Source organism: Diospyros lotus, chromosome 12, assembly GCF_014633365.1.
Source record: "Diospyros lotus cultivar Yz01 chromosome 12, ASM1463336v1, whole genome shotgun sequence".
NCBI lineage: Eukaryota > Viridiplantae > Streptophyta > Magnoliopsida > Ericales > Ebenaceae > Diospyros > Diospyros lotus.
Genome location: NC_068349.1, coordinates 37,682,067 through 37,751,506, shown reverse-complemented (window position 1 = coordinate 37,751,506; position 69,440 = coordinate 37,682,067). Strand labels below are relative to the sequence as shown.

Genomic DNA, 69,440 nt, shown 5'->3' with positions numbered 1-69,440 from the left:
AAGTTAATTATTTAACATAAGATATTGTCCATTTTGATTGGACATGCACTTAGTAGCCATGGCATTGACCTAACACTTCTGCTTTAAAAATGAGTTTCATAAGAAAAAATGAGACAATTTCTTACTTATAAATTACATTTTTTTTTTTTTTTACATTAGATATGAAATTCTTCCCTCACAAAATAATTTCATAGTCGTTCTTCAATTTTCGAATAAATTTAACCAATGGACTTGGTTTTTAAGATTAATCAAACTAAAACAAAATTGAACTACTCAACTTGATTTTTCTTAGAATTAAAAACAAAGTGTCTCTTCAATTTAATTGGAGCCACGAGTGTGGTTCTTGCTATACATGTATAAGTTAAAAAATACACTTCGCAGTTGAAATTTAGTTTTTAATATTTTTTAGACATTATTTTATGTAAGGACGAGTTTGAGTGTAGTGCTAAAATTAATTTTAAATTAACTTTAAATTAGATATGAGAGCTCGTGAGTTTAAATGTTATTTACGTAACAAATTTTTATTTTTTTAATAAAATATTCTAAAGTTATTTTGAGAAATTATTTTGCTATACCGTTTTAGAATATTAAAATAGTGTGTTTGCTTGTATAATTAATAGAATAGATTTACAAATTTACTTTCATCACCTATATATGGCAGTAATTAATTAGTGGAGACAACAAATTTTTATTGTAATATCTCATAAGCACATAATAACTTCTTTACTTAATAAACTAAAAAAAACACATGGAATTTCTATATATAATATCTATAGATATTGATATCTTATGTAACATAAAAAGTTTGATATACAACTTAGAAGAGTTTATATACAATTTGTTAGGTTTATGTGTCTCAAATGGGTTGCTTTATTTTATCCATGTGACATTTAAATGTATATATAATATGTTTTAAAGTTGTTGTTAAGTGAGCTGAATTATATGTGGGCCTCATGTTTCATTCTTGATTGGGCCGTGTTTCTTGATGTGTGCTGAAAGCTCATGTCTCTTGGCTCATGCGTTTATCTCTTGTTGGCCTGGTTTTGCCTGTTGCTATATAAGGGCTTGTGTTGCCCTAATGTTATCAGATTGCCTTCTCCCCATTTCACATATCTGAAACCCTAATCGACGCCTCTTTGAAGGGCGACACTTCTCTGGTGAATACATTGTTCGATTGATCGGCTTGTTGGTAAGATCTATTGGTAAGTATTGGTATTGTTCAATCTTTGTTGGAAATCGATTGAGGCGTGAAAGATTGAAACTGATAAGAACGCAGATACTTGCCTTGATCGCGAGATCAGATTGAACAGATTCTCTCTTGTTCTTGAAAGTGTATTTGTTTTTAGTTTGTATTCAATACCATCGTATTGTATATTGATCTTGATTTCTTTATTGTAAACTGATGTAATCTCTTGTAATCGAAACCATTCATAGTGGATTGACTAGAGGCGGAGCCTCTGCCGTGAGTATGATCTTTTGATCCAAACACGTAAAAGCTGTGTGTTCTTTTCTTTTCTTGATTTATGCTCGATCTTGTGGTTTGGCCGAGATTCAGGTTGTGCGGAAAACTAACAAGTAGTATAAAAGCCCTTGGGATTCAAGATCCGGGTGAACCATTTCAAATCTAGAAAGGTAAACATGAAGTTTATTTCAAATCTTCGATTGGGTAAGAAATTTCGCATTCACCCTAATTCTTTCTGTAACACCCCATTTTTTTTCGAGCACATTATAACTCAAGACAATTCTGGGATAATAATTTTTTTTCTTCTATTTAAAACGACGACTAAACCATTTTATTTCTCTTATCCATCCCAAAATTTTCATTCATTTATCTCCAAGGAGAATCATCATAAATATCAAATGCAGAAGCTAGAATCGAACCTAACATCATAACATTAATCATAAATCAGTTCTTACATCACGGGAACATACATTTCTCAAGATGACTTAATACATAACATAAGTTCTCAATTAACATTAACCCTAAATAGGGTTTTACATCACCATTCCTCAAAACAGTCAGAATTCAAAGTAGTAGAACTTAAACTCATGGCTACATAACATACATTCAACTCATCATACAATTCATCATGCACTTTGCTAAGTGCCATTTTATGCCTCATTCATCATCATTTTTATTACAATCTCCATCTGGAACGTTTGAATATTCCAGGGGCAAAGCCTAAATTAGATGACGAATCATCTAAGTAAGGGAATAATAAACATGTTTCGTGCATAAATGTAAAATGCAAAATGTCATTTTCCATTTCCTTTTGGTTTGAACCGACCGTACCTTATTGCTACTCCACATTTTCACAGCCTTCTTACCATGCCAAGGTGTATGGGTGCACCCTTGGTAGAGCAGCGGTCCCGACCCGTACTCTCAAACCCTTATGCGATACATGATCAATAATATCATTGTGTTCATATGCATATCTCATCATCTATATATGTAAATGCAATTTATATGAACATATTCACATCAAGACATGACAACATGATAAAGCCATTTACATAAAATTGGATTTTGAAAAAATCACTTACAAATCAAACATTTTCATAAAATTAAATATAATTGGGAAGTACCACTTACCTTGTAAAAAGACAATTTTGCCCTTAGCATAATTTTGTCTCAAAATTTGCATCGGATCTCCAATCGTACTCGATCATGAACCTTGGCGTACCCTGGGCATCATAATTATTTAAGAAAATCAGATTTATAATTTTCTCTAATTTTTCTAATTTCTCCCATTTCCTCCTATTATTTCCTCAAGATTATGAAATAAATACTTTCTCATAAAATTTTCTCAATTTCTCTTCTCAATAATTTTTAAAGTAATATTCCTAACCCTCATAAATTTCTTCATAATTTTCAGAATCTATGTTCTATTTATTTCTCATTTTCTCTTTGATTTTCAAATATCTATTGCCTCAAAAATCCATAATAAATACCAATCATGCATTTCTCTTCCAATTTCATCATAAAAAATTCTAAAATATTATTCTCATATTTCTGAATTTTTTGAAGAAATTTTTGAAAATAACTCACCTTTCCGTGGAGTGATTCAGTATTCTTCAATACTACGATGAAATCTCGATTTGCGTATCCAATAATGCATTCTGTCACAAATTTTCACACAAACTACTAAACTCAGCCTATAGATTTTTTTTTAGAAATTTCTTGGTATTTGTCTCTCTCTATTTGTTTTTCTCTCTTTTTCAAATCTCTTTCTCACTCTCAAATTTTTTTTCTTACAACCTTTATCTTTCTAATCTAAGTTCTCAAACCTTTCAAGTTTTCTCTATTTATAGAAGATTGAGTTAAACTTAGCATAATTGTAGTGACCCACTATCTTTAATTATTTTGTCACATTTCTTAATTATTTTTCACTAAATCTCACTCATAATCTTTAATTATTTATTCACACCCTACTTTGTCTCCCACATTTCTCAATTATTTCACTCATTATTTTTGATTATTTGTCCACACTTTACTTTGTCTCCCACATTTTTTAATTATTTCACCCATCATCTTTAATTATTTTGTCATATTTCTTAATTATTTTTCACTAAATCTCACTTATAATCTTTAATTATTTGTCCACACCCTACTTTGTCTCCCACATTTCTTAATTATTTCACCCATTATCTTTAATTATTTTGTCACATTTCTTAATTATTTCCCACTAAATCTCACCCATAATCTTTAATTATTTCTCCACACTTTACTTTGTCTCCCACATTTCTCAATTATTTCACCCACTATCTTTAATTATTTTGTCACCTAAATTATTTTTTCACTAAATCTTCTTTTAAATAGATTATTATTTGGTTCATTAATTTTAAACCCACTTTCTTAGTCTACTAACTCTAAGCCCATTTACTTAGCCTAGCCCATTAACTCTAAGCCCATTTACTTAGCCTTTAACTTAGACTCATTAGTTTTCTCAATTATAATCTCTAATTGATGTCAAAAAATATTTTAAATACAAAATTAATTATTATTATTCTCAAAATACTAGGATATTACACTTTCTGAGCTCTTGATTATGTTTAATATCTAATAAGTTTTTCGTTATGTTTTGGCCTAATATTGTATTGAATTCTTGATTTTGTTTTTAAATCTAAATTGTTTTTTTACCTTAAAATCAGTGTTTAAATTCTGATTTGTCTAAAATATTTAGAGAGTGTCTGATAGGACTGCTTATCTTGTCCGATTCTTGATTAACCTATTTTTGGCTTGCTCATAAATCTTTCTATATGGCTCCCTTTAAATTGGAAGTAGATAAATTTGATGGCCATGAAAATTTTAGCGTGACAGAAAAAGATGAAAGCAATACTTGTCCAACACCGGTGCGCGAAGGCTTTAGTGGAAATAAAGAAGGAAAAGGATAAACAACTCTCCATGACTGCCTAAGAAAGGCAGGACATGGATGAGATGGCTTTTTCCTTAATCATTCTCAACCTAGTAGACAATGTCTTATGCCAGGCAAATGAAGAAGAATCAACTGCAAATGTATGGTCTAAGTTAGAGTCGTTGTATATGACTAAGTCTCTAACTAATAATTTTTTTTGAAAGAACAATTGTTTGGATTTAAAATGAATCCTGCAAAAACCTTAGAAGAAAATTTAGATGAATTTAAAGTGATTACAATAGAATTAGCCACTGATGAAAAAATTTATGATGAGAATCAAGCTATTATTTTGCTAAACTCTTTGCCAGAAGCTTATAAAGACCTTAAGACAACCATTAAATATGGTAGATCTTCTTTGACCTTAGAAGATGTGTTGTCAGCTCTTAAATCTAGGGATCTTGAGGTTAAGAGGGACAATAGGTTAAGTTCTGCAGAGGGATTGTAGGTTAGTGGTCAAGCGGATAGAAATGCCACTAGGGATAAACCTATGCTTGGAGGGTCAAGAAAAGGATCCCTAACAACTAAGACTTGTTAGTATTGTAAGAAAGAGTGTCACTTAAGGAAAGAGTGTTTCAAAAGAAAGAAAGATCTTGAGAAAAATAAGAATAAAGTAGAATCAACCAACCTATTTGATGATTATGATAGTATATGAGGGCTGTAGGTTTGGAGTCTAGGTATGAAAAGGCTAGGGCATATTAGTCAAAAGAGAGCTGTTAGAGTTAAGCATGTTAGGCATGAATGGATTTGTTTAGATTAGTAACCTTGTAATACCTTGGGAGCCCAGAGGAGAAAAATATATATCGAGGATAGGTAAGGAAGAAAACAACACCAACTGGATACATTTTGGGATGAATGTTGACAAAGAACTCTCAAGTTAAGCGTGCTTGACTTAGGGTAATCCAAGGATGGGTGACCTCTCTGGGAAGTTCGCGTAGGCCCATCAGGGTAAGTTGTCCCGGACCTTCCTATCGCTCAATGCGGGATGTTACAAACCTAGAGGGTGGTATGAATCTTGTTTTATAGTATGGGGTAGAGGTTCCCATAGATGTTTGTGTTTTGATTCCCATAGGTTGTAAGTTGCTTTCTCTGTCTTTTTATTGGGAGTTGTTCCGAGTTCTTGGTTTCTGTCTAGGACCTATCTTTAAATTCTGATGTAGGTCTAGATGTTGATATGTGCTTGGTCTTGTAGTATTTGATGGTCTTGTAGAATTAGATGTACCTGAACAAACTCATAGTGTAGAGTTTAAGGTGGAAATGTGTCATCCTTAAGGTGGAACCTTAGGAAATTTCTATGTCTAATGGAAGGCTGAGTGTTAGCCTGATGTCTTGTTTATAGAAGTCTTGAGGGAGGTTTCTGTTGCTCGTAGTGAGGCATGTATTAGTCGAGTTTGTCTTGAGGTTTAAGTTTGAGCAAGCTATGTTGTTGCTCAATGCATTCCTGTTGTACTTGGGAGAGTTTGTAGAGGTCTCTGGTCAAGTCCACTATCAACCCATCTTGATCCAAGGTGGAATTTGTTAGGTATATATGTCTCAAATGGGTTGCTTTATTTTATCCATGTGACATTTAAATGTGTATATAATATGTTCTAAAGTTGTTGTTAAGTAGGCTGAATTATTATCTGGGCCTCATGTTTCATTCTTGATTGGGCTGTGTGTTTCTTGATGTGGGTTGAAAGCCCATGTCTCTTGGCTCATGAGTTTATCTCTTGCTGGCCTGGATTTGCCTGTTGCTATATAAGGGCTTGTGTTGCCCTAATGCCATTAAATTGCCTTTTCCCTATTTCGCACATCTGAAACCCTAATCGGCCCTCTTTGAAAAGAGACACTTCTCTAGTGAATCCATTGTTCGATTGATCGGCTTGTTGGTAAGATCTATTGGTAAGTGTTGCTATTGTTTAATCTTTGTTGGAAATTGCCTGAGGTGTGAAGGATTGAAACTGATAAGAACGCAGATACTTGCATTGATCGTGAGATTAGGTTAAACAGATTTTCTCTTGTTCTTGAAAGTGTATTTGTTTTCAGTTTGTATTCAATACTGTTGTATTGTATATTGATCTTGATTTCTTTATTGTAAGCTGATGTAATCTCTTGTAATCGAAATCATTCATAGTGGATTGACTAAAGGAGAAGTCTCTGCCGTGAGTAGGATCTTTTGATCTGAATACGTAAAAGCTGTGTGTTTTTGTATTCTTTTCTTTTCTTGATTTATGCTCGATCTTGTGATTTGGCCGAGATTTAGGTTGTATGAAAAACCAACACAATTGCTATTATTATGTCTAAAAAGTGGGTCCAAGTCTGCGCAAACTCAAGTGATAGAGTTGGGCCAAAAATTAATGCGGGCCAAGGCCATTAAAGTCCAAAATCAAGTGGGCTAAGCAAGCTGAAGAAGTGGCTTGGGACTTTGAAAGGATTAAAAGAAGGGACAAAGTGAAAAGTGGAAGGAAACTCGGTTATAGCTGAGTGACTCCCAACCCCTTGATTGTTCTTCAAGCCATGTATAAAGGACTTGTGAGAACTTACCTTCTAAGAAAATGAAAACAAAATTGAAAAACGACTATGATATAAAATAGAAATAGGAAAACATTATTTTTTAAAAAGATAAGAAATGAAAATGTGGGGAAAATGTGTAGATAAAAAAATATAAGATTTTTTTTATAAATATAATTTTTAATGTATAAAATTATAAATAATATTTATTTAATTTAAAAATAAATATAAATTCCATAATGCATTTAAACCAATTTCGAAAACATATTTTAGAAAAAATAAAAATTTTGAGTTAGAAATGAAAAAAAAAATTATTTCTATTTGTAGATAGAAATGAATTTTTAAATTAAAAATATGTTTTTGATATTTTTTTTAAAATTATAAAAATAATTCATAAACGATTTTTGATGTTTTAAAAATACTAGTTCATTACCCATGCAATGCATGAAAGTTTATATATATTGAATTTATTTAAAATTGAGAACCAAAATTCTTGTATATGTAAATAAACACAATAATAATGAAAGTTTAAGAAGCCAATATAGTAATGTGATACATTTGTTTAAAAAGTTGATACATTTCCAGAAAACTATTATAAATTTTGGAATTTCTCTTTAAAAACTATATTTGTCGTTGAATTTGTTTAGTCCCCATCTTTCTTACAAATTAAAATTTCAATCCTTTGCGATTTGTAACTCTAGAGACAGTTACGTATAATTGTTCGTGACTAAAAATTGGTTTCTTTAAATACAACCTAATATGAGACAGTGATTGACCTTGTCTTTTGTTGATTGTCATTGCATACAATACAATAAGAGGGAATTGCCTCCTTTGTAGTTTGAAAGATAGCCAAGGGTCAGATGGGGTTAATGTATCATTGGAATAAGAAACTTATGTCTAGTATTGCTGCCTATCAGAATTTTTGCCTCAAGAATGTGATTTCTAATTCTCGTGATAACCAACCTAGTGCCATTGTGTAACCCCACAGAATGATCTATGTTTCTCAACAACATAACTGGAGTGCCAACCTTTAGTTTTAATTCATGGTTCGACACCCCAGAATACCTAATTGCATTTAAAAATTCAAGCATGCGAAGGTCTTGTAAAAGATCAATATTGCAATCTGAACTACAAGTTGTGTCTGAACTTAAGTATGTCTTTGCCTCAGCAATATTAAGTGAAATCATGTACTCATTGTTAGTCTCCACAACATCAAGAGTCGGTGCTAATATAGCTCTCTACCTTGAAGAAATTATTATACATTCCCTTGTTCATATTTTTGTTTTGACTAAAACACATGTGTAACTTAGACACGTCTAAAAATAATATTTTATTATCCTATATTGGTTTATTAATATATGTAAACTAATACTAATAGTCCAACTAAGACAATTTATTACCAAATATCACTAAGAAATTAGTTTAATAAAACTGACTACATATATAAATTTGAATTATCATACTGGGTGACCAATCTTCTATATTGGCACGATCAATATTCTTGCTTTCCTTTTTTTTATTTTTTTTCTAATGGCTAAGTGCATATTATTCATCATTTATTTAATTTTGTAGCTTAAATGTACAAATTTTGACAATTTTATTTAAGTAAGTAAATAAATAAATGCCTAGTTTAGTAACTGACTACTTAAGATTTGTGACTGACTATTTACTAAGTAAAAAAAGTATTTGATTTTTCACCATGGTATATGAATTGTTCTTATGCTAAAGTAATTTATTTACTTTGGAATTGTCATGAGACTTCTTATTGCTCATTTATGACTGATTTTTTTTTTGTATGCTTATGATTGATCTATTGTATGTTTACGAGCAAAAAATGCATATTTACGATTGATTTAATGGCTAAGTTTATGTTATTTATCATTTATTTTAATATGCCTTATTCATGGTTAATTGATTGTATATCTATCAATCACCTTTACACCTATACTTCGTCTAATGACCATGCGTTCCAAGTCAATTAAAGGGACATGTTTAGAACTTCAAAATGTATAGTTCAACAAAAAATGCATCATTCAAAGTTAATAATTAAAGCTTTGGAATAATTTAGAATTAAGATATATTAAAGTATAACAACAAAACAACATCTCAAAATCAACGATGTAGAAATCTCAAAACATCCACCAAAATAACAGAAATCTCAAAACCAACAATTTTAACACATGATCAAAATAAAATTTCAATATTTCTCTGTCTTAATGACAGCTCACATCTTCTTGGTCGATGCGTCTGATGATAGGTCACCCAATAAGTTCCTTTTTGTAGAACTTTCTCTTGCAATATGACTCGATTTAGTTTGGTTTGGAATACTCTTCAAGAGGGTCCACACCTCATCATTATTAGAAGAAGATACATTCAAAAAACAAAAAAACAAACCATCAAATCGAATGTCAAGGAAAATGGAAAAAGATAATTAAATTTTGGATTTATTCGGCAATCTTCTCATCATCGACATTAGTTTTTTCAAGCTTCAAATATATGTCAGACTCCTAAAATAATAGGAATCATTGTCTACTGTTAGACTGAATTAAATAAAGAATTACAAAGGAAAAGAGGTTGAGAGTATAACCCACTTGGTCGTGATCATGCAAACCAATGTGTTTGGAAATCACGTTTGGATTGTTAGTCAACCGTGTAACGGTAAACACATTACGACGTCTACATATGTTTTGGGACTTCACTTGCACTTGAAAGAAATCCTTTTCCCAATCAAGGACTTGATCTCAATGGAAAGCATTTCCTCGGTAGACTCCTTTAGAAACATAAAGTAGATGGATAATGTTTGGTTTTGTTGAGGGTATAACCCACTTGGTCGTGATCAAGCAAACCAATGTGTTTGGAAATCACATTTGGATTGTTAGTCAACCGTGTAACGGTAAACACATTACGACGTCTACATATGTTTTGGGACTTCACTTACACCTTGAAAGAAATCCTTTTCCCAATCAAGGACTTGATCTCAATGGAAAGCATTTCCTTGGTAGACTCCTTTAGAAACATAAAGTAGATAGATAATGTTTGGTTTTGTATTCCATGATAACAGAATTTAGTAGAACCACTTTGAATATACCTTTACAACAACATCCTTCAATTCTGTAGCACTCTTCCCTATCAATTGAGTACACTCACGATCCCAAAGTAAAAAGCATGCGCTACTTGTCAATAACCCTCACATGTATCTTGAACATGTTTGAAAATACAATTTTCAAATGATTTATAGGAAATGATGAACCCCTCCCCCCCCCCCCCCCCCCTTTTAAGTATTGGTATAATAAAAATATGGGCTAGGATAGATATGTTTAAAAAATCAACCTTTGATTTGCAGATGCGTCAAAACGATCACACCTCTAGCAATAAAACCTTGATCCAAACTTGGTGACCTTTTTTGGACACTTTGTGCCTGGAAGGTAATACCAATCACCTTCAATTTCAATGGCCTCAATGGTCCCGAAAACCCAGAAACTCCCCACCTATGATTTTATTTTAAAAACAGTTGTGTTTAATTAAATTAGACTTAGGAACCACATAAAAAATGATATCTCTTTGTGTCCCACCTCACTAGTCTCACGCAACTGATCCATGGTTAATATCCGATTTGCCCCACTGGCAAGTTCATCATCAATCGCGAAAACGAATGCCGATAATAGTTGACTAATTCTATTAGCGCTAGAATTCAGCTTAGATAACAAACTTCACAAAAAAAAGAAAAAAGAAAAAGAAAAAGAAAAAGAAAAAAAAAAAGCAAAAGTAATAAATTGATTGAATATAGGAGATATCATTATAAGATTAAATAGTTGCAAAATTATAGACGGAATACTTATTCCGAAATTCGTAGATCTCGTCAATATTTGCGTTGATTAGCAGCTTTGTCACATAAAAAGAGTTTAACACTCTTATCTCACGTAAAAAAAAATAATATTAACAATAATTAGTATATCAGTCATAGGTGAATATAAGAACCTATAGATTGTAAACCTTAACCCGTAATGTATTTAGCTTGTCAAATGGGAAATACAAACCGTTGAAAATTCTTGCCCTTTAGTACTGAAGTAAAACGATCATAGGTTTTGAATTATTAGTGTCCAAGAAGCTACTAAGCTGATATGTGCAATCCTCCCATAGAGTGATTGGCATAAGAATTTAATTTGCTTGAGACTGATAAAATATTTTAAAAAGTAAATAAGTATATTAAATGAATTTGTTAAGAAACTATGATAGATCAAGCTCAAAGCACAATCATACTCATTGTCTTCCAATATGACGTCGAATAAGATAGTAGGCTTGTCTTTAACTTGTTTAGTCTTCAGTTTGTACTTTGCAACAACTTCATCGATTGCATCTGATGAAGAATGCAATTGATAAAAATTAGTCCAAATAATTAATCAATCAATTAAAATTAATCCTATAATGAAATAATCAAGATAGGCACTTCATACCAAATAGTTCAATGTCATTAGGTTTCGGGCAAGCCAAAATGTCACAAAAAGATTTGAAATGGTACATGTAATTTGGAAAACTTTCATCAAACACCTCAATTACTTGAGTTCTAGCCAAGAAATTTATTTTGTATTTGTGAGGTGAAGTTTTGAACGTTATGTTATTCGAATCAATTCAAAAACTATGAATGACATATAGACTTTCTTCGCGGAAGATAGGCTGAAAAGTAGGAATTAAAACCTTCTTTATAGCACCATGAATTCTCTCCCTTATTAAGAATATAAAATGACTTTTATATACACAATATGACTTAATATGTTCAAAGTTATTGTGTATATTAGGTCATGTTGTGTATATAAAAGTCAAAATTTCTCCGTAGGTAAAACAGTAGAGCCGTGGTGGTGGTGATAGTATTAGAAGGTAAAACTTTTAATAGATTCGACATTTAAATCATTATTTTTTAATAAGTAAGTTGTGTGTTGTTTAAATAAATAAAAATAAAATATTAATGTTATATATTTTAGTACCGATAGATAATAGAAATATTGTCTAGATACTCATTTGTGATATTCTTAGTGATACTTGTGTTCAAATATAAAATAACTAACTTTCTCTCTCTTTAAATTTAATGTATGCACACTTTTTTTCTCTACCCTTTATAAGATTTTAATACAAAAATATTGAAACGGTGTCATTTTTATGTTTTCAAAATATTTCTTATCAGAAAATTCTAAAAAATACCAAAAAAACACTTTCGGATCATTTTGATACCTTTGAAAAAGTTTCAGGGCTATTTCACATCATTAAAAAAATATTAAAAATATATATTTATTTTGCAACCATATTAAAGACACTTGAGCTTATGTTGGTTTGAATGGAGTATGAAATTTATATTTAGATTTAATTAAATAATTATTTTTTTATATTAAAAATTATAATTAAAAAAAAAAACTCCTATGTTTTTTTATTTAATGCATTTTCTGCATTTTCATATCTTACTTTTTAAATGATTGAGAACAGTATTTGAATAAAAATCAACTTAGATTGTCGGAAACACGAGGACAAGATATTGAATTAAATATTTTATTAATAAGACGAAACAGAAAGCATTTTGATCATGAAGGAATTAACTTTATTCGAATAACATTTAGTATCACTGTTCCATAAACCTCAAGAGCACCATTTATTCAAAGGAATTAGTAGGCATTTCAAACACTAGATTTGATAGCAGAGCTATAGCCGTTATCATAGAACTTGCTCCAAAGCATCACACCTCCATACTCAGAAGAACCATTAATAGCTGGAAGAACATCAGAAACTAGCACATTAGGGTCAATATAGCCACCGTTGGCCGCTTCAGGAGATGCAGGCAACCCCAGGAGCACTTGGTCAGCTTGAATGGTTATCCAATACTGGTTCCAATAGTTCAAGAGATTATTGGCACTATTGTCTGCGTACTGGCAGGAAGGGTTGTTGTAGAATTGGACCTGGACGTAATTGAAGAGGCCGGTGGAAAGTGCACCATTTAGCAAGGCATCTGGGAATGGGCACTGTGGGGCTGCAGACAAGTAGACCTGCTTTCCTTGGTTGAAACCTGATAAGTCCCTGGCTAGGTCGTCCCAGTGGTCGGGGTTGGCGCCCTCGATGTCGAAGTCAATCCCGTCCAACACAGCATCACCCAGCGGCCCAGCGCCCGTGTTGCCGCCAAGAAAGTTGTTCCACAAGTAGTTTGCTACGTTCCTGCATTCGGCCAAAGCCCAAAGGAATCAAAATCCCAAACTTATTTCGTTGTTTGCTTTCTTAGTTTTTTTGAGTCAGTTTAATTTTTATATTTTATTTTTTTTATAAATCAAAATAGATAGATTAAATTGACTCAAAAATCTAAATATAAAGGTATAATTAAAATATAAAAATTTTAGATAATCACATAAAATAAATGTCAAAATACAAAAATTAAATTAATTTAAAAATACAAGTCTTATGAATATAATTAAAATAACAAAAAATTTAGATAGAAAAAAAAGAAGTGAAAATTAAGGACAAAAGATATGTGTATGGCCCAATATCAGTGCTTAATTCTTTACTGGGCGTCGTCGGCTGAGCTCAGGGAGTAGCTGCCACCGCCACCGCCGATGGAGAGAAACACCTTGATCCCGCTAGCTTGACAGGCTTCGATGTCACTGCTCAAGCTAGTACAGGTACCGGCGGCCGGATCACAGTGGCCTGCGAGGTTTAGGACTGGAGTCTGACCATTGCCAAATGTGGATAAAAAAGTTACGTTGACAATGCCGTAGTTGCCGGAAGCGCAAGTGTCGGCCAAGCTGCCTTCGTTTCCATTCTGACCCCAATAGATGAGATGGTGCCCCCATGGGAAGAGGGGATGAGCAAAGAAATGAGCCGAAGGGAGAAGATGGTGAGCTGTGGGAAGACTTTTGCAGCCATAGCCATCAATGGATGCAGATGCAATGCTTTGGGTTAATGAATTGGCATATTTTATAGGCCACAAGATTTTATTTTCTATTTTTTTTTTTAATGTTGTGTAGTTCTGTCATAGTCATCAAAATAAAATGATCCCCCGGGGCGCCCGCGAGGGTGGGAAGTCTGGAAACTCAGGTTTGAATCCCCATCACAGCTGTTTGTCTGAATATGTTGGGATTTAACTCATCTTCACACGAGTGGAGCATCAGTGGAGGGGCGCTCAGGGAGCAAATCTCAACATAAAATGATTTTGTCCTTAAATTATATTGTGCAATTAAATAACATAAGTAATCATTGAATTTTGATTTGTAATCAAAAGTTTATTAAATTTTAATGTAATATATAATTTTATAATTATCATTAATTATCGTGAAAAAAGACTAACCAAATACTGATATTTTTATATTTTAGTATAAAATTTAATAGTTTTTTATATTTTTATACAAAATTTAATAATTATTTATGTTATCTAACTGTTTACATCAGTAACACATTAACTTTCATTAATCTCTTTTAATGATAATTAAAAGTAAATATAAAATTATATATTAAATTAAAATTCATTAATTAACATCTTTTGTTTCTCCGACCAAGTCAAGTCCAAAGCCTTGCAATTAAACTCCTGGTCAAGTCTATGGATTCATATTTGTAGAAAATAAAAATAAAAATAAAAATGACAGTTTGTGGAATGATAGTGACCGTGACGTGTATAAATTTTGGGCATTAAACGTTCAATAACTTCAACCAATAGGGCCCACATCTAGGATCAGGAATAGAGGGCAATACTATATGTATTATGCTCTTATATAAGTAAATAAAATCTATTTGATTTTATTAAATATGAGCCCCGTTATGTGTTATGTTGCCTGCGTCAAACAATAGCGATGCAGACTTATGGGGTGACGATCTCACCTTCCTTGGGTTTATGTGATCTCTTAATTTATTTATGTCAGATAAATTTTATTTTGTTAGATGTGAATAATAAAAAAAATTTCTATTAAATATTGAGATTTCGTGTTAATGTTTTTAAAAATTAAAAATAATTGTATTTACAAGTTTCGATTTTGATATTACTCGGAAGGTGGGACTCATGGCCACATTGACTAATCCCTTACAAGTCCAGGGCTTTATCTCTCAATGTAAACTCTTTTAATAGTTAAATTAGTATTCCACGACTAGAGATTGAGTAGAATAACGACTAAAAACTAAGTTAATGTTTATTTTTTATTAGATAATGAAGGGTTTTTATAATCTATATAAGGAATGGTTCAAGTATTATTTGAGTAAGAGACCTTATCTTAGATATGGTTGGACATAGGGGCAGATCTAGGGAAGGCAGGTACAGGCTGCAGCTCGTGCCAGTCTTGGCCCTCTCCCAAATCTACCATGTGGATTTGGATTATTTGGAGAAGAGAGAAACTGAAATACTTATGGATATGGGGACTGCTCTTCCCCAAATCAGTACATGGATCCGTCCTTAATCGAAAATTGTTGGTATTTGATATCAGGAGCTTAAGTCATATTTTATTAATAGCTAGGTCGTTAGATCTTGTCATTTGGTGAGCTCAAATGCTTTTGAGGTAGTCTTTAGATTAGTTTATGAGAATTATGCAATGTAAATATTACAAGTCATACTTATTAATACCATTTTATAATTATATTATAATTATCAAATATATTTAATAAATTTTTTATTTTTTAATGTGCACGTGAATAGCACGTGGGACTCACCCCTTAGCCGCCGAGCAAACCTTTCACGCTTTGATCACATCTTCATCTTCAATTTGGGTTAGGCACGTAAATTTGACTTGTTCCAAGCCAGTTTTGACTCATTCATAGTGTATTTTCTTGAATTCTTTTAATGTAGTACAAAAATTCACTTTGACCCTATAATAGTTAGTAATGATTATGATTAATCTTACAAACTTATCTTAAAAAAAAGCTCTAATAAAAAATAGTTCGATTTGAGTTACAAATCTTTTTAATTTAACTTTACATATAATGTTAAATTTATTCCTCTCTAACACTAGTCCTTTTATAGTTTAGGAGATTTTCATAAAACAACACTATTATATATAATCAAAAGTTGATTGTGTTTTACATGAATTATTGCTCGCTCAAGATAGACATTTGTTTAGTGGCAATAAAGATTGACCTTAAGGTTGTCTTAAAAAAGACCATTCTTTTTACTTATAAGTCATAATTTTTTTTGACTTATATTTAACATGAGATTATCTCTATTATGGGGTGAATTGTTGTGCTTATAAATAATAATATAATATACGAGGTTCCCATAAGTAATATTATTGTTATGATAAAAAGTTAGTTATTTAACATAAGTTATTGTCTATTTTGGTTTGACAAGTGCTTAGTAGTAGATAGAATTAGTCTCACACTTTTATCTTTAAAAAGAGTTTTTATGAGAAAAAAAAGGACAACTTCTTACTTACTAAAACAAAATCCAACTACTCAACTTGACTTTTTGAAAATTTATTTTTTTTTTAAAAATTAACAGTAAAGTGTCTCTTCAATTTAGTTGGAGCCACGAGTCCCGTTCTTGCTATCCATGTGTCAGTTAAAAAATATACTTCGCAGTTGAAATTTAGTTTTTAATATTTTTTAGACATTGTTTTATGTAATGATGAGTTTGAGTGTAGTGGTAAAATTAATTTTAAATTAGATAGGAGAGAGGTCGTGACTTTAAATGTTGTTTACGTAACAAATTTTTATTTTTTTAATGAAACATTCAAACGTAATTTTGAGAAATTATTTTACTAATAAGGTTTTATAATATTAAAATAGCGTGTTTTCTTATATAATTAACTAGCATAGACCCGTGCCTAAAGACACGGTGTAAATAATATTAAGATTAAAATACAATAATATTCATTAATATTGTAAAAAAAATTATAAATACTAAGCAAAAAATAGAAATTAAAGTTATTATATACTTGTTAACGTTTTATAATAAAAGAAAAAAAATTACTAAATCTATATAATAAATCACATCAGTAAACACTTTACAATTTAAACAAATTAAATTAAAAATTAAAAATTAAATATCAAACAACACATATCAATTGTCGCTGAGGACCCTTGCCCCCGATAGCAACTGATTGGGGGCCCGTGAGTCATCTTGGATTGCCATCGCCCTCTGCTAGCCCTCGCAACGTTTGTCGTTATCCCTCCCGCCCCTACTTATCGTCGTCTCACCCATCGACCCTTCCACTCGTCATCAACCCTCCTTTCTCCCCTCACGCTGTCGCACCCGTCGATGGAGTGGGTGGGTGGGTCTGTGAGAGAAACAAAGAAAGAGGGAAAGAGAGAGAAATAGTGAATGAGAGAGTGGGAGAGAAAGTGCAACAGAGAGGGAGAGAGAGGCAGTGAGTGAGGAAGTGAGTGGCTGTCGCACCTGTCGGCCCCATACCTACCGTCGTCCCTCTCACCTCTTCTCATTGCCATCGCACCCATCGTCAACCTTTCCTTCCCCCAACTGCCGTCGCACTTGCTGATGGCGTGGGTGGGTGGGTCTGTGAGAGGGAGAAAAAGAGAGGCAGAGAGAGAGAGGTAATGTAACATCTCGCATCGAGCGATAGGAAGGACCGGAACAACTTACCTTGATGGGTCTACGCAAACGTCCCAGGGGGGGTCACCCATCCTTGGATTTCCCCAGGTCAAGCACACTTAACACTGGAGTTCTTTGCCTGCATTCAGCCCAAAAGGTATCCAGCTAGTGTTGTTTCCTTCCTTACTTATCCTCGATATATACTATTCTCCTCTAGGCTCTCAGGATATTACATTCTCCCCCCTTGAGCACTTGACGTCCTCATTATGTGACCTTACAACTGGTCCCAGACCTTTTCCCTTTTGGAGGCTGCCATCCTAGAAGCCTACCAGGAGCTGCTCCTTGATTAGGCCTCGCGCCCCGAAGCCACCTCTTGCCCTCATTGGACTGTCTTTTCCAAGGGTCGCCTTGATACCACCTGTAACATCCCGTATCGAATGATAGGAAGGACTGGAATAACTTACCCTGATGGGCCTGCGAGAACTTTCCAGGAGGGTCACCCATCCTTGGATTTTTCCAGGTCAAGCACGCTTAACCCTGGAGTTTTTTGTCTGCATTCAGCCCAAAAGGTATCCAACTGGTGTTGTTTCCTTCTTTACTTATCCTCGATATATATTATTCTCCTCTAGGCTCCCGGGGTATTACAGGCAATGAGTGAGGGAGTGAGTGATTGTCGCACCCGTCCGCCACCCACCCACAGTCAGCCCTCCCTTCCCCCCACCGCCATTGCCCCCTACCAGCCTCTTACAACGCCTCGCTCCCACCCGTCGTCATCCTTCCGCCCTACCGCCATCATACTCGTCTGCCCTCTACACTACCGTCACACCCGTTAGCCCTTGCCGTCGACCCTCCATTTCCTCCCAATCACCGTCGCACCCTCCAATGGTATGGGTGAGAGAGAGAGAGAGGGGAAGTGAGTGAGAGAGTAGGAGAGAGGGTGCAAAAGAGGAAGAGAGAGGGGCAGTGAGTGGCCATCGCACCCATCGGCCCTCTCACCCCCCCTACCACCGTCACACACATCAACCCTCACCCGCCGTCAACCCTCCTGCCCCCTTTACCACCGTCGCACATGTCAACCCCCACCCGATGTCGACCCTCCCTTCCCCCCATCGCTGTCGCACCTGTTGATGGCATGGGTGGGTGGGTCTGTGAGAGAGAGAAAAAAAGAGGGAGAGAAAGAGGCAATGAGTGAGGGAATGGGAGAGAGGGTGCAACAGAGGGAGAAAGAAAGGTAGGTAGTGAGGGAGTGAGTGGTCGTCGCACCTGCCAGCCCCCCCACCCACTATCGGCCTTCTCTTCCTTCTCTCACTGCCTTTGCACTTGCCGATGGAGTGGGTCTGTGAGAGAGAGAAAGAGAAAGATAGTAAGTGAGTAGTATGTGGGTGGGTCTGTAAGAGAGAGAAAGGCAATGATTGAGAAAATGAGTGGGGGAGAACATCATTCATCTCAGCTAATCTCAACCATTGATATATATTTAAAATCCATCTCAGTCATTAAAATGTCTCTCTCACATATTTTACATATTTTTAAGAACTCCTCTACTCCATTATATAGAAAGTTAGGGAGTATTGATTTTAAATAAATACATTAATTAGTGAAATGAAACGTTTCAATTATATGATTATTTTTTTTGTCCCTAATTATATAAACAAATCTAACTATTTTCTTTCTTTCTCAAATTTATTTTGTTATTTTTAAAATTTTGATATATATATATTTGCAATTAAAATATATTTTATATAATTTAAAAATATTTTTATTTGTGAAAATTATAATTATAATCTATTTAGATAAATGGATAAAATAGTCTTTTAACAATTAACTCACACCATTGACATATCAAATAAAAGATTGGTATAATTTTAAATTATACTTTTTTTTTTTTTTTACCAAATATAGACCAACTATCTAACTTCATCAGTATTTTTATCATTACTATTTAATTTAAATATTAAATAATCTTAAAATTTTATATAAAATATGATTAATTATCTTAATATTAAAAGTTTTACACCAAACATCATGCATCCCCTTGGTTCTAGGTATCCTTACTCTCTCTCTTCTCTCTCTAGGTGTATGTGTGTGGCCAAGGAAGAATCTCATTCAAGGACCTCTCCAGCCTCTACTCCAAAGTAAAACATATACTGATGGCCGGCTAGTTCTCTTTTTTTTTTTGCAGCATTCATATTATATTTATATTATATAAATATATACCCTCACACCCTTATACATAGATATATATATACATGTATCTATATGAGGAGAGGGACAACCATGGCTGTCCGCGGCCATAGCTGCCCAGTATGGCACCCCAAAATTGTGGGGTTCGGGGATGGCCAGCATCCTTGACTCGCAAGGTTCGAGGATGCTGAACGGCAGGGCTGGGAGTGCAATTTTGTTCACCCCCTTTAACGGGGTGAACATAACTTTCACTGTTTTGAGGGTTAAAAATAACGGAGGGATAGTCAAATATTACCACCATGCAACCCCTTCGTTATTTTTAACCCTCGAAACATAACCCTCACTCCAGGGCTGGGCCCTGAGCAACCTTTTCCTCTATTTTTTTTTTGTATAAAATATATATTTATATAATTGTGTGTGCATATATATATATATATTTGTGTTTGTGTATATATGTATGGGTTGGTCTGCGAAGAGAGAGGGAGAGAGAGTGAGGCAATGGGAGAGAGAAAGAGGCAATGAGTGTTTGGCTACGTTGTGGGTGAAATTTTTTTTAATCTCAACAAGAAATTCTTTTTAATCTCAACAATTAATGTATCATAAATTGATCTCAGTAATTGAAATGTGTCCCTTTGAGACATTTTCAAAAACTTTCTTACTTTATTATATAGATATAATAGATTTACAAATTTATTTTCATCACCTATATATGACAGTAATTAATTAGTTCGAGATAACAAATTTTTATGGTCGTAATATCTTAAAAGCATATAATAACTTCTTTACTTAATAAACTAAAAAAAATACATGGAATTTTTATATATAATATCTATAGATATTGATATATTTTATATAACATAAAAAGTATGATATATAACTAGAAGAGTTTATATACAATTGCTATTATTATGTCTAAAAAGTTGGTCCAAGTCTGTGCAAACTCAAGTGATTGAGTTGGGCCCAAAATTAATGCGGGCCAAGGCCATTAGAGTCTAAAATCAAGTGGGCTAAGCAGGCTGCAGAAGTGGCTTGGGACTTGGCAAGGATTTAAAGAAGCTACAAAGTGAAGAGTGGAAGGAAACTCGGTTATTCAAGCCGTGTATAAAGGACTTGTGATAAGTTAAATGAAAATGGAAATAAAAATGAAAAATATCTATGATGTGAAATAAAAATAAAAAATTATTATTTTTTAAAAATTTTAAAACGGCAACCTGAAATATTTCTATACATCATAGGCCAAAAGAATGTTGTAGAGAGGACGAGATGGAGAGAGCGAAGGCAATGAGAATGGTCACCTTATCTTCAATAGAAGTCGTTTTAAATTACAAATCTAACCCTAAGAAAACGTTCTTTGCTTCATTGGGCCATTTTAATTTATTTTTTTCTTGAAACTTAAAGTAACAAATATGAAACTTAATGTAACTAATATCATTTTTGTCACATGTTAAAATAATAAAAAAAAGACACGTGTCTTGAAATATTGAAATGATGTCGATTTAGTATTTTTAAAATATTTCTTGTCTTAAAATATTAAGAAACACTAGAAAGACGTTTTTAGATAGTTTTTATACTTTTGAAAACATTTTGGGGCCGATCACATAATTAAAAAAATATTGAAAATGTATTTTTATTTTGCGACCATGTTAGAGGCAAAAACAAATTTGTCTCTATTGTCTTGACCATCACGTTAGAAATAGAAATAACTTGTGTTTATAAATAAATAATAAAATTTATATTCATATTTAATTAAATAATTATATTTTATAATTTTTATATTAAAAATTATATTTATAAAAGGACTCATATTTTTTTTATTTACTCGTTTCTATGCATTTTCATTTTCTACTTTTTTTTTTTAAAAATACCGTATCTTTATTTTTGTTTTGTATCGTATTTGTTTTTCGTTTCTATTTCCGTATAATTTAGTTGTAGAACTTTGTTTGCAAAAGACCTAATAGTAAGTGAAATAGAGAATAAAAATAAATGAAATAGAATATAAAAATACCATAAAATTTGCCAAATTCTTGTTTTGGTGGATGAATTTTGGTGTTACAAAGATGTTTCCTTTAAGAATAAGGAAAATAAAAGAGAGGAATTAGATTAACCTTTTCTTTTAGTTTTGAGTTTTTTAATACAAATAAAATTTATATCGTCAATGCTTAGTAACCCATCACTTTTTACCAGGCGAGTGCACGTCGCCAAGTGTTCATATGATATAAAATTAGCTGATTCAAGGATGCAATTGAGAACAAGTAAAGTTGATGATGCCAGAATAAAAAATGGTAAAAGTTGAGCACTGTGGGGCTGCGGCCAAGTAGACCGTCTTTCCTTGAATCAGCACCGTGGAGAATAAGTAAGTAGTCAGGGAATGAGCACTGTGGGGCTGCAGCCAAGTAGACCTTCTTTCCTTGGTTGAAAGCTGAAAAATCCCTGGCTAGGTCATCATAGTGGTCGGGGCTGCCGGCCTCGATGTCGAAGTCAATCCCATCCAACACAGCATCACCCAAAGGCCTATTGTCCGTGTTGCTGTCAAGAAAGTTGTTCCACAAGTAGTTTGCTACGCTCCGACATGCGCCCGAAGTCCGAAATTTCTTCTCCAAACGCCCGGAATTATTTTTCTAACCTCTCATATGTAGAGGTGAGCAGAAATTTGGTTAAATCGAACTAATTAAATCGAATTAAAAAATTCGATCGGTTCAATTCGATTTTTCAAAAAGAAGGGTTTGGTTCGGTTATTTTTTTTTTTTTTCAAAAATCGGTTATTCAGTTCGGTTCGATTATTTTGTTAAAAATACTTAAAAAATCGAACCAAACCAAACCAGTTGTGCAGCAAATGCCCAATCGAACCGGCCACAACCCCCTCCCCGCACGAACCGAAACCCCTCCCCCCACGAGGGCGCGACACCCCATGGGTCTCTGTACTTGTCTTCGTTCTTCTATCTCTCTCTCACTCTATCTCTGTCTCTCACGTCTTCACAGATCGAGTCCACTCCGATCGAGTTTGTGAATACTCCGATCGGAGTATTCGGTTCACAATACTGCGAGGGGATACAAACGAGGGGAAGAACGAAGACTCCACTCCGATCGAGTCTTCACAGATTGAGTCTTCATAGATGTGGCGATAGTGAAGATGAAGGGTCGTTCCCCTTCCAGATCGAGTCTTCATAGATTTGGCGATGGCAAAGACGAAGACGAAGACAAAGGTGTGCATATGGAGATTGGATACACCGTTAAAACTTCACATACACTGTTGTTTCTGTCGAAGCAACCACCTTCGATGCTTCCGCTCTAACGTCGACGCCGACTTAGACCTCCAACACAACAACGTCGACTTCAATGCCTATGGGTACATCTCTCTCTCCGATTTGCACCACTGTGCTCACCCTTCGGTAAGTTTTCTGCTCTGTAACTTCTATTTTTCAAAAAATGTGAGTTTTTTAACTATAGATTTTTAGATCTACAAAAAATTAACCGTCCGATCAAACTTATTTTTAGATATATGAATCACTGTGGTTGCGGGAATCCAATGATCAGTTCCGATCATTGGAATCATCGGCCGGCCAACTGGTGGTCGGTGACAATAGATGTTCATTGTTCAGTCTCTTCTCTTCGGTATGCTAGGTTAGTTCGGTTCTTGGTTCGGTTCAGTTACTATATTTTAGTTTTCGGTTAGTTCGGTTTCGGTTAGTTCAGTTAGTGGGATTGGTCGGGTCGGTTCGGTTAGGAATTTCTGGGCGGTTCGGTTCGGTTATAACTGATTGCACACCTCTACTCCTAAGAATTGGTTTTTCAACAAAAGTTAGAATTGGGCATCACGAGCAAAAGTGAGAATTTAAATTATCTAGAAAATATGGTCTATCAAACACCACCAAAATGAGAATTTACATGAAAAATGACTATTTTCCATAAAAAATATACCCAATCAAACAGCCCTATTTTTAAATATTAATAAATATTATTATTCATTCCTCCATACATATCTCTCATGTCTCTATTATGTCTTAACAATTATTATTTTGTAATATTGGAAAAAATATAAAATTATATTTTTATGCTTAATGAGTTATTTTTTATTTATTAGGAATATATTTGTGTATATATATATAATATGCTGAATTTTTATTACCAAATTTATTCAGTTGAAACGTTTTAAACACGAATTAAGTCTTAACCAAATATTTTCTAAATAACGAATATACCAAATTTTTAATTATATTTAAAATATATTAAGCTGAATAATACTCATATTTTTACTGTTCCAAAATTTTTCCATTTGCCGAATTGCTAACAAGGTGCTGGAGGCATAGGTCTCTGCCAAGTTGCCTCAGTATCCATTCTCACCCCAATAGATAGATATGGTCCCCCATGAGAGAGGGGCTGAGCAATGAAATGAGGAGCGGGGGAAGATGGTGAGTTATTTCACATTATTAAAAAAATATTAAAAAATATTTTTATTTTACGATCATATTAAAAATAGAAATAACTTGAGCTTATATTTATTTAAATGGAATATGAAATTTATATTTATATTTAATTAAATAATTATTTTTTAATAATTTTTTATATTAAAAAAATATAATTATAAAAAACTCCTATATTTTTTTATTTAATGCATTTTTTGCATTTTCATATCTTATTTTTTAAATGATTGAGAACAGTATTGGAATAAAAATCAACCAAGATTGTCGGAAACACGAGGACAAGATATTGAATTAAATATTTTATTAATAAGACGAAACAGAAAGCATTTTGATCATGAAGGAATTAACTTTATTCAAATAACATTTAGTATCACTGTTCCATAAACCTCAAGAGGGCCATTTATTCAAAGGAATTAATAGGCATTTCAAACACTGGATTTGATAGCAGAGCTATAGCCGTTATCATAGAACTTGCTCCAAAGCATCACACCTCCATATTTAGAAGAACCCTTAATAGTCGGAAGAACATCAGATATCAGCACGTTAGGGTCAATATAGCCACCATTGGCGGCTTCAGAAGATGCGGGCAACCCCAGGAACACTTGCTCAGCTTGAATGGTTGTCCAGTACTGGTTCCAATAGTTCAAGAGATTGTTGGCACTATTGTCTGCGTACTGGCAGGGAGGGTTGTTGTAGAATTGGACTTGGACATAATTGAAGAGGCCGGTGGAAAGTGCACCATTTAGCGAGGCGTCTGGGAATGGGCACTGTGGGGCTGCGGCCAAGTAGACCTTCTTTCCTTGGTTGAAAGCTGATAAATCCCTGGCTAGGTCGTCCCAATGGTCGGGGTTGCCGCTCTCGATGTCGAAGTCAATCCCGTCCAACACAGCATCGCCCAGCGGCCCAGCGCCCGTATTGCCGCCAAGAAAGTTGTTCCACAAGTAGTTTGCTACGTTCCTGCATCCGGCCAAAGCCCAAAGGAATCAAAATCCCAAACTTATTTTGTTGTTTACTTTGTATTTAGTATTTTTGACTCAATTTAATTTTTATATTTTATTTTTTTACACATTAAAATATATAAATTAAATTGACTAAAAAATTTAGATATAAAGGTATAAATAAAATACAAAAAGTTGGATGATCACACAAAATAAATATCAAAGTATAAGAATTAAATTGATTCAAAAATATAAGTTTTGAAGGTGTAATTAAAATAACGATAAATTTAGATGATGCAAAGAAAAAAAAATGAAAATTAAGGACAAAAGATTTGTGTATGCCCCAATATTAGTGCTTAATTTCTTACTGGGCGTCGTCGGCTGAGCTGAGGGAGTAGCTGCCACCGCCACCGCCGATGGAGAGCAACACCTTGATCCCGCTAGCTTGACAGGCTTTGATGTCGCTGCTCAATCCAGTACAGGTCCCGGCGGCCGGATCACAATGACCGGCGAGGTTGAGGACTGGAGTCTGACCATTGCCAAATGTGGATAAGAAAGCTACGTTGACAATGCCGTAGTTGCCGGAGGCGCAAGTGTCGGCCAAGCTGCCTTCGTTTCCATTCTGACCCCAATAGATGGAGATGGTGCCCCCATGGGAAGAGGGGATGAGCAAAGAAATGAGCAGCAGAAAGGAGAAGATGGTAAGCTGTGGGAAGACTTTTGCAGCCATAGCCATCAATGGATGCAGATGCAATGCTTTGGGTTAATGAATTGGCATATTTTATAGGCCACAAGGGCTGCCCATATTTTTATTTTTTTATTTTTTTTAATGCCGTGTAGTTCTGTTCTTGAAAAAGACTATTGTTACTTGATCGACATAAAAAAAGAAAGAGACAATTTTCGTACTTAAAAAAGAAAAGAAAGAAAGAGACCATTTTCGTACTTAATTTGAACTTAAACGAGTAATGTTATTTTCATGCAAAAAAAATAATTTTAAGACAGGGTATTAATATTTTTCTCATTCAAAATAAAATGATTTTGTCCTTAAATTATATTGTGCAGACAAATAACATAAATAGTCACTGAATTTTGATTTGTAATTAAGAATTCATTAAATTTTAGTTTAATATATAATTTTATAATTATAATATTATTTTCATGCAAAAAAATAATTTTAAGACAGAGTATTGATATTTTTTTCTTTCAAAATAAAATGATTTTGCCCTTAAATTACATTGTACAACTAAATAACATAAATTGTTACTAAATTTTAATTCAGTATATAATTTTATAATTATCATCAATACTCATTAAAAAAAATTAACGAAATATTAATATTTTTATACTTTAGTTTAAAGCTTAGTAATTTTTTATAAAAAATTTAATAATTATTTATACTGTCTAATTGTTTATATTAGTAGGACATTAACGTCTCATTAATCTGTTAACAATAATTAAAAGTAATTATGAAATTATATATTAAATTAAAATTAATTAATTAACATCGTTTGTTTCTCTAACCAAGTCAAGTCCAAAGTCTTGCAATTGAAGTCCTGGTCAAGTCTATGGATTCATACTTGTAGAAAATAAAAATAAGAATGACAGTCTGTGGAATGATAGTGACCACGACGTGTACAAATTGGCCACATTAAACGTTCACTAACTTCAATCAATAGGGCCCACTACAAAGACCAGGAATAGAGGGCAATAATATATGTACTATGCTGTTATATAAGTAAAAAATAAAACCCATTTGATATTATTAAGTATATGAGGCCCGTTATGTTCCTTCGTGGCGCCTATGCCACCTCTTACTTTGTTTAGATCATGATTGTTAAATTTTCAATTTTATGGGTATAATTTTATGATTTTTTATATTAAAAATCCTTATAATTTCATGATTTTGAAGTTGAATCGCAGTTGATTTTACGATTTTACATGTCGAAAACTCTCTTACGATTTTACGATTTTAACAACCTTTGTTCATATCAAATAAATTTTATGATTTTGGATGTGAATAACAAAAAAAAAAATTCTATTAAGTATTGAGATTTTTAAATTTTTTTGATTTTGTGTTAATGTTTTTAAAAATTAAAAATAATTTTATTAACAAGTTTCAATTTTGATATTGTTTGAAAGATGGGACTCATAAAAGCATTGATTAATTCCTTATAAATTTAGAATTTTATCTGTCAGTGTAAACTCCTATAATAGTTAAGTTAGTATTCGATAATGAGAGGTTAAGTGGAATAATGAGTTAAAATTGAGTTAATGTGTATCTTCCATTAGATAATTGAGGGTTCTTATAATCTACATAAGGGATGGATCAAATGTCATATGAGCGAGAGACCTTATTTTAGATATGATCTGACACTATTGATACTTGATATTAGAAACTCAAATCATATTTATTAATGGTTGGGTCTTGAGATCTTGCCATTTCGTAGGCTTAGTTACCTTTTAAGTGGTTTTTAGATCAGCTTATGAGAATTATGAGATGTGATTAATATAAGTCATATTTATTAATACTATTTTATAATTATCAAGTATATTTAATAAATTTTTTATTTTTTTAATGTGGACGTGAATAGCACGCGGGACTCACCCCTTAGCCGCCGAGCAAACCTTGCACGCTTTGATCACATCTTCTTCTTCCACATCCAATTTTAATTTAGGTTAGGCAGGTAAATTTGACTTGTTTCCAAGCCAATTTTGACTCATTCATAGTGCATTTTCTTGAATTCTTTTAATGTAGTCCAAAATTTCACTTTGACCCTATAATAGTTAGTAATGATTAGGGTTAATCTTACAAATTTATCTTAAAAACAAAAAAACAAAAAAATGGGTTGATTTGAGTTACAACTATTTTTAACTCAACTTTGCATATAATGTTAGATTTATTTCTCTCTAACACAAGCCCTTTTATAGTTCACGCGGTTTCCATATAACGACACTATTAAATATGGTCAAAAATTAATTGTATGTTACATGAATTATTACTCGCTCGAGATAGACATGTATTTAGTGACAATAAAGATTGACCTTAAAGTTGTCTTAAAAAAGACTTTCGTGGAGAAATGGTTAGCTCTTTGCTTATAACTCACAATTTTCTTGACTTGTATTTGACTTGAGATCATCTCTATTATGAAGTGAGTTATGCTTATAGATAATATAATGTACGAATTTTTCATAAATAATGTTATTGTTATGATGAAAAGTTAGTTATCTAATCTAAGTTATTGTCCACTTTGGTTCGACACGCACTTAGTAGCAAATGGCGTTGGCCTCACACTCTTATCTTAAAAAGAGTTTTCACGAGAAAAAAGAGAGATAACTTCTTATTTATAAATTACATTTTTTTTTTTTTTACATTAGATATGAAATTCTTCCCTCCTAACATAGTTGCATAGTTGTACTTCAATTGTCCAAAATATTTAATGTGAAAGGTTTGAACATTGTCTAGGGAATAGGTACTGACACCGAAACAACTTGGTAACCGCACCCTACGAGCACTAGTAAAAAGAACAAACTCCCTAGCTCCTCGGATCTGGCTCATTTCAACCCTCGGGATAAGAGGGAGTGCGAACATTCGGAGACCTTAACACTTTTAGAGCCAATTAAGTTAGGAGGCTTGAGGAGTGGGGAGGACAAGTGATAAGGGAAAATACCCTCGGATCCGCAATTACTCTAATACCCTAAGAATACGACCATTGACGGCCATGGCACATGCCCGTCAAGGAATCCCTCCCCATACGTCATCTTACATAGGCCTAGAGGTGACACGTGGCAAATGCATATCACTACACCAGCTAGCTTGTTTCTCAATGAGGACCTTCCGAATTCCTGGGGATCAACCATCCCACTAAAGATCATGGAGATGGGAACTACCTCGAACTCCTTGGAAATGATTATGGAATCCATATCGGTAAAATCCCAGCTCCGAGAAGAACGAGATAAGGATCTCGGTAATTTGAAAGAGGATCTTTACCTTAGCAGAGGATAAAGGGAAGAGGGCCAACAATGGGTAAGGGATCTTCTTCCTCTCTTTCTCTTAACTCTAAAAATCACCCTTTCTTATAAAAGATATGTTGAAAATCTAACTTGAACGTCGAAGTCATATCGGGGGAGCAAGTCTTCAACTCCATTGCAGGTGCTTAAGTTGAGGCAGACGAAGATGATCGGCCACCACTCCATCATCAAGACCTACTTCTTCTTCTTTTTGGCAGACCCATTTTCTCTCTCTCTCTCTCTCTCTCTACCTCTAACTTTTTCTCCCATTGCAGCTTCCTTCCTTTTCTTTTCCTCTGTCACAAATTTAATACATATCATCATCTTAACAACTCATTAACTTCGGTAATTGATAGTAATTACAAAATTAAATATTAAATTAAAATTTAATATTTTTTTTATATTTTAGTGTAAAATTTAATAACCATTTAAAATAGGCAATGTCATTGCTTAATTCCTTATTGGGCGTCCTCAGCTGAGCTAAGGGAGTAGTTGCCAACGCGACCACCGATGGACAGCAACACCTTGATCCCGCTAGCTTGACAGGCTTTGATGTCGCTGCTCAAGCCAATACAACCACCGACGGCCGGGTCACAGTGGCCGACGAGGTTGAGAGCTGGAGTTTGACCACCGCCAAATGTGTATAAAAAAGCTATGCCATAGTTGCCGAAGGCACAGGTCTCCGCCAAGCTGCCTTCGTTTCCATTCGAACCCCAATAGATGGATATGGTCCCCCATGGGAAGAGGGGATGAGCAAAGGGGAAATTCTATTTGCAACCAACGTTTTACTCTTTGCAGCCATAATTAAAATAAATTTAATAATTACTATTCGCAGCCATACTTATTACTCCTTGCAACCAACTATATTCCAAATTTACCCTCCTATACCCATACACCTCTCCGCCGCGACTGACCGCCGTTCTCAATCTCCACTTGCCTTTTACAGTTACCTACACCGCACTCCAGTCGTCGCCTTCTCTACAGAGCCGAGTCTCTTTGCTGTGCGTTCTTGAGGTAAGTTTTACTTACATTTTTTATTGTTTTGGTTGTATCCGTGATTTTGGGTTGAATCTAATGTGAACAACTGCAATTTTTTTGGGTTTGATGGGCTGTTCGGAGGTGAGGGATGGGCTGTTCGGAGGCGAGGCCGCCTCCGAACAGCCGAGTTTTGAGTTTCGGAGGCGAGGCCCCTCCAAAACTCAGCTTTCGGAGGCGGCCCTCGCCTCCGAAAGCCAGATTTCGGAGGGGCGAGGTCCCCTCCGAAAGCCAGCTTCGGAGGGCCCCCTGCGAAAGCTGGCTTTCGGAGGGGGCAGCCACCTCCGAAACCTAGGTTTCGGAGGGTTGGACCGCTCCCGAAACCCAGGTTTCGGGAGCGGCCCAACTTTCATTTTTTTAATTTTTTTTATTTTATATATTATTTCTTAAAAAAATATTTAAAAAAACTTAATTTTTTAATTAAATTGTCCTAATTAATATTTTTTTATACTTAATTTTTATTTTATTTTTTATACAAATATTTGAAAAAACTAAAATTTTTAATTAAATAGTGATAATTAAATAGGGATAATTTTTTAATTAAATAGTGCTAATATATGCTAATTAATATTTTTAATTAAATAGTGCTAATTAATATTTTTGTATACTTAATTTTTTATTAAAACTTAATTTTTTAATTAAATAGTGCTAATATATGCTAATTAATTTTTTATTTAGGTACTGGAGTTGAATAATTTAATTTTTAATACAAGTAAATATATATTTTTTAATTAATTTTTTAAATCCATTTTCCCAACTAACATATTTTATATTTTAATAATTATCATATTAACTTATATTATACATGTCCCGAACTCTACGTTTCTGGAAAATTTGATTTTCCCGAACTCCAGAGTTCGGGAACGTTGGTGTTTCCCGAACTCCAGAGTTCGGGTGTTACCCGCGTTCCCGAACTCTGGAGTTCGGGAACATTGGTGTTTCCCGAACTCCAGAGTTCGGGAAACACCAGCTTTCCCGAACTCAACACCAACGTTCACGGAGTTTGGGAAACTTAAATTTTCTGGATGTTTAATAATTTTTTTATCGTAATTTTTTGTTTAATATTTTGTATTATTTTTATGATATGATACGTGATATGTTTGTCTGTTATTTTGTAGTTAATTGCTATTATTTATTTTTGTGTTATTTTATAGATATGGTACGTGGTAGAAGAGGTGATGCTTCCTCATCTCGCCAGCCTTCTTCTCGCCAGCCTTCTTCTTCTTGAGAGCGTCCTACTGCATCAACTAGAAGAAGGAGGATGATTGAGAGTTCTAATGAACCGCCTATTTTAGAACGAGTAGAAGAGCCAGTGACAGATTATGTGATACCAGTTCAAGAGCATCTCAACCCTAATGAAGGGGAAGCAACTGCTCAACCATCTTACTCTCATCACGAGTCTCACCAAGAAGATGATATTTCTGAACCACTACCTGGCGGACCTACTGATACATCTATTCTAAAAAGTTTTAAAAATCATGTTGCATTTGCAATATGGGCAGGAGAGGTAAGTAATATTAGTTTTTTTAGTATTTATCTTTATAATTTAAATAATTAGCTATTGTAATTTTTTATAATTTAAATAATTAAGTATTTAAATTTTTTAACAGGAAAGAGGCATATTAAAATGTAGAAATCATGGCCTCAAAATTCCTGAATGGCCATTGAATAATCAGCCTCGTGTTCGTGATATTGTTATGAGCTCTAGCTTATCACCCTTGCTAGAATGTACTTATCGAAATATAAATCATGCTCTAGTTTCAGCATTTACAGAGAGATGGCAACCTGAGACTAATACATTTCATTTGCCATTTGGAGAGTTAAGTATAACATTATATGATGTTGCTGCTATTTTGAAGATTCCAGTAACAGGAAGATCTGTATCTGTGCCTCATCATCTAACACCTAGTGAAGCTAGTGATTTATTATGTAGGTTACTTGGGGTTTCATTAGATGTAGCATCACAACAAATTAGAGAGAATCGAGGAGCATTTGTAAAATTAGATTGGTTAAAAAAAACATTTATGCATCTACCCAATGAGGTTTCTAATGAAGAGATTGAACATATTAGTAGAGCATATCTGTTATTTTTATTAGGTTGTACTTTATTTGTGAACAAGAGTGGGACATTAGTTTCAGTAGCATATTTGACGTTATTAGAAGATTTAAGTATGATCAGTAATTATGCATGGGGAGCTGGGTGTCTTGCATATTTATATCGACAGCTCGGCATTGCTATTAGACGAGAGGTGAAGAGTATTGCTGGATATCTTACCTTACTTGAGGTAATTATTTTAATTTCATAATTTTATATCATATATTTATATATATTTAACATAATTATTCATATTAAATTTACAGGCATGGGTGTACGAGCATTTCCCTTTTACTAGAATAAGATGTAACTTGTTATATAGTGAAGATAAGCCACGAGCTCTCCGTTGGATACCTGTTCGCGATACTGATTCTTTACAATCTATTAGGGAGCAGCTTGATGATTTATCACCGGACGAGGTATTTATCATATATATGATTTGTAAGTTAATTAATATATTATAAAATTAAATTTTAAACTAAATAATATTTACAGTTGATTTGGACGCCGTATCGGAGGGTTCAGGCACACCATCCATTTCCAGAAATTACATTTTTCTCAGGTTGTCTAAAATGTGGAAATATTATAGAACCATATCATCCTGAGAGAGTTTTGCGACAATTTGGATATGTATAAACTATTCCTCCACCCCCATTATCACCTGTGGAAGCTAAGCGGGGTCCGGCTACGGCTTTATATCGGGTAATTTATACATTTGTTGATGATATGTGGAATCGATGGGATATGCATTTATTACCACCACGTAGACGTGGTAAATATTCTAAATTTTCATGGCATTTTACACCTGAATATTTAACATGGTATGGAACTATTACACATCCGATTATACAAAATCCTGTACATCGATCCAGTTTTGATAGAGGTGCAGAAGATATGCTCTTGCTTGCTGAATCAGTAAGTTTTTAAATTATATTTAAGTTATTATTGAATTTAATTTATTTAAATTAAAAAAATTAATATAATTATTTTTATTTTTATTTCAGCGTAATCGACTAGCATTATATGCTATCCAGCAGACGATTTCAAGTAGTGAGCCTGTATCTGCTGATGTATGGAGAGAGACATGTCTTGAGGTGAATCGCATTCTAGGCTCTCGGCATCCTTCTGATAATATTGAAGCGTCCACGTCTCGTACATCTCCGCAAAGATAGTTCACTTCGTACTATAGCTTGTTTATAGTTTAGTTTATTTATAACATCGAGTTGCTTGTAGTTGTTATTTATAGTTGTAATTCGTAAACTATAATTTTGAATTATGTATAACTTGTGATAATATTTTATTTTAATATTTATTAGTAAATTTTATTATGATTTATGTAATTTTAATACCATTTACACAAAAATTAACAGAATAAATTAATAGAAGAAACAAATATAACTTTGTACAATTTTCACACTTTTAACAATATAAAGAAATATTACAAACATATAATATAAAACATACATATTCGTCATTCATAGGTAAATCAAAAATATATAAGGTAAAGCATACATATTGATCATTGCTAATTCATCATTCATCAGTTAAATCAAAAACATCTTTTGTAATAACATTTTTGTTAATAAGAGACATAAATACTTGAATTCGAGTTATATATGGTGTTTTCCATTCACGTGCAATATCATATCGATATTTATGCCAATTGCGTGCAATAGGAGGAATTGGTGAACCTGATTTAAGAAATACTTGAAAAAATATAATACCATATTATTAGTAACAAATTTATATTAACATAATTATAGAAACATATAAATAAATTGTTAAATAATAATACCTGTACAAAATGACAATCATCCACAAATCCAATAGTAATAATTCTATGTTGTATAACTGAAGGTGCAGCTGATCTCAATGGAAGGTAAGTAAGACACTGCATTCGAGATAAATGAACCAACACAACATTATATTTTGAAGCAATCAAATGACCCATGTCAGGTAAAGTCATCCAATGTTGAGGAGGTGCAACACACTCAAAGCAAGAAAGTGCGTGCATTAACTCATCTACACGCATAGCAGATCCATATAACTCTATATATTCATCACGAAAGGTATGCAACTCTCCAATCAGATTCATACGAATATCCCTCCAGTTGTGCTCACTCATTCCAAGTAACGCAGCAATAGCACGAAATCCACAATGTCCATCTGACTCCACATTAACAATATTATGTATAAAATGACGTATTTTTGATGGGAATGAAGCATCATAGCCTAGCAATCTCTGTTTGACACTGGTACGATAAAGTTTACCTTCATTCAGTGTCTTAACTGAGCTTTGTATTGTTGGAGATATGCTATCATGAATAGACTGTACTATTTCAAAATATGATGGATCACGTCGAGTGGATGTATCAACTTCAATTTTCTTTTTTAATGATGGCTTACCTTTCGTCCGAACTTTCACACTTGGTGGGATCAATGAAGTCGTAGTTGGATCTATTAATTCTCTCAACTTCTGTTTTAATATGATTTTACCTCCTTCTGGTTCTGATTGAAATATATTATAAAGACTTTCCAACTCTGGATCAATTGTTAACACTGAGGACACATCAACAGTATTCACTAAATCTAATTTTGTCCAATAAGGGTGCACAAATGATAAAGGAATTGGTCTTCCCTCCATCATTAATTCTGCAATTTCATGTGCACAAGGTAAACCGTGTGTGCTTCTTATCACACATCTACATGCAACTTTATCCACTCCAATTTTTTGTGCCATCTCTGTTTGTTTTGATACCATATTCATTGCATTTCTTGATATAATACCTCTCAATTCTCTAAAAATTTCTGATCTGAAATTGTGTTGTACCAATATTAAACTCTTCTCAAAAGACCCCTTTATCTCAGTATGTTGTAACTCAATAAGAGAATTTATAATTTTCCATGATGATTCAAAGTCACCTTGTGATGATCCCAGATATCTCTTCAGCTTCACATATGCGCTCTCAGCCCTTTCAATAAAAACATAAATAGTATTAGATTAATAAGAGATTAATTAGAGTTATTATAATAAAAATAATAATAACAACATTTGAGTTTACTAAAGAATACCTGTTAGTAGTAACATTGCCAAAATGTAATACTTTATTTGTCCACGCTGCAATAAATTTTTCTTTGTAATCATTCAGCCATGTATTTCTCACATAATCAAGTGCTCCTTCATATGCATGATACTCAACCATTAAGTCAGAAAGTAGACTTTGATACTCAATCTCAGTAGAGGCAAAAACAAGAAGATTCCATTGTAACATGAACTTCTCCCATGTCTCCTTTCTATCAAAGAATTTCTTACACTTAGCAAGTATATTTTTAGATATATGCCATCTACATAATAAGGTTGTGGTACTTGGAAACACTTTATATATTGCATTCATCAATGCTAATTCTCTATCAGTCACAATTACTCCAGGACATGCATTAGATCCCATCACATTCTTTAATCTCTCCATAGCCCATGTATAGTTATCCTCGTATTCATGGTTCATAAATACAAATGCAACAGGAAAAGTTAACTCAGTGGATGTCACACCAACAATCTCAAGAAGTGGATATCTATATCTGTTAGTTTTGTATGTACAATCCATTATCAAGACATGTGGAAATATTTTTAATAAATCTATAGACATCGGATGCGCCCAAAATAAGTCTCCAATACAATTTGATCCATCAGTTCTGTGCCACTCCACATAATTACATTCTCTTAATTTCTTCATCAACTGTTGCATCTGTGATCTACCACCTTTCTCAATAAGTTTATATCTTTGACGCGCATTATATATAGTTTTGATAGTAGTAACATTATTCTCATCATCTACCTTGAGACTCATCAAAATATTTCTAGGTTTCACCAGATTCTCAGACATAGTTTTCAAAATTCCTTTCTCTTTTTCTGTAAGTCTCCCTGCATATGAATGACCCTCCAATTGAACTGCTAGTGGATGATTGTGCACTCCACATATAACTTTCAACTCCCACTGCTCAAATTTCATACCAAGTAATTCAAACGGACAATCACACTTTTTTGAACCTGTGGATTTCCTTTTTAATTCTCCTATTATTTCTTCTTTCTTCTTGGATGGTCTATACTTTCCACTACGTTCACAAGAAAGACGAACTCTAGGTCTTTTTCCAGGACCCCCAGATTCTGAACTCTTAATCACAATCACAATTCCATTTTATTTTCCAAATTTCTTAGCCCATCCAATGAGTGCTTCTCTAGTATCAAATAGCTAATACAACAAAAAAAAAAAATATTTAGATATACTTTTTTCAATAATTCAAATAAAATTATTAAAAATCTATCATACCTCATTCGTAGTAAATTGTTGAATAAGATCAAATTGCTGGATTCTACAATTCGACTCCTATAAAAAAAAATTAATAAAATAAAATATACATTAGAATTTGAAAATAAAATATTCCCTAAACCTAAAATTCAGGCCTTCGGGGAAGTCAGCCTTCCCCGAATTCTGGCATTCGGGGAATTATGGCCTCCCCGAAGGCTGGCCTTCGGGGAAGGCGGCCTTCCCCGTAGGCCAGCATTCGGGGAGGCCAATCTTTCCCGAAGGCTAGAATTCGGGGAAGGCAGCCTTCCCTGAATTCCAGCATTCGGGGAAGATTGGCCTCCCCGAATGCTGGCCTACGGGGAAGGCCGCCTTCCCCGAAGGCCAGCATTCGGGGAGGTCATAATTCCCCGAATGCCAGCATTCGGGGAATGCAGCCTTCCCCGAAGGCTGAAATTCGGAGAAGGCCAGCCCTCCCGAATTCCAGCTTTCGGAGAGGCAAGTAACCTTCTCATTCCTTACATTATCTCTATATTTATTTATAAATAACTCATATTACATTTTTATAAACACAAACACATATTTTAAAACAAATATTTACAGATTACTTACCTGTGTCTGTGCGTCATATTCTTTTTCTAAATAGCTATCATGTTCTTCCTCAAACTCGTCCCAGTTCTCCGTCAATAGTTTAGTGTAGTAATCCATAATCGATCATAAAATGTATGAATCGCTGATGAGAGAAAATAGATTTGTGTGAGCTGAAAATAGATTTGTGTGAGCTGAAAGTGAGTCTCTACGTCTCTAAGAGAAAGAGATACAGAGTCTCTAAGTCTCTAAGAGAAAGAGATACAGATTTTAGGAGAAAAGATTTGATTGGGATATGAGCCACTGTGAAGAAAGAAAATTTTTCCGGCGAAAGACGTATGTCAGGTGGTGGTAGTTGAGTATTGAAGAGAAGGGTAAAATTGAATTTTTATTTAAGGGTATTTTAGGTATATTAAAAAAATAATTACAATGAGTAAAACGTTGGCTGCGAATAGAATTTCCCACAAAGAAATGAGGAGCGGAAGGGGGAAGATGGTGAGCTGTAGGAAGCCTTTTGCAGCCATAGCCATGAATGGATGCAAATGCAGTGCTTTGGGTTAATAATGAATTGGCATATGGTCGGCCACAAGGGCTGGCCATATTTATAGGCACACAGTGAGGGTAATATTGGTATTACAATATTCCAAGTTTAAAAATCCACCAATCAAAGAATTTATCCCAAGTTAAATTCAAATGCAATTAGTGACATTGTGTAGCTTGAGACGATATTTATAGGCAACCTTTTTTTATGTTCTTGAAAAAGTCTATTTTTACTTAACCAATTGAACAAATAAAAAAAAGAAAAGAAAGAAAAATACAATTCTCATACTTAATTTGAACTTAAACTAGTAACTTTACCAAATTTATAACGTGATTTTCATGTGAAAAAATAATTTTAAGACATTATAGGCATTGTTAGTTTTCTTATTTAAAATAAAATGATTTTTGTCTTGAATTGTATTGGGTGACTAAATAGTAAAAATGATCACTAAATTTTGTATTAAGGTACAAAAAAATTACTAAACTTTAATTTGTAACAAAAAATTTACTGAACTTTAATTTAATATACAATTTTATAACTATCAATAATCATCATTAAAAAAAACTAATATAATGGTAATATTTTTGTACTTTAATATAAAGTTCAGTGACATTTTTTTAATTTTTTACAAATTTAGTAACTATTTGTACTATCTACTTGTCCACATTGATAGTCACGTCAACATCCTCCTATTTTGATGATAATTAAAGATAATAATTAAATTATATATTACATTAAAATTTATTAATTAATTTTCAAAAAATAAAAATAAGAAATAAAAATGAAAGTTGATAGTGATCATGGCATGTACAAATTTTCCACGCTAAACGTTCAATAATTTCAATCAATAGGGCCCCCTTCCAGTGAATAGTGGGAATAATATATGTATTAGGCTGTTATATAAGTAAATAAAACCCATTTGATATTATTAAGTATTGAAATTTTTTTAAAAAATTGATTTTGTGTTAATGTTCTTAAAAATTAAAAATAATTTTAATAGCAAATTTCACATTTGACTTTGCTTGGAAGATGGGACTCATGGCAAAACTGACTAATACCTTACAAGTTCAAGGCTTTTATCTCTCAACAGTTAAGTTGGTGTTTGATAACAAGAGGTAGAGTAGAATAACGACTAAAAAAAAGTTAACATGTATCTTTCATTAGATAATTGAAGATTTTTATAATCTACATAAAGAAAGAATGATTTTCATTAGAATGATTTGACTTCTAACACCATCTTTGTTTTGATTTCAAAGCTTCCCAATTTAATCCAACCAAATAATATTACTTCTGCTCATCCTCCATCTTCTAATGAAGATGATAGTGACAATGAAGATGCGGCAATTGAATTGGGACTTGGGTTTGGGATTTGCTTGATTCTTCTAATTTTGGTGGGTGGATTTTAGTGTTAAAAAGATATTTCATTTGAGAAAAAGGAAAAGCAAATAGAGGACTTAAATTTATATCTTCTTTTGTTTTTGGGGTTTTTTAATATAAATAAAATTCATATAATCAGTGCTAGTAACTCATCACTCTTTACCAAGTGACTGCACATCACGCGTACTGAGCCACGCTGCCAAATGTTCATATGACATGAAATTGACTTATTAGGGGTGCAATTGAGAACAAGTAAAGATGATGATGTCATAATAAAAAAAAGGTAAAAGTTAAAGGGGTGAATTTATGCATTTGACCTTAAATTTATATTCTTACTAAATAAAAAAGAAAAACAAGGTCATATTTAAATTAATATAAATGATTGAGAATAGTAATTGAATAAAAATCACGGCAAGCTTGTGGTAACAAGAGGACAAGATATTGAATTAAATACTTTATTTAGAAGACCTAAACAAAAGCATTTTCACCCTCAAGAAATTAATTTTATTCAAACATTTAGTATAATCGTCACATAAACTTCAAGAAGGTCACTTATTCAAAGGAAGTAATAAGCATTTCAAACACAGCATTTGATAGCCGAGCTATACCCGTTATCATAGGCTTTGTTCCAAAGCATCACACCTCCATACTTAGAAGAACCGTTAATATACGGAAGGACATCAGACACCAGCACGTCAGGTTCAATATAACCGCCACTGTAGACAGCTTCCGGAGCTGCCGGCAGCCCCAGAAACAGTTGCTCAGCTTGAATGGTTGTCCAGTAGTGGTTCCAATTGTACAAGAGATTTTCGGTACTATTGTTTGCGTACTCGCAGGTAGGGTTGTTGTAGAATTGGATCTGGACGTAGTTGAAGAGGCCGGTGGAAAGTGCACCATGTAGCCAGTAGTCTGGGAATGGGCACTCTGGGGTTGCGGCCAAGTAAACCTTCTTTCCTTGGTTGAAAGCTGATAAATCCCTAGCTAGGTCATCATAGTGGTCGGGGCTGCCGCCCTCGATGAAGAAGTCAATCCCGTCCAACACAGCATCGCCCAGCGGCCCATCGCCCGTGTTGCCGCTGAGAAAGTTGTTCCACAAGTAGTTTGCTACGCTCCTGCATGCGGCCAAAGCCCAAAGGAATCAAAATCCCAAACTTGTTTGGAAAGCATGAAATTCATCATTTTGAGTTAGCTAAATAGGAAAAATTATTATTCAACTTTGCACTAAGGTATAAAAAGGTCATTGAATTTCAATTTATAGCAAAAAAGCCACTAAACTTCTATTTAATATATAATCTCATAACTGTTGTCAATTGTCATTAAAATGATCAACGAAATGTTGACGTTTTTGTAATTTAATACAAAATTCAATAAGCTTTTTGTACTTTTATAAAACGTTTAGTGAGTATTTATATTGTTTAACCATCTACGTTGTTACTTATGTTAACATCCCGCGCGTTAACCTCTTTTAACGACAACCGATGATAATTACGAAATTATATATTAAATTAAAATTTAATGATTTTTTTATATCTTAATATAAAGTTCAGTGACAATTTATATCTTTTAGCCTATGCAATATCATTGCTTAATTCCTTACTGGGCGTCCTCGGTCGAGCTGAGGTTGTATGTGCCACCGCCACCGATGGAGAGCAACACCTTGATCCCGCTAGCTTGACAGGCTTTGATCTCGTTGCTCAAGCCAGTACAGCTACCGGCGTCTGGGTCACAGTGGCTGGCGAGGTTGAGGGCTGGAGTTTGACCACTGCCAAATTTGTATAAAAAAGCTATGTTGACAATGCCATAGTTGCCGGAGGCACAGGTCTCCGCCAAGCTGCCTTCGGTTCCATTCTGACCCCAATAGATGGAGATGGTGCCCCCATGGGAAGAGGGGAGGAGCAATGAAATGAGCAGAAGGGGGAAGATGGTGAGCTGTGGGAAGCCTTTTACAGCCATAGCCATGAATGGATGCAAATGCAATGCTTTGCGTTAATAATGAATTGGCATATGAGGAAGGCCACAAGGATTGGCCATATTTATAGACACTCCATGAGGGTAATATTGGTATTACACTATTCCAAGTATAAAAATCCACCAATCAAAGAATTAATCCAAAGTTAAATTCAAATGCAATTAGTGACATTATGTTTAGCTGAAGACGATATTTATAGGCAACCACTTTTTATGTTCTAGAAAAAGACTATTTTATAGCTAGGCCACAAGGGCTGCCCATATTTTTTTTCATGTTGTGTAGTCCTGTTCTTGAAAAATACTATTTTTACTTAACCAATTGAACTAAAAAAAAAAAAAAGAAAAAGAAAAAGAAAAAGAAAAAAGAGAGACAATTTTCGTACTTCATTTGATTTTTTTTCTTATTTTTTTAGTCCAATTCTTTCTCATCATAACTTAACCACAATTACAGATCCCAGGAGGATGATTACATACTTTTACAGCAAGAAACCGATGTAAATTTGCCAATCATAGGCACAAAAAGGTCCAACTACTTCCAAGTCCATATAGTAAACAATTTATAAACAATCGGTAAGCTAGCAAGTCTCCTCCCCAACTACTGGTTAACCAAAACCCTCCAAAAATTGCAACTTTACCAAACTTAATATGAAGTTAAACTAGTTAGTTAATTTGAACTTAAACTAGTAACTTTACCAAATTTATAACGTGATTTTCATGTGAACAAATAATTCTAAGAGATTACGTGTATTTATATTTTTCTTATTTAAAATAAAATAACGTGATTTTTATGCGAACAACTAAATAGTATAAATAATCATGAACTTTATATTAAAATATAAAAAAAGTCATTAGACTTCAATTCGTGAGGTTCACTTAACTTCAATTTAATATGTAATTTTATAATTATGATCAAATGTCATTAAAAGAGATTAACGAAATGATAACGTTTTTATATTTTAGTATAAAATTTAATAATATTTTTATGCTTTTATATAAAGTTCAATAATCATTTGTACTGTTTAACTATCTATATTGATAGCCACGTCAATATCTATTAGTTTTTTTTAACAAAAATTAAAACTAGTTATAGAATTATATATTAAATTAAAATTTATTAATTAATATTGTTTCATACTTTAAAATAAAAATGAAAGTCTATGGAATGATAGTAATCATGCGTGTACACCCTAAACGTTCAACATTTTCAATCAATAGGGCCCACTTCCAGTGAATAGAGGGTAATAATATATGTATTATGCTATTATATAAGTAAATAAAACCCATTTGATATTATTAAGTATTGAAATTTTGTTAAATTTTTAAAAGATTTTGATTTTGTTTTAATGTTTTAAAAAATTAAAAATAATTTTAATAGCAAGTTTCAAATTTGATGTTGCTTGGAAGATTTGACTAATCCTTTACGAGTTCGGGGCTTTTATCGCTTAGTGTAAACTCCTTTAACAATTAATTTAGTGTTCAATAGCAAGAAGTTGACTAGAATAACAAGTAAAAATAAGTTAATGTATATTTTTTTATTAAATAATTGAGAATTTTTATAACCTACATAATGGATAGTTCGAGTGTTATTTGAGCGTGAAACCCTATCTTAGACATAGTTGGTACTATGTTAGAGGCTCAAGCCATCCTTATTAATGATCGGGTCACTAGATCTCGCCACGTAGAGGACTCGAATGCCTTTTAAGTGGTTTTTAGATCAGCTTTTGAGGATTGGGCGACGCATTAATTCTCTATTGTTCTTAAGTGTTTTGTTTGAGTTGGTCATGTAACACATTTAGATTAACTAGTTGGTTGATTATTTACATTTATCATAATTTATCGTCTTCAACTTACAAAAAAAAAAAAAAAGTATAAATTGATGATACGCAGTTAATAACAAAAAAGTGTCATGGCTAATTCAAAAGAGTTTAAAGACCTGACAAAATATAAAATATAGAGGATTTATAAATATGCAAAATAATTTTATTTTTAATAAATAGTAATTTGATTCCAATAATTCCATTTTATAATTATATTGTAATTATCAAGCATATTTAATATTTTTTTAATGTGCACATGAATAGCACATGGGACCCAACCCTTAGCCGCGGACCCCAAACCTTCCACGTTTTAATCACTTCTTCATCTTCTAAGTCCAACTTTAATTTGGGTTACGTATCTAAATTTGACTCAATCATATAGTATTTTCTTGAATTCTTTTAATGTAATAAAAAAATTCACGTTAATCCTATAATGGTTAGTAATGATATTAGGGCTAATCTTACACGTTTATCTTAAAAAAAAGATTTAGTTGAAATCAAAGTGATTCAGTTATAACTTTTTTTAATTTAATTTTTCATAAAATGTTAAATTTGTCCCTACTAACACGACCTCTCTTATAGTCTAGGTGAGTTGTACATATAAGAAATCTAATATGAGATTTTCATATAATAACGGTATGAAATATGGTCAAAAGTTGTTTGCATTATGCATGAATTATTGCTTGCCTTGGATAGACATGTGATTAATAACAATAAAGATTGACCTTAAGGTTATCTTAAAAAAAGGCCCCCGATGAGAGAGGATTAGTTGTTTGCTTATAAGTCACAATTTTTCTTTACTTGTATTTGACGTTGAATCGTGTCTATCATGGGTGAATTGTGCTTGTAGAGAATGTAATATATGGGGTTTCTATAAATAGTGTTATTGTTATGGTAAAAAGTTAGTTATTCAACATAAAATATCGTCCACTTTAGTTCAACACGCGCTTAGTTGCATGTGGCGATGGCGTCACACTTTTGTCTTAAAAAGAACTTTTATGAAAAAAAGGTACAACTTCTTATTTATAAATTATATATATATATATTACATTAAATATGAAATTCTTCCCTCCCAACATAATTGCATAGTCGTGTTTCAATTTTTGAAAAAATTTAACCAATGGACTTGATTTTTAAGATTAATTGAACTAAAACAAAATCAAACTACTCAACTTGATTTTTTAAAAAATAATTTTGTTCTTAGAATTAATGATAAAGTCTCTCCAATTTAGTTGGAGTCTCGAGTGTGGTTTGTGCTATACATGTGCAAGTTAAAAAATACACATCATAGATGAAATTTAGTTTTTAATATTTTTTAGACATTGTTTTATAGAAGGATGAATTTTAGTGCAGTGGTAAAATTAGTTTTAAATTGGCTTTAAATTAGATAGGAGAGGTCACGAGTTTAACTGTTGTTTACATGGTAAATTTTTGTTTTTTTAATGAAAATTTTTAAAGTAATTTTGAGAAATCTTTTATTAATAAGGTTTCATAATACTAAAATAGTTTGTTTACTTATATAATTAATAGAATAGATTTACAAATTTACCTTCATCAACTATAGATGACAATATTGTTCTTTTCTGACCAAAGTGGTAAACAGACTCTTCAGATCTGAGCCTTGAACGTTATTTAAACAGGGAGTTTTTACTTTATGCTCATTTTCTTGTTGTTGTTATCGGTACTTTGTGTATTGTTCTTTACATGCGATTAAATCTAGTTTGATGTTATTACACTAACCCTACTGTTTTGTAGAGATCTTTCGCAACAGATGCAAATGCAGAGTAATGCTATTTGGCCCTCCAAAAAGCCACCCAAGAGGTATCGTGATATTTTGGTGTAAAATATCACAATATTTTCAATTAAGAGAGGGTAGCAAATGGACTGCTAGTTGCCATCGGCCACCACAGCTGGTGGTTTCCGACAATCAGAGGCAACCACCCGACACCCTTATCCTCATCGATCAACATACCCAAAAACCAACAAGATCCAACGATCAAAACTCCGTAGATCTAATCTTAAAGTTTCGATCAAATCCAAATAAGTTTAGAAGACTTACCTCCTTCTAGATCGGGGCTAATGGAGAAGTGCAATAGATGGGAAAGAGAAAGAAAGAGGGTTAGAGCTGCTGTAATGGAGGAAACTCGATCACAAGGGTGAGTGAGTGAGAGAGAGAGAGAGAGAGAGAGAGAGAGGTGGGGGAGGGGGAAGAAGTAGGAGAAAGAAAACACGGGAGACAGTGAGAGAAAAAAATGAGTTGAGAGTATATATATCTTGAGGGTATATTTTTAATTGTCATAGTGACTAAATTTGTATATTTTTAATTGTCATAGTGACTAAATTTGTAATTTTGTACTGGGTGGTTTTGAGGGTGGCACTAAAGATGGTCGAATAACATTACTCTATTTGTTCTGCCTATCAAATTCTTCTAGTACAATGGCCCTGCATTCCATGGCATCGTTTGGTTTGGTCCCCGAACAAAAACTCATATCTTAAAAGCATATAATAACTTAAACCTTGCATTCCATGGCATCATTTGGTTTGGCCCCGAACAAAACTAGGGGCGGAGCCACCTGAGGCCCAGTGGGGGCAGTTGCCCCCACTGGGCCAGATTTTTTTTTTAAAAAATATTTTTTATAATGATTTATTATTAAAAATAAAAAAAATATATATATATTATATTTTACTACTAGAAATTAAAAAGAAATAAGTATTAAAGAAAGCAAGTATATAATGGCCAGTAGTAACTATTATAGTATTTTTTATAATTTGTTCATAATTTTATTTTTTTACAATGATGATGTAAATAAAATTAAGTATTGAAGAAAATTGTGAAGTAAAGAAAATAAGTATAGAGGAAATTTATATTGAAGAAAATGAACAAATTAACAAAGCAAGTATTGAGCAAATTGATGTTGCACAACTTCCTACGAATCTCAAGTTAAGAACTATAATAATGGATTATAATGTTAATTTTTAAGATCAAATTAGAAGAGCCTACTTGTAAAAAGATCTGTGTCAGTCTCGAAATCAAGACGATTCATTCAAACTTGATTCAATGAATTTGGTAATTAGTTGGAATATAATATAAGTAAAGATGTCGTATATTACTTATAGCGTTATCTTTTTAAAACAAATAATGTGGAATAATGAAATAGTGATTCTTTTATGAAAAAAGGGTTCAGTTATTTAAAAAAAAGATAGACTTTAAGTTTATGTTAGAGATACTAATATTGTACATAATTAAACTCGAAACAACTATAAAACTTTAATGAATTAAGAGCAAAATATTGAGATAGTTTTCTTCAAGTAATTAAAACAAATACTGTGTAATTATTGAATTCGTATAAATGCATCAATTGATTGTGTTTGACTTTTTCTACGATAAAAACTAATCTTTCGTGGTTATAATGAGTTTAAAGATTCAAATAATCAATATAATTTTCTTAAACAATTACAATTTCTAGTATAAAAGGCTATAAGAAACAATTGTAAAAAAAAATTATTTTAATATTATCACTATTATCTTATCTTTAAAATTATATTTTTTATATTTAACTTCGGCCCCACTAGACCAAAATCCTGACTTCGCCCTAACAAAACTCGTATCTTAAAAGCACATAATAACCTGAAGAAGGTCACTCATTCAGAGGAATTAATAAGCATTTCAAACATTGGATTCTATAGCCCAGCTATAGCCATTATCATAGAACTTGCTCCAAAGCATCACACCTCCATACTTAGAAGAACCCTTAATCTCCGGAAGAACATCAAGCACCAGCACATTCTGGTCAATAAAGCCGCTGTCGGCAGCTTCTGGTGCTGCCGGCAGCCCCAGGAACAGTTGGTCAGCTTGAATGGTTGTCCATTGGTTCCAATAGTTCTTGAGATTGTCGGCACTATCGTCTGCGTACTGGCAGGGAGGGTTTCCATAGAATTGGACTTGGACGTAATTGAAGAGGCCGGTGGAAAATGCACCATTTAGCGAGGCGTCTGGGAATGGGCATTGTGGGGCTGCGGCCAAGTAGACTTTCTTTCCTTGGTTGAAACCTGATAATGCCTTGGCTAGGTCGTCCCAATGGTCGGGGCTGCCGCCAACGATGACGAAGTCAATCCCGTCCAGCACAGCATCGCCCAGTGGCCCAGCACCTGTGTTGCCGCCAAGAAAGTTGTTCCACAAGTAGTTTGCTACACTCCTGCATGTGCCCAAAGCCCAAAGGAATCAAAATCCCAAACTTGTTTAGAAAATAGGAATTTTATTCTATGCAATACCATTCGAGTCAAATTTATATTTTTGTTTATATATTTTTACATTTTTTTAGTGTGATTATTTGAAGTTTTTGTTATTTCGATTAAATTCTTATATCTACATTTTCGATTACATTCCTATACCCGAAATATCATATGGTGACATAAAATTTTCATTGTTTCTTTTACATCTCCGTATTTGTATTTTTTAGTAAATTTAATTCTTATATTTTTTTTTACATGCCTGATTATCTAGTTTTTTTTTTTACATATCAAAGTATATTAGTTAAATTGATTAAAAAATATAAGTATAATAGTATAATTGAAATAAAAAAAATGTTCAAATTATCACACAAAAAAATGTTAAGATATAAGAATTAAATTGATTTGAAAATATAAATTTAAGAATATAATTAAAATAATAAAAAAATTAAATGACTATAAGAAAAAAAAAGTGAAAATTGAGGGACAAAGGTATGTGTTTGGCCCAATATTATTGCTTAATTCCTTACCGGGCGTCCTTGGCTGAGCTGAGGGAGTAGTTGCCAGCGCCACCGCCGATGGACAGCAACACCTTGACCCCGCTAGCTTGACAGGCTTTGATATCGCTGCTTAAGCCAGTACAGTTACCGGCGGCCGGATCACAGTGGCGGGCGAGGTTGAGGACTGGTGTCTGACCATTGCCAAATGTGGATAAGAAAGCTATGTTGACGATGCCATAGTGGCCGAAGGCACAGGTGTCGGCCAAGCTGCCTTCTTTTCCATTCTGACCCCAATAGATGGAGATGTTGCCCCCATGGGAAGAGGGGATGAGGGGATGAGCAAAGGAAGGAGGAGCAGAAGGGGGAAGACTTTTGCAGCAATGAATGGATGCAAATGCAATGCTGTGGGTTAACAATGAATTGGCACATGGGGAAGGCCCCACAAGGGCTGGCCATATTTATAATTATAGGCACACAATGAGGGTAATATTGGTATTACACTATTCCAAGTTTAAAAATCCTCCGATCAAAGAAGTTCTCCTACGTTAAATTCAAATGCAACTACTAACATTATGTTTAGCTTATAACGTCATTTTCATGTGAAAAAATAATTTTAAAGGTATTAGTATTTTTCTCGTTCAAAATAAAATGATTTCTCCTTTGAATTGCATTGAGTGACTAAATAGTATAAATAGTTATTGAACTTTGCACAGAGGTATAAAAAAGTTATTGAATTTTAATTTAATATATAATTCTATAATTACTATCAATTATCGTTAAAAGAAACTAACGAAATGCTGGCAATTTTATAGTTTAATGCAAAATTTAGTGATTTTTTTTATTTTTATACAAAATTTAGTGATCATTTGTACTGTCTAGCCATCTATGTTATTAGTTATATCAACATCTTATTAATTTTTTTTTAACGACAATTAACGATAATCATAAAATTATATACCGAATTGAAGTTCAATAATATTTTTATATCTTAATCTAAAGTTTAGTAACTATTTATATTATTTACTCACACCCCTTCACGGTACACTATATTCTCGTTCTTACTTCCACGTAATATTTACGTTATATTTACTTCACGGTACACTATATTCTCGTTTTTACTTCCACGTAATATTTACGTTATATTTACTTTAGATACTGATATCTAAAAAATATTTTAACTATTAAAAGAAAACAAATAAAAAAAGAGAGAGATTAATTAGTATGAGTTGCATCTGCCAAGTCAATTTCAAAGTCTTGCAATTAAAGTCTTGGTCTGGCCAAGTCTATATAGTGATCATGAGGTACAAATTTCCCACAAAAGACGTTCAATAACTTCAATCAACAGGGCCCACAACAAAGACCAGGAATAGAGGGCAATAATATATCTATTATGCTGTTATATAAGTAAATAAAACCCATTTGATATTATTAAGTACATTGAAATTTTGTTAGATTTTTAAAATTTTGATATTGTGTTAATATTTTTAAAAATTAAAAATAATTTTATTAACAAGTTTCGACGTTGCTTGGAAGATGGGACTCATGGGGCAACACTAGTTAATGACCTCATTTAAATTTGGGGCTATTATCTCCTATTGTAAACTTTTCTAATAATCGAGTTAATGTTTAATAAGGAAAGATCGAGAAGAATAATAAGTAAAAAAGGAGTTATTGTGCATCTTTCATTAAAAAATTGAGAATTTTTAAAACTTATATATATCTGATGGTTTGAGCATGATTTGAACTGAAGACACTACCTTGAATATGATGGGCATGGTTGGTACTCAGGGGTGGATCTAAATGTGAACTGTCTTAAACTGAAACCCTGGGCAGCCTACAAAAAAAATTAAACTTTTAAGATAAAATTCAGTCTAAATTTAGTTTAACCCACCTCCAACCCAACTCAGCCCACCCTACTCTACAATGCTGGAATCGTCCCTACTGGTACCTGTGGTCAGGGGCTCAAGCCATACTTATTAGGTCATCATATCTCGCCATACATTGGGTTCAGATGCCTTCCAAGTGGCCTTTGGATCAGCTTATCAAGATAGTGCAACATACCAATTTCTCACTTGTCTAAGTGTTTTGTTTGAGTTGGTCCAAGTGACATTTTTATATTAGCTAGTTGGTGGGTAAATCACATTAAAAGTCACAAAATTTTGTCCTCCTTTTTAATTTGGTCATTAAACTTCAATTCCTTGCAAAGTAATAACAAAACTTTAAAATATTTTACAATATAGTCACTAAAATGATTTTTGGACAATTTCTCAACAAAATTGCTAACATGACAATAGCTACATTAGCGCCACATCATCGCCACATCAGCAATTTTGATTAGAAATCATCAAAAAATCACTTTAGTGACCACATTACAAAATAATTTAAAATTTTATTATCACTTTGCAAGGAATTGAAGTTTAGTGACCAAATTAAAAAAAATGCCAAAATTTTATAACCTTTAGTGTGATTTACCTGCTAGTTGGTTGATTATTTCCCTTCATCATCAAAATTCACGATCTCCAATTTGCTAAAGAAAAGTGCAAATTGACTGTACGTTTCTTGAATTTTAGATTTTTCATTTACACATTTGCTGAGGTTTAAATCGATCATAGATCACTTGAATTTTGGGCATTTGATTCAGAAACTCTCTAAATTTAACTTTTTGATAAATTAGTTCATAAAATTTTCAAAATAGCTAGATAACCCCATTCGTAAGAAACAACATTAATTAAACTAATTTAAATTAACTTATCTCTAATATCTATTTAATTTAATTTAATTAGTGTTGTTTCACATGGATGGGGAGTTATGACCATTTAAAAAAAAAAAAATCAAGGACCAATTTAGCACCCAAAAAAAAAAGAAGTTCAAAGAGTGTCTAAGCTAAAAAATCCAAAGTCTAGGAGGTGTATGATTAATTTACTTAACATCATAAGTAATAGAAAAGTATATTGTGACTAATTCAAAAGAGTTTAAAGATCCGACAAAACATACAATATAGAGAGTTTACAAATATGCATAACAACTTTATTTTTAATAAATTATAATTGGATTCTAATAATATCATTTTATAATTATATCATAATTATCAAGCATATTTAATTATTTTTTTACTTTTTAATGTACACACAAATAGCACATGGGATCGTATGTCCTCAATCCAAGCATTCCGTCAAGGGTGAGTTGTGCTTATAGAGGATCTAAGAGTGCCATTATTGTAATCTAAAATATTATCTACTTTCATTAGACACGCATTTACTAGCAGTTTCCATTGGCCTTACACTTTTGTCTTGAAAAAGACTTTTATGAGAAAAAAATTATGAAAATTATGACTTCTTACATATACGTTATAACTTTTTTTTTTTTACATTAGATATGAAATTCATCCCTCCAACATATTCCCATAGTCCTACTTCAATTTTTGAAAAAATTGAACCAATGGACTTGGTTTTTAAGATTAATCGAACTAAAATTGAACTGAAACAAAATCGAATTGCTCAACTCGATTTTTTGAAAAATCATTTTTTTAGAATTAGTGATAAATTTTCTCTCCAATTTAATTGGAACCACTAAGTGATTCGTGTTATACATGTACAAGTTAAAAAATACATTTCACTGTTGAAATTTAGTTCACTAAAAGAAGAAGTGGTATTGTCTGCAAAATTTTTCCAATGGTTTGAGCAAGTGTCGGGAAAACACCACAATCCCCGACGATTTATATAAAACCGTTGGGGATTTAACACAATAGCCAACAATTTTGAAGGCCAGTTATGCCATACACATCTTCGATGGATTTTATAAATCACCGGTGATGTTAACCCATCCCTGACGGTTTTAAAACTGCCGGTGATTTAGATACATCCCTGGCAGTTTAAAAACTATTGGGGATACGACTTATTTATAACACCCCCAAAATTCCCCCCGCCGACGCCCAAATCTTCCCCTTACCCTTTCTCTTCCAAAATTCCCCTCTGCAAACCCTAACCCTCTCTCGCTTGCGCCTCGTTGTGTCTCTCTCGCTCGCTCTCGCCACTATATTCCGCTCGCCCTCGCTCACTCACTCTCAGTCGCTCTTGCCCTCGCCCTCGCTTGCTCACTCTCAGTCCCTCTCACTTTCGCCCTCGCCTGCTCACTCTCAGTCGCGCTCGCCCTCACTGCCTGACTGCCTCTCGATTGCTCTTGCTTCTCCCTCTCTCTGACTGTTATTTCACATCTATCATTTTCAATCATTTCATTTCCTCTAGCTTCGCTATCTCTTTCTCTCTCTGTTTCCAGTCATTTCATTTCCTCTCCCAGCGATATCTAGCACCGACGAAGCTCGAGAACTCCACCTATGAACATTTCCGACGAGGACGTGACAAGATTTGATCTCCATCTCAGGTATCCATTTGGATTTCTTGGATTGTTCATTTGAAATGCTATTGAACTGTTTATGCCATTACAGAAATTACTCGATGTTTTATCATCGAACTGTTATGCTATTTGAGAAATTACTTGATGTTGTATCTCTGATTCGATTTTCTCCATATCATTGTCTCATTGAATTGTTTATGCTATTGAGAAATTACTTATTCATTTGGACACTGTTAATTTAAATTACAATTGAACTGTTTATGCTATTTGAGAAATTACTAGATGTTATTGAACTGTTTATACAACAATTAAATGGTTGGAAATAATTGATTGGTGAGAAATACTAGTTATTATATAAAATATTTTTTCATTATTACACATTTTTATAACATATATTCGTAATTCACATAAAATCAAATATTTGACACATCTAATTAGAGAATACTTAATTAAAGTAGTAATATTATTTGGATTGGAACCTAGATTTGAAAATGCGAGAGGGAGAGACCTTGGAAGTTATATATTAAGTATTCATGATTGCCTTTCTCGCTTGTCTTTGGTTCAGACAGGCAATTGTGTGTTTGTCTCGGACGTATGCTGGTTTTGTTTCCCAGGAAAGAAAAAGAATTGATAACGAGAAGGTAAGATGCTCTCTTTTTGTTCAGTTTCATGGGAAAGAAGAGGGCTAAGTGATTAGTGTGTGAATTTTCCTATTGCTCAGTGTGCCTCTTGTACACGTTCTACTTTTGGTTCAAAAAACTATGTGAAAATATGTTTCTCTGTTTGGTAGTTGACTGGTTGACCTCTTGTCCTGTATAGGTTGTTCGACACCTAATTCTCGCAGGACACGATATTCACGTTTTATGCAGTGGAACCGGTTTCGATTGAAGATTTCAGGGGGTTTCTTGGCGATTTTGTTTATAGCATTCATATGAAGACTATATAAACAAGGATCATCATCATCTCTTAGCAATATATTTGCTGGTGGTGGTGGTTTTAGATTTGGGTAGAGATTATGGGGAATAGTAAAGGCAGTATGCTGTTTTTGGTTGGGAAGGAAGTTCATGAAGCCTTCTGTTTGGGGGAATTAGTGGTTTTTGTGGCTCCTAGTTTCGGGGTTGAGTTGATTCTGTAGATATAAGACTCTCTTCTGTTGGTTTTACTCAGCAGTTGCCTGAAGGTATGGTTTCTCTTTTCATTTTCTTTCTTGAATTTCTATCCATTTCCCCCGTATTATGGTCTAGAGCTCTTCTTAATTTCCAGATCAGCTACCAAGCATTGTTTTCTTAGCTTTTCTGCCCTATACTGATTTCCTCAAATGGCATGTTTGCATATGATTTTTTTATTTTTTTTTGTAGGTTTTGTGGTTAATACTTTTCATTTAATGTGAACCCTTCTTGAATAATTTGATTTATGTGTAATGAAATCTGCAAGGGAGAAAAGATGTCTGAATTCTGAACTTTGGCATGCATGTGCTGGCCCTCTTGTTTGACTGCCTGCTATCGGAAGCCGTGTGGTTTATTTCCCGCAGGGTCACAGTGAGCAAGTTAATTCTTTTAGATTTTCTAGTTGATTCCAAACAAATAATGTTTTAATTGCGCCTACTTATCTAAACACATATCTTATTAGTCTTTGTCCGAGACTGGTTGCTCTAAGCATCCTCCTTTTGAATTTTTGAAATAAAATGCATAAATATAAGTTAAGCTTGGCCTAATCTCTTATTAGCCTTAGTCATATGAAAAGCTTGAATTATCTGCTATCCATTTTTAAGATCTTAATGTTTGGGGTGATCAATGGCTAGTTGCATATTTGAATTGAACTTATTTTTCTTAATTTCGGTGCTTATGCTTCTAAAGTATTTGGCTAAAATGGTTGATGACCATACAAACATAGTTGTACTTCTATTTGTGAATTGGGACGTTCTATTATGATACTAGTTGGACAGTTTGGTTGACTACATTTCCACCTTTCTCTCTACTGGGCTGTTTCTGGCTCTTTTTTTTTTTTTTTTTGTTCATTTATGATAAAAATCTAGTGATTTCTTCAAGTGTTATCACAAATATCTAATTTTTTTTTCCAGTTTAAACTATTGAGTGTTTGTGTTTACCCATTATAGTTTTATTGAAGTGAGAATTGATAAAATAGAATTGTTCATAATGTCAAATAATCTATTCTTCATTCACCCATCTATGTTATTGCATCAACCAACAAGGAATATATTTAAAAAAAAAGGGTTGATCTTTGCCGGCAGTTATGAAAATTGTCGACAATTTTATTACTTTGCTGGCAGTTTCTTTAAACCACCGGCAATTATTTGACTTTGCCGGCAATTTTTTAACCACTAGCAATACCTTTAAACCGCCAGGAAAAGTAAAAACTTTACCGACAGCAGAAAACTTTTCCAACGAAGATATTTTCGACGGTTATAATTATCATCGGTAAAACTTTTACCGATAGTTTTTTACTTTTTTCGACGATTTTTTTACTGTTAGAAAAAATCGAAACTCTTGTAGTGGTTTTTAACTTTTTTGGACATTATTTCAAGAAAAGATGAATTTGAGTGTAGTGGTAAAATTAATTTTAAATTAGATACAAGAGGACATGAATTTAAATGTTGTTTACATAATAAATTTTTACTTTTTAATGAATTATTGAAAAGTTATTTTGAGAAATTATTTAATTAATAAGGTTTTAGAATACTAAAATAGTGCCTTTGCTATATAATTAATAGAATAGATTTACAAATTTAATTTCATCACCTATATATACCTTCGAGATAACAAACTTATACGGTCGTAATGTTTTAAAAGTATATAATAACTTCTTTATTTAATAAGATAAAAAAGTGCAGGGAATTTCTATATATAGTGTCTAGAGGTATTTATATCTTATATAATATAAAAAGTATATGATGTACAATAAAAAGAGTTTATATACAATTATCAAATAAACTAAAATTTATTATCTAAAAGTAAAAAAATAAATGCATCATATAATATATAAAAATTAAAAAGGTAATTATATCTTTTCCCATTTAAATGCCTTTATGTACATGCACAATGGAATAAAAAATCTAATACAAATTCTAATGATATGCATTAAAATCTAACTCTCAAATTTTAATTTAGGATAACACGACCTTTATGGGTGCAACTCGAGATAATTGGATTTGAAAGATTTGGAGGCAATTTTGGCTTGGTAGATCCGTTACAAACTCGAGATACTCGAATATAGGAATCTTAAAGATAATCTCGGTCCGACAAATTTGTTGCCAGCTTGAGATATTCAAGTCTAAAAATATTAGAGATAACCTTGTGTATCTTGAGTTCCCATTACGTATATAAATGTTAGAATCGCCTTAGATAAAACAATAGATTTTTACTGATCATTTTACATTTATTTCATTCTTTTTACAAATTTGAGTGCAAGAGATTATATGGAGGAACAAATCCTATCATTTTTTATAGGTGCTCGTATTGACGCTTACTTTGTAAGCATTTCAATTGACTTTCAAATAAAGCAAATTAATTGGTAATACATAATAGATTTACGAGTTTAATCCTATCAGGAGCATGTGACAACGCATAGATGCCGATCAAGTCATCCTATTAGTCCACCCAGAAGGTAATCCCCTTAATTGAGTCGACATTTAAATAATTATTTTTCAATAAGTGAGTTGTGTCTTGTTTAAATTAAGCAAAATAAAATATCGGTGCCATATACTTTTGTATCAATAAAGAAAATAATAGAAATATTGTTTGAATACTCAATTGTGATATTTTTAATAGCATTTGTGCATTGACCGTGACATAAAATATAATACAATAATAAATGAATGTCACAAAAAATATTATAAATCAGTGTCCAAACATAAAATAATTGACTTTCTCTTTAAATTTAGCTGTATGCACCACTTTCTCTTCTCCATTCTTTACTACAAGATTCTGATAGCACAAAAATATTGAAATAATGTCGTTTTGGCGTTTCTAAAACATTTTTTATTCCAAAATACTAAGAAACACATAAAAAAAAATTCCGTCTATTTTTGTTTTTTTGGAAACGTTTTGGACTTGTTTCGCATCATTGAAAAATATTGAAAATTTGTTTTTGTTTCACGACCACGTTATAAACAGAAGCAATCCGTTTCTATTGTTCTGGCAACTACATTAGAGATAGAAATAAATTGTGTTTATATTTACCTGAATGGATAATGAAATTTATATTTATATTTGATTGAATAATTATATTTTATATTTTTTTATATTAAAAAATATATTTACAAAAAAGACTCATGTTTTATTATTTCCACTTTTCCTCTCATTTCCATTTCATACCTTTTTTAAAAATATTATTTTTTATTTCTATTTCATATTATATTTATTTTCTATTTCTATTTCTGTATAATATAGCTAGTTGTAAAACTCTATTTGAGAAACACCTAATAATGAGTGAAATAGAAAAGGAGTGAATAAAAATAAATAGAATATAGAAATCCCATATAAGTATGGTTTTCTATGATAATGGATTAGATAAAAAATATTAAATAATAAATTAATGACAATTAAATGTCTAAGATGGTGTTTTGTTAACTTAGGCTTAAATTTAAGGCCAAATGCATAATTTCATCCATAACCATTTAGACTGTACCGACCCAGTTTGACCTATGGCCTTAGGCCCAATCTCGACCCTTAGCCCCTGGGTCAATCTAGGTCCCTGCCTCGATCACGGCCCTAGGCCCACGATTCGATTCTAGCTCTACGTCAGCCTACTACAACATCATCATAGACTCATATAGGGTATTTTTGCACCCGCTCAAGATCTCATCTTTATTTATGACAAATTGCATCCTCATTAATGGCGAATTTTATCCACATTAATGAAGGTCTCGTAGACACCATGCTACCCTCAGGAAGTCCTAACGGCGCTGAATATCTAATCCTATCACCTGCAAATGCACGACGCGTGCATACAGGATGACTTCTTCTCATTTATAAACCATCTATCTTTAGAGTTAAGATATGTTCTTTTTCTAACCTACCCATACTCTCTGACTTACTTGAGCGTCGGAGTGTTTGTAGGTTCCAACCACCCCTTGACGGATCGATCGCCGCAGCCCGTCCTTTGCTGTTGCAGGCTTGCCTTCGATCGTTTCTTTGGTCGGGAAGAAACTTCTGGCGCTCATCGTGGGGCCCGATAAAACTTATCTGCCTCATAATCTCACTGGAGCCTTTCAAGCCTACCCTATCACCTTACCATGGTGGGAACCAAAAGTGCCCTTATCCAGGAACAAAACACCACCGACCACCTTCCACAAAACCTAGCCGTTGTGGAGGTCCTCTTTATTGGAACAAAACTCTATCCACTACTTTTCCGAGCTAGCCACCCGCTTCCACACTCATTTTTCCACAAGTTGAGCTCACCACAAGACGTCGGCTAGTTTCGTTAACCTAAGGCAAGGTGAGCACGAGTTGTTCTGGGCATTTCTAAATGGATTTAATCAGGAGGCAATCTAGATCAAAGACCTCAACCCGACAGTTTCCTTACACCCCATTATGGCCGGGCTAAAAGCAGGTCCCTTTGCTGACTCACTAGCACATAAGCCCTCTTCCAACCTGGACGACCTCAGGCTGCGGGCCGCAAGATATATAAACATAGAGGAAGCATCGACTGCTAGACATGGAGACACCCAACCTTTTGCTCGGCCATAACCAATCCACCAGTCAAGGCCCCCTACTAAACACCAGCGTAATCTCGAGAGAGACTCCAACCGAGGACAAGATAACAAAGACCGCGACAGGGGATGAAGAGAGCCAGCCCGGCTTCCCATGCCACCCCGACTGCGCTATGATACCTATACTCCCCTCACAACCAGGCGAGAACGAATCCTCCGTAAAGTTTACAACTCAAGAATAATCCCACTCCCAAACACCTCGGACCAATAGCCTTTCCGTGGCAATGCCGACACCAGCAAGCGATGTGACTACCATCACATGTTCGGGCACACAACCGAAGAATGTGTCGCCTTAAAGGATCAAATCAAGCATCTGGTCAAGGAGGGCCACCTCTGCCAATACACTTACAGAGCGGATCGAAGGCGGTCCCCACAGGGCAATCCGGATAGGCAAAGGAGTTGTAGTCCCCAGAGGCGACCTCGGGCAAATGATAGGTGAAATGTTTGACCATCCCCAGCCAATCAGATAGTCAGGGTCATTGATACCATCTCGGGAGGTTTCATGAGCGAAAGAGATTCAAGCTCGGCAAGAAAGGCACACCTCCAAGAGGTAATGTCGGCAGAAAATGTTGAGAAAAAGTTGAAAAGAATGGCTTGACACCCTGTGATCTCCTTCATTGACAAAGACTTTGAGGGCGTTGATGAAAGCCTCGATGATCTCATGGTAGTCTCAATTGTCGCCACCAACTTTTTGGTAAAAAATGTCTTTGTCAATCAAGGGAGCTCGATCGACTTATTATATCTGTTGACCTTGAGAAAGATGGGAATCCCTGAAAATGAGCTAAAATCATTCCAAGGGAATCTAATTGGCTTTTCCGGGGAACAAGTAGGTGTCAAGGGTTATGTGGATCTGCTGTTTCATTTGAAACAACCCCTCTCGTCAAAACAATCAGCATCCAGTACTTGGTCATTGACTGTTAGACACCGTACAACGCGTTCCTCGATCGCCCATCTCTCAACACCCTGGGTGCAGTAGTATCAACTCCCCATCTAGCCATGAACTTCCCAATGTTAGCCACTGAGGTCGGAGTTGTTCACGCTGACTAGAAAAAAGCTCGACGGTGTTACCATAACAGCTTCAAGCCCCGAGGTCTCGAGCCAGGCAAGGATGATGTGGGAAACGGAGCTTCCGATAGCAGCAGCCAAATCACAGGTACAAACAGCCAAGCTACACACCACAGTGTACACACAATCGAGTTACTTTTGTAATTATCATTGTTGCATTATTACTAATTACTTACTATTGTTTCTGGCTTTTGACACTTGATAGTTTTGGATGCTTGAAATTGATATTTCAAATCCATAACAAATTCTTTTTGTAAGGCATAACATTATTCTTTGATGTATGTCATTAGTATTCTTGAAAGGGGAAACTTCTCTATAAAATTGAGGAGGAGTTCAAAATATTTTTAAACTAATTAATTATGTCAAAAATCATGCTTTTGTCATCATGAAAAAGGGAGAGAATTTTGAGCCAACTTGCCATGTTTAATTAATTTTGGATTTTTGATAATTAACAAAAATACCAATCTTGACTTATGTACAAATCATTAACCCCCAATTTTATTTTGTAATATTTTCTATGGCTTTAATTCCAGTAAAGTATTTTTATTTATTCAAACTATTTTACAAATATGATTTAATGGAGAAAATTCATTTTCTTCATAATTGGATCATTAGTTGACTAAGCATAGAGCATCTCTGCATAAATGTTTTATTTTTTGTAGCATTAGTCGACTTGGGCGAGAAGTGTTTTTCAATAAGTAAACTAAACCTCTCCATGAGTCGACTAAAGATCCAGGTAAGTCGACTCTAAATTTAGCTTAGTCGACTAAAGACTCAACATTGACTGATTAAAGGTTCAACTTAGTCAACTACTTGAGTCTAATGGGTAGAAAAATTTAAAAGGAAAACAGGTTGCCCTAATGAGTATAAAATCAAGTTAAGCATGAATTGAAGTCTCCTTAATCACATTCTAAACACTACAAGATCGTTGATTCATTCAAGATCCACAAGGATTGTGTGCCCTATTGCACAATCACCAACGAGCCCAAAGCAATCGGAGGTCGAAACGTTGAAAATTGAGTCCTTTTCATTTCCATCAACAGAGGGTATAATCGATTATTATTTTACCATTGCCTTGTAATGTTTTAATTTTGTGATTCATTTGTGTTCATGTGAGGACAATCTCTGTAATCTTTAAACTGTTGTGTGGTTTGTTTTGGATTATTAGATTTGGTGAAAATCTAGGTTTGTATGTAGTTTTTAAGGTAAATTAAGAAAAAACCTTAGCGTTGATTGATTTAATAGAACTCTAAAGGTGGTTAAGACCTTAAGAAAATAGATTAGGTATTTATGATAAATTGAATCATTATATATAGTCGTGTTCATTACTCACTCTTTATTGTTTTAATATTTATTTTGTTATTTGTAATAACATAGATATAACGTAAGATTGAATGAATAATCATATAGATAATTAAATAAGCAAAAAAAAAAAAATCACTAAATTCATCACTATCACCATCGGCCCATCATTGGAGTTCCGATTTCCTTCCAAGGCAAAAACACTAAGGGGCTTGTCCAGAACCAGATCGCCCATCACAGATCCATCTTCCTATAACCAACCTGGGGATCTCGCCATATGCCTTTCACCGCCATCATGGAAATTTCCTTCAAGCATGACATACAGTTCACCGCCATCTTGAATCGCCATCTCCGCTTCAATCTATGTATTTGACTGCCCATCATCATCCTCTAAATAATCACCAGAGGTGCCCGAATCGCTACCACTAAAGTCCCCCCTCGAGGGACCTTCATCCTCACAATCCGTAGCCCAAACAGTGGTCGGATTTCGAGATCTCGACCGACGAACCTGTCTGGAAAAGCCCCCATCACTTCAGCCAATAGGTGTCCGACTTTGTGGCCGCGATCTGGTTAGCGGAGACCGGCGGGAACGAGCCATATGCTAAGATTGCTTAAGCTTTGGCACACGGTTTCACGATGGCCGGTTTGTTGTAACTTAATTAAAAAAATTATAATTTTTAACTTTTTAGATTATAACTTCTAAAATTTAAAATAAATTGTGAACTTGTTTGTTACAACTTCTCAGAAGTTGTAGTTAAACAGTTGTAGTATTTGATACTATAAGCTGTAAAATAACTTATTTTTGTATAATTATCCATAATACCCTTAATAGTTATAGAATGATAATTTAAAAATTAATTAGTGTATATGTATAAGTTTCAAGTGTTATAAAAAAATTAATTAGTGTATAGAGAGAAAGGGAGATGGCGAGTGAGAAGAAGAGATTTGAAAATGGAGATGGCGGTGGAAAACAGAGACCCTTGATTGTGTGGACAGAAGAGTAATTCTTTATTAAAAATAGGGGCAAAATTGTCAAAAAAAATGTAACTGTTTAATCAGAAGTTGTAGAAGTTGGGGTATCCCACCTTTGAAAAAGCCAACTTCTACCATTCTAAAAGCTAGTAGAAGCTATAAGCTAGAATTTTAAAAGCTAAAACAAACACTACATACTCACTTTTTTTAATCTAGAAACTAAAAGTTGCAGCTTTTAAGTTGCAACAATTAGGCCCAATATTCTTTCAAGCTATTGAGAGAAAAACCTTATTGCAAGCAACAATTCCGGAGCAAAGTTGAGGGTGCCGTGTTTAAAAAAAAAAGAAGAAGTTGAAAGTTGAAAGATGAATTTATGCATTCGGTCTTAAATTTAAATTCTTACTAAATTGAAAAGGAAAAAAATGGCACGAGTTTATATTAATATAAATGATTGAGAATACAGCATTTTGATCATGAAGAAATTAATTTTATTCAAACCTGATAAGTAACATTTATTTTCACTGTTCCATAAACTCCAAGAGGGGTCACTTATTCAAAGGAATTAAAAAGCATTTTAAACACTGGATTTGATAGCCGAGCTATACCCCTTATCATAAAACTTGCTCCAAAGCATCACACCTCCATACTTAGAAGAACCCTTAATATCTGGAAGAACATCAGACACCAGCACGTTAGGGGCAATATAGCCACCGCCGGCAGCTTCCGGAGCTGCGGGCAACCCCAGGAACACTTTCTCGGCTTGAATGGTCGTCCAATACTGGTTCCAATACTTTTTGAGATTGTCGGCACTATTGTCTGCGTATTGACAGGGAGGGTTGTTGTAGAATTGGACTTGGACGTGGTTGAAAAGGCCGGTGGAAAGTGCACCGTTTAGCCATTTGTCTGGGAATGGGCACTGTGGGGTTGCGGCTAAGTAGACCTTCTTTCCTTGGTTGAAACCTGATAAAGCCTTGGCTAGGTCATCCCAGTGGTCGGGGGTGCCGCCCAGGATGTCGAAGTCAATCCCGTCCAGCACAGCATCACCTAGCGGCCCAGCGCCCGTGTTGCCACCGAGAAAGTTGTTCCACAAGTAGTTTGCTACGCTCCTACGGCCAAACCCCAAAAGGAATCAAAATCCTTAACTTGTTTAGAAAACAAGGAATTCATCGTAGCCAATTGGTTAAATAGTGCAAGTATTCTCTTAACTTTGTATTGAAGTATAGAAAGTTCACTAAATTTTAATTTAATATACAATTCTATGACTATTGTCAATAGACATTAAAAGTGACTAATGAAATGTTAATATTTTTGTACTTCTATATAAACTCTAATGTTTTTTTGTATTTTAATACAAAATTCAGTAACACTTTTATACTTTTATTAAAATTTGGTGACAATCTATACTGTTTAACCATCCACGTTATTATCACATTAACCTCTTTTAATGGCAACAGAAGATGGTTTAGTCATTTTTTTTTTTTCGGTATCTTAATGTAAAACTAAGTGACATTTATACTATTTAGGCTATGCGTATCATTGCTTAATTCATTACCGGGCGTCCTCGGCTGAGCTGAGGGAGTAGCTGGCACTGTCACCACCAATGGAGAGTAATACCTTGATCCCGCTAGCCTGACAAGCTTTGATGTCGCTGCTCAAGCCAGTACAGGTACCGGCAGCCGGGTCACAGTGGCCGGCGAGGTTAAGGACTGGAGTTTGACCATTGCCAAATTTGGATAAAAAAGCTATGTTGACAATGCCGTAGTTGCCGGAGTTGCAAGTGTCGGCCAAGCTGCCTTCGTTTTTATTCTGACCCCAATAGATGGAGATGGTGCCCCCATGGGAAGAGGGGATGAGGAAAGAAATGAGGAGCAGAAGGGGGAAGATGGTGAGTCGTGGGAAGACTTTTGCGGCCATGAATAGATGCAAATGCAATGCTTTGGGTTAATAATGAATTGGCATATGGAAGGCCACAAGGACTGGCCATATTTATAGACACTCAATGAGGGTAACATTGGTATTACACTATTCAAGTATAAAAATCCACCAATCAAAGAATTTCTCCCAAGTTAAATTCAAATGCAATTAGTGATATTATGTTTAGCTTACAACGTCATTTTCATGTGAAAAAATAATTTTAAAACATTACGGTATTGCTATTTTACTCATTCAAAATAAAATGATTTATCCCTTGAATTGCATTGGTGAGCTAAATAACATAAATAATTATTAAATTTTATATTAAGATATAAAAAAATTATTAAAATTTAATTTATATTAAAAAATCACTAAATTTCAATTTAATACATAATTCTATAACTACTGTCAATTGTTGTCATTAAAAGAGACTAACAAAATGCTGATGTTTTTGTACTTTATCGCAAAGTTTAATTACTTTTTTATACTCTTGTGCAAAATTTAGTGGCTATTTGTGTGGTCTAACCGTTGACGTTGTTAGTTACGTCAACATCCCATTAATCTCTTTTAATGATAATTGACGATAGTTATAAAATTACATATTAAATTGAAGTTTAGTAATTTTTTTATATCTTAATATAAAATTTAATAATTATTTATACTATTTAATTGCATTGGACCTCTTCACGTTAAATTATATTCTCATTCTTATTTTTGCACCACTCACTTATTTCGACATCGTATTTACTTTAGATATATATCGATGTCTAAAGGATACTTTAATTATTACGAGAAAAAAAAAAGAAAAAGAAAAAGAAAAGAAAAAGAAAAAGAAAAAGAAAAAGAAAAAGGAGAGGTTAATTAATTTGAGTTGTATCTCCGCCAAGCCCATTTCAAAGTCTTGCAATTAAAGTCTGGGTCAAGTCTATAGACTCATACTTTGAGAAAACCCACAATAGACGTTTAATAACTTCAATCAACAGGGCCCACAACGAAGACAAGGAATAGGGGGCAATAATATATGTATTATGCTCTTATATAAGTAAATAAAACCCCTTTGATATTATTAAGTATATTGAAATTTTGTTAGATTTTTAAAATTTTGATATTATGTTAATATTTTTAAATATTAAAAATAATTTTATCAACAAGTTTCAAATTTGATGTTGCTTGGAAGATGGGATTGACAGCAACACCGGTTAATGATCTCTTACAAGTTCGGGGCTATTATCTGTTAATATAAACTCTTCTAATAGTCGAGTTACTGTTTAACAAGGAGAGGTTGAGAAGAATAATGAGTAAAAAAAGGAGTTAATGTGTATCTTTGATTAAAGAATTAACGATTTTTATAACTTATATAGGAAATGATTCGGGCGTGATTTGAATTGGAGACCCTATTTTAGACATGATAGGCATAGTTGGTTGATTATTTCTCTTCATCATCAAAATTCATGATCGCCAACTTACTATAGAAAAGTACAAATTGACTTAGCTTCGTTTGCAGGGAGAGGTCGCGCCCGATCGGGCTTCGATTACAGACGAAGCCCGATCGGGCTTCGATTGCAAACGGCAAACGAAGCCCTATCGGGCTTCGTTTGCAGGGAGAGGAAGCGCCCGATCGGGCTTCGATTACAGACGAAGCCCGATCGGGCTTCGATTGAAGACCCAAGGAAGCCCGATCGGGCTTCGATTGCAGACAAAGCCCGATCGGGCTTCGATTGCAGACAAAGCCCGATCGGGCTTCGATTGCAGACAAAGCCCGATCGGGCGCGACTAAGCCCCACACCCAATTGGACTCCCCCGACTGTTGGGCTATGACACAGCCCGATTATCGCTGCCCAACAAAGCCCAATCAAGTTTGGGTTGCGATGATAAGGTTGGGACAATTGGGCTTCTTCTTCTTTTACTTGTGCTTTTACATGTGCTAAGACAATTGTTGTTTTTGTATTTTTTTTCTTACAGATGGCTGAACAACAAACTACAAAATTTACTTATGTTCATGCTCACCGAATATTACCCCCCGGAATGCGAGTTACTACTCATTGTGGGATCAAACACCTTGAGGCGATGCGTCGTGCTCTAGACCGATACAAGTTATTGGATAGATTCCTACAGGGCCCATTAGGACATTTCTTGAAGATGCCTTTGTCCCTCCATTTGACTGCACCACAGTTGATATATCATGTTCTACTTAGGGAGGTGACATTTTCGAGTGCCCACCACGATGAGATGTGGTTCGAGATTGGCGGCACACCATACAGATACGGGAGGCAGGAGTTCATACTTATTAGTGGACTCCGATTTGGGGCTATTGATAGGGAAAGCCTTGAACCCAAACCTATTGAGCCGGAGAGTTTACGTGCTCGACTATTTCCACAACATAAGAAAGGGGTGACTGGAGACGACCTTGAATTACTTATTAGTACCAAAGAGGATATGGTTTCAGAGGATGCCCTGAAACTGATTTACATTGCTGTGGTCGACATGTTTTTGTTGGGCAAGGATGAGCGTGGGCATGTGGATGATTTCTTGTGGACTATGACCGAGGATTTACAAGCATTTGAGATGTTCCCTTGGGGTACATATGTCTACAGTAAGAGTCAACATTACATCCGGTTGGCCACGAAAGAAAGAAAATTGACTGGTGAAGGTGGGAAGAAAATTAACCTTTATGGTTTTGTATGGGCGTTTCAGGTACTCTTTCCTTATTGTAGATGATTTGCCGTACTCATTCCTTATTGTATATGATTTGTCTATAGTAACTAAATGTTTGTTTTGTTTTCTAATTTTTATTTTCATTTCTTTTTTTTTTTTTTGCTTTCTACAGTGGTGGTTGATCGAAACGTTCCCATGGATTCAGAATAAATGGGCCGTCAGACTGTCCGAAGCAGACATTCCAAGATGCAGAAAATGGCTATCTAAAAAAAGGCCACAGATAAAAAATTACGACGACTGTCTTAGGAAAGAAGTAAGTGTGCAACTTACCTCTAAATTTAGTTTATTTTTAAATCATATCTATCTATATAATACAATTTTGTAGGCACGAGGATCGAGTCCGACTCTTGAACCCACTGATGATGAGAGGGAAACGAATTTTTGGAGATCTTTTAACCCTCAACACTCGGTTGGGGTCGACGTCTATAAATTTGGGGGCGGAGGGGGTGAAAAAGAGGAAGAGAATGACGGGGATGAGGACGAGGGCGGGGATGAGGACGAGGCGGGTATGATACATTTAGATGAGGAGGGAAAGGAAAAGAATGGGGAGGAGAAGGATAAGGAGGAGACAAGATTCCCTGATAGTTCGCACCACGGACAATACGAGACAGGGGTATGATTTTTATTATAATAATGGTTTTAATTTATATTTTTTGTAATTGTTTATATATTTTTTATAGGAGGGAAAGGAGAAGAAGGATAATGAGGAGGCAAGGTTCCCTGACAGTTCACATCACAGACAATACGAGGCAGGGGTATGATCTTTATTATAATAATGATTTTATATTTTTGTAATTGTTTATATATTTTTTGTTTGCCTTTTGTAGATCACCGAGATGCTGAAACAGACTCTAGATATGTTGCGGAGAATAGATGGGGAAATGGGTCAGGTGAGGACACAATTGTTGAGACTAGAGAGGGCGCAGGAATCACTAGAGAGGGGGCAGGCAGCACTATGTGCTCATCTACGCATCCCACATATTTCCCTAGATCGCAGCGATCATGCTCATGAGCAGTCCCAGGGTGGTGATCAGGTAGATCTTGATCATCACGATGAGGAGCAGGCATCTACATCTAGAGTAAGTTCCAAATTTACTTTTATATGTTTTACTTCATTCTAAAATACTATTTTGTAACAGTTAGGTTTTGTTCAGCTACAGGAGGAGGAAGTGGTTAGGGTCGACAGACGACCTATGCGAGATAGATTGCCATCGCAATTTCGTCGGCCACCCTTCACCGATCCAACAAAATATAAAAGGAGAAAGAAGGATGCCGCTTTGGAGGGGTCGGACGTGGACTCGACGCCACCGGTACTAGACCTAATCCCGCCGGACATAGAGACAGTGCCCCCTGAGGGCTATATTGAGTTCATAGGTTCCAATGAAAATATTAGGTAAGTAACAATATTTATATTTTTTCTATTTGCATCAACAATATATTCTTACTTTTATTTTTCTTGGTTGTTGTAGTCTTCACACTGGTTTCATTCTCAACCTAACACCGGATGACCTCCGAAACATAGAGAATGAGGCCAACTGGTTGGAGGGTTACCATATTGATAGTTACATGTGTTGCTTGAGACGTATACAGTCTCGACGTCAATATGACACAAACTACGCTATCATGTCAACCTCGTTTTTTGTGAGTTTGCACTACTTATTATTTTTTTTATTTTTTTGCATTTAATTTAGTCTATGACCAATATTTTTATTTTATTTTTCAGGCATCCATAGTAAGATTTTGGGAACAGGAGTACGGGGGCAACAGGAGGTTTTTTGCGCCTTCTATCGCATCTATCCCGGAAGAGTGGACCGGTTTCGTCGACGGGCGCACTGACAGGAGTCTCCCTTGGTGGACGGTCGATTATGTAAGTCTTAATTCATTCCATTTAATGATTTATTTATTTATTTCCGTACTACTGACGTATTAAAATAAAATACAGGTGTTGCTCCCTTGTAATGTAGCGAATTCTCACTGGTTTCTCTTAAAGATTTGCTTGAAAGATAGGAGAATTGTCATATATGACTCCAATGCCATGAATGAAGACAGTCGTAGGAGCAGGGTCGAAGCTATACAACCACTTGTGAGCCTCTTACCCATTCTACTAAAGAAAGCTGCATATTATGAACATGTAACCACAACTGCGACGCTAGACAGAGATTGGGAAGTAGAGAATACTGATCCTCAGAAGTTGCCTCAATAACCGGATGGGTAAATTAATTTAAATTATATTACATAGTCAATTTTCATGAAAATATGGTTATGCTACCAATGTGTGTTATGTCTAATACAGGGCCAGCTGCGGGTGCTACGTTATCAAATACGTCGAGGACATACTAAGGCATAATGAGGATCACTGGCAGATGCACCCGACTGTGGATGTCCGTACCCTCCGGAGACAGATTGGAATATTTTTGTATAGACATAGTACGATAGTACGGTAGTATACTTGTAGATTAATAGATTAGAAAATTCTTCGTTTTGTGTTTTTATTTTCATCTAGTTTAAATGTTGTATATATTTTTGTATAGGTATAGCAAATAGCAAATTATGTATTGTTCACTTGATGAAATGTGGTTTGTGGTGTTGTTGAGGGTAAGGGATAAGTGGTTGTGGTGGCAGTATGTTGTTGGGAAGAGAGACTGAGTCTCTAATGTTGTGATGTTGTCATGTTATTCCATTGTTGGACATAGAGACTGAGTCTCTAATGCAGGTAGGATGACCAAGAAACAGGGGAGACTCTGTCGAAATTTTTAAATCACACTTGTGGGGTAATTTGAAGATCATTACATCATATTGGTCAAATGTTAGTACTTAGAACAATTCATCATGTATTTGTTGTGCATTCTACCTTCAACTAACCCAAACAACGTAACAAGAGATCATTTTAGTGTTAGTGGAAACCATAGATTGAGAGGAAAAAAAAAACTTGAAAATGACAAAAGAAATTTTGAAGTTGTTCCTCACACAAAGTGAAAAATAATGACGTTGTTGTGATATATACATTATGGCTTACTCAAATAACATTAAAAGACATCATTTTAGTGTTAACGGAACATACTAATTTGAAGAAAAATCAAGAAAAATTAAAAAATTTCATTTTCGGGCTTGGTGGGCCACAAAGCCCGATGGCCGGGTTTCGTGGCTCACAAAGCCCGATTTTTTTTTCGATTGAATTTTTTTTTTTTTTTTTTGTAGTTTCCCACTATTTGCCTCAAATAATAATGATTGTTAAGACAATACACTCTAATTTTTGAGCAAGTTTATTATCATAGCATTATTATCTTGATTTGTCCAATTATTAGTACCAATTGTGATCATGTGTTGGTTGGGTTGATGGTAGATGGACATCAAGTGAAAAATAATGACGTTGTTGTGATATATACATTATGGCTTACTCAAATAACATTAAAAGACATCATTTTAGTGTTAATGGAACATACTAATTTGAAGAAAAATCAAGAAAAATTAAAAAATTTCATTTTCGGGCTTGGTGGGCCACAAAGCCCGATGGCCGGGTTTCGTGGGCCACAAAGCCCGATGGCCGGGTTTCGTGGCCCACAAAGCCCGATTGCCGGGTTTCGTGGCCCACAAAGCCCGATTTGTTTTTCGATTGAATTTTTTTTTTTTTTTTTTTGGTAGTTTCCCACTATTTGCCTCAAATAATAATGATTGTTAAGACAATACACTCTAATTTTTGAGCAAGTTTATTATCATAGCATTATTATCTTGATTTGTCCAATTATTAGTACCAATTGTGATCATGTGTTGGTTGGGTTGATGGTAGATGGACATCAAGTGAAAAATAATGACGTTGTTGTGATATATACATTATGGCTTACTCAAATAACATTAAAAGACATCATTTTAGTGTTAATGGAACATACTAATTTGAAGAAAAATCAAGAAAAATTAAAAAATTTCATTTTCGGGCTTGGTGGGCCACAAAGCCCGATGGCCGGGTTTCGTGGGCCACAAAGCCCGA

General features: G+C 34.0%; 7 protein-coding genes and 1 pseudogene across 7 annotated transcripts; 2 read left to right on the top strand and 6 right to left on the bottom strand.

Annotated features, from left to right (window-relative positions):
• Nucleotides 1-12,424: 12,424 nt before the first annotated feature.
• LOC127787023 (acidic endochitinase-like) lies at nt 12,425-13,799 on the bottom strand (annotated as a pseudogene).
• A 10,529-nt stretch (nt 13,800-24,328) lies between these two features.
• Nucleotides 24,329-25,703, bottom strand: LOC127787022 (acidic endochitinase-like). Its single transcript, XM_052314858.1, has 2 exons — nt 25,309-25,703; nt 24,329-24,959 (listed from the first exon to the last, which is right to left on the bottom strand). Exons 1-2 carry the CDS (start codon nt 25,674-25,676, stop codon nt 24,428-24,430), a joined length of 900 nt encoding a protein of 299 aa, XP_052170818.1. The 5' UTR covers nt 25,677-25,703; the 3' UTR covers nt 24,329-24,427.
• A 5,541-nt stretch (nt 25,704-31,244) lies between these two features.
• Nucleotides 31,245-32,478, top strand: LOC127787666 (protein MAIN-LIKE 1-like). Its single transcript, XM_052315724.1, has 4 exons — nt 31,245-31,490; nt 31,594-31,863; nt 32,209-32,268; nt 32,467-32,478. Exons 1-4 carry the CDS (start codon nt 31,245-31,247, stop codon nt 32,476-32,478), a joined length of 588 nt encoding a protein of 195 aa, XP_052171684.1.
• A 1,210-nt stretch (nt 32,479-33,688) lies between these two features.
• On the bottom strand, nt 33,689-37,090 carry LOC127787665 (PKS-NRPS hybrid synthetase cheA-like). Its single transcript, XM_052315723.1, has 4 exons — nt 36,995-37,090; nt 35,151-36,073; nt 33,874-35,050; nt 33,689-33,769 (listed from the first exon to the last, which is right to left on the bottom strand). The coding sequence occupies exons 1-4, from the start codon at nt 37,088-37,090 to the stop codon at nt 33,689-33,691; spliced, it is 2,277 nt and encodes a 758-aa protein (XP_052171683.1).
• Nucleotides 37,091-39,465: 2,375 nt separating this feature from the next.
• On the bottom strand, nt 39,466-40,841 carry LOC127787451 (acidic endochitinase-like). Its single transcript, XM_052315504.1, has 2 exons — nt 40,486-40,841; nt 39,466-40,000 (listed from the first exon to the last, which is right to left on the bottom strand). Exons 1-2 carry the CDS (start codon nt 40,839-40,841, stop codon nt 39,466-39,468), a joined length of 891 nt encoding a protein of 296 aa, XP_052171464.1.
• Nucleotides 40,842-46,340: 5,499 nt separating this feature from the next.
• Nucleotides 46,341-60,203, bottom strand: LOC127787664 (acidic endochitinase-like). The gene is made up of 3 exons (XM_052315721.1): nt 60,116-60,203; nt 47,434-47,851; nt 46,341-46,869 (listed from the first exon to the last, which is right to left on the bottom strand). Exons 1-3 carry the CDS (start codon nt 60,201-60,203, stop codon nt 46,341-46,343), a joined length of 1,035 nt encoding a protein of 344 aa, XP_052171681.1.
• A 1,053-nt stretch (nt 60,204-61,256) lies between these two features.
• Nucleotides 61,257-62,740, bottom strand: LOC127787450 (acidic endochitinase-like). The gene is made up of 2 exons (XM_052315503.1): nt 62,379-62,740; nt 61,257-61,932 (listed from the first exon to the last, which is right to left on the bottom strand). The coding sequence occupies exons 1-2, from the start codon at nt 62,738-62,740 to the stop codon at nt 61,401-61,403; spliced, it is 894 nt and encodes a 297-aa protein (XP_052171463.1). The 3' UTR covers nt 61,257-61,400.
• A 1,962-nt stretch (nt 62,741-64,702) lies between these two features.
• LOC127787663 (uncharacterized) lies at nt 64,703-67,658 on the top strand. The gene is made up of 9 exons (XM_052315720.1): nt 64,703-65,434; nt 65,568-65,708; nt 65,781-66,068; nt 66,136-66,210; nt 66,283-66,534; nt 66,610-66,848; nt 66,925-67,096; nt 67,179-67,322; nt 67,446-67,658. The coding sequence occupies exons 1-9, from the start codon at nt 64,703-64,705 to the stop codon at nt 67,656-67,658; spliced, it is 2,256 nt and encodes a 751-aa protein (XP_052171680.1).
• Nucleotides 67,659-69,440: the final 1,782 nt, after the last annotated feature.

Excerpts from the sequence above, each read along its gene's own strand:
- LOC127787666 (XM_052315724.1), top strand. The coding sequence starts at position 31,245 with ATGATTGAGAGTTCTAATGAACCGCCTATTTTAGAACGAGTAGAAGAG. Across the intron at positions 31,491-31,593 it reads TTGCAATATGGGCAGGAGAG|GAAAGAGGCATATTAAAATG; the intron begins GTAAGTAATATT and ends ATTTTTTAACAG. Across the intron at positions 31,864-32,208 it reads TTCCAGTAACAGGAAGATCT|CTCGGCATTGCTATTAGACG; the intron begins GTATCTGTGCCT and ends TTATATCGACAG.
- LOC127787665 (XM_052315723.1), bottom strand. The coding sequence starts at position 37,090 with ATGGATTACTACACTAAACTATTGACGGAGAACTGGGACGAGTTTGAG. Across the intron at positions 36,074-36,994 it reads AATATGACGCACAGACACAG|TGGGAGTTGAAAGTTATATG; the intron begins GTAAGTAATCTG and ends AAATTTGAGCAG. Across the intron at positions 35,051-35,150 it reads GGCAATGTTACTACTAACAG|GGCTGAGAGCGCATATGTGA; the intron begins GTATTCTTTAGT and ends TTTTATTGAAAG.
- LOC127787450 (XM_052315503.1), bottom strand. The coding sequence starts at position 62,740 with ATGGCCGCAAAAGTCTTCCCACGACTCACCATCTTCCCCCTTCTGCTC. Across the intron at positions 61,933-62,378 it reads AGCTCAGCCGAGGACGCCCG|GAGCGTAGCAAACTACTTGT; the intron begins GTAATGAATTAA and ends GTTTGGCCGTAG.
- LOC127787664 (XM_052315721.1), bottom strand. The coding sequence starts at position 60,203 with ATGGCGATTCAAGATGGCGGTGAACTGTATGTCATGCTTGAAGGAAAT. Across the intron at positions 47,852-60,115 it reads GCATATGGCGAGATCCCCAG|CCCTTGTGGGGCCTTCCCCA; the intron begins GTTGGTTATAGG and ends AAATATGGCCAG. Across the intron at positions 46,870-47,433 it reads AGCTCAGCCAAGGACGCCCG|GAGTGTAGCAAACTACTTGT; the intron begins GTAAGGAATTAA and ends GGGCACATGCAG.
- LOC127787022 (XM_052314858.1), bottom strand. The coding sequence starts at position 25,676 with ATGGCTATGGCTGCAAAAGTCTTCCCACAGCTTACCATCTTCTCCTTT. Across the intron at positions 24,960-25,308 it reads AGCTCAGCCGACGACGCCCA|GAACGTAGCAAACTACTTGT; the intron begins GTAAGAAATTAA and ends GGCCGGATGCAG.
- LOC127787451 (XM_052315504.1), bottom strand. The coding sequence starts at position 40,841 with ATGGCTGTAAAAGGCTTCCCACAGCTCACCATCTTCCCCCTTCTGCTC. Across the intron at positions 40,001-40,485 it reads AGCTCGACCGAGGACGCCCA|GAGCGTAGCAAACTACTTGT; the intron begins GTAAGGAATTAA and ends GGCCGCATGCAG.
- LOC127787663 (XM_052315720.1), top strand. The coding sequence starts at position 64,703 with ATGGCTGAACAACAAACTACAAAATTTACTTATGTTCATGCTCACCGA. Across the intron at positions 66,211-66,282 it reads ACAGACAATACGAGGCAGGG|ATCACCGAGATGCTGAAACA; the intron begins GTATGATCTTTA and ends TGCCTTTTGTAG. Across the intron at positions 66,535-66,609 it reads AGCAGGCATCTACATCTAGA|CTACAGGAGGAGGAAGTGGT; the intron begins GTAAGTTCCAAA and ends GGTTTTGTTCAG.